This window comes from Apteryx mantelli, chromosome 4 (assembly GCF_036417845.1).
Source record: "Apteryx mantelli isolate bAptMan1 chromosome 4, bAptMan1.hap1, whole genome shotgun sequence".
In the NCBI taxonomy this organism is placed as follows: Eukaryota; Metazoa; Chordata; class Aves; order Apterygiformes; family Apterygidae; genus Apteryx; species Apteryx mantelli.
Window position 1 is genome coordinate 61,014,826 of NC_089981.1, and position 72,089 is coordinate 61,086,914.

A 72,089-nucleotide genomic window follows, 5' to 3' on the forward strand; every position below is an offset into this window, starting at 1 on the left:
AAGTATAGGCCCTAATTTGTACAATTAATTACTGTAGAGAACAAAAACAAAAGTTTTGAGTGACTTTCCTTACTACCTCCTGTCCAGGAATGGTACTAAATGAATTACAAGAGCATGCTGCTTTAGGTCCTGAGATTTTTCTGATAGGAAACTTTCACATGCCACAGAGACATCACTGAACAGTCTTGTACAGCAAGCTCATCTGAAATACTGGCAAAAACCAATTTCTTCTAGTGTGCAACCAGAACCATAAAAGAAACGATTGGCCAGTCACTTGCAGTGCAGCAGCTGCTCTGAAAAGCTGGGGTAAGATGGTGGTGACTGCACAAGGTTCTCCACTGCAAGCGTGTTTTAAGCCTTCAGGTATGAACCTCAATGGCATTCAAGCTGGCAGTCCTGAAAACCAAAATCTTGCATGGTCCCCACGGAACAGACAGTCCATGGCCTTTTCTGGCAGTTTAAGTTTGATCTGCAAGGCTCATTTTTCAAGCAAGGATCATTCAGTGCCCCTGTCTGCTTGTCTCTGGGTCCCTCTGCTAAACCTGACAGGTAACGTAAATAATCGCCATGACTGCAAGGTGCGCAAGAGTAAACTCCAGTTTGCTACGCGAGAAAGAGTCTGCAAAGTCACTGGCTTTGGGCCTCTGCCCTAACCTGCCGTTAGTGGTGGCCAGTCCTGCCCTCTGCTGGGACAGTAATGTGCTGCCCAGGAGCATCAGGGCAGGAGGGCTGAGGGAAAGGCTGCCCGAACAAGCACAGCAGCACAGGGTGATGCCAAGAGCGAGGCTGCTCCCAGCTCGGTGCTCACTGCCACGGGCTGAATTGGGGTAGCCCAGCAGTCCACAGGCACCATAGGTCAGGTTCACATGTTACAATAGCTTGCAAAAGTGCTGTCAAACCCAGACCAGTTTAGCTTCAGGTAAAATAGGGACAATGCAAAAAAACACCTGCATTTACCTATTCCTCACATCTGAGGAGACAGAGCACAAAATTTATAGCCCAGAGTCTTTGAGTTCAGCAGGCAATATGGTGAGCGGCGCCATCGTCCGAGTCTCAGTCAGCACCGTAAGGGAGAAGTCTCTGAGATACTGCTTTGCCTCCAAGTGCTGCTGCGTGGTGCGAGGCTGGGCAGGGTGCTGGCACCAGCACTCCTGAAGAGGGGACGGCAGGGATGTCTGTCCATCCAAAGTGCTGACTCAGCTCAGATGGGACCATGCCATCTGTGGAGGCTGGGGAAGTCCCCACCTGCTCTAAGATGCCCTTGTCTGCATCTCCTAGCCAGGCTCTGCTGGCAAGGGGAATGAAAGGAAGCCGAGACTCCAATAATTTTAATGTGCTCCCTGGGCACATTCACAGAGACCAAGCAAAGGAAATAAATACACTAACAATAAGGGGGAAATCTTTGGCTTATGATATTAACACATTTATAGCAGAAAGAAACGTATAGGTCCCAACCTTACATAAAGATTTGATGGACTGCAGTTTTTAAAAGTGAAAGAAAAGTTTGTAAGTAAGTACTACCCATGGTATTTAACATTAATTATAAACACATCTAGCCACAAGTACTGGTATTCCAACTGCTAGAATCTATGATCATATTAGTTAATTCATGTTTGTTCAGATGTGTTGAAAGAATTAATGACTCAGCCGAGGACATACTTACAATATACTTGGAAATCGACACAGCTTTGCAACAGAGAGAAAAATGTCCAATAGAGATAGCAAATTTTGACTTTCACATGAATGCACATACATAATTTCTTTAATCAGGACATGAACTGGGGAGAGGGAGTGGAGGTTCCTGCCTTTGAAACCCCTTATGGTCACAACGGATAACTTTTGATAACCCACTGTATATTTCTTCTATGAAATATTTTCAAAAAGATCAATCATCACTCCCTTTTTTTTTTCCCCCCAGTATTATTTCCATTTGTGATGAATGATTGAAGATGACCTAAAACTTAACATTTCCTAGAAAACAGAGAGCCCAACCGGCTGTGTGGCTGTTCTAGGTGGGAGTGAGAACAGGATGTGCTCTCTACTCTAAAACTTTTCTCAGCATTGCCTTGAGGATAGATCCAAATGGGGTATCAGGCTCAGAATTTCAATTCCTTAATTTTAGAAAGAAAGAAGAGTAGGAGAACCCGCAGTCTTATGCACAATGTCAAAAGATTTGGGTATCAAAGAATGGAGTAAGTGCAACACACATAAACTAGGAAAGATCACTTCTACCTACTTCATTCCTGATAGAGGTTTATCCAATCTTAAAAGTCTCTGATAATGACATCTCCAAAACCTCTTCAGGCACTCCAATGCTTCAATATCCTGACTATAAGGAAGCTTTTCCTTGTAGATAACCTGCAACTTCCTTGCTGCAATTTTAACACATTATTATTTATGGTATGCATCATAGGCATAGAGAACAAACTATTTTCTTATTTTTTGTAGCAGCCTTTTCTGTATTTCAATACTCTCATCAGGCTTTTGCTTCCTCCTTTGCTTCTTTCCCCAGTCTTCTTATCTCTAGAAACAATCCCATCTCCCCATAGGTCATATTTTCTTTGTCTTTGATCATATTCATTTTTTTTCCAGCGGACTGGCAGGAGTACATTTTCTTCCACATTTTTCTTCAAGAATACTGTCCAAACTCAAGCACAGTATTCCGGCTCAGTTAAATTTGCTCTTGAATCCAGGAATATGTATTTATTCCCTAGGAAGTAGAACAGCTTCAGTGGGTCGACCAGAAAAGCCACACATCCTCCATCACCACAGAAACAAATATTGTGTAGCCTAATACTTAGGATCTTCTCCTGGCATGTGAATGAAGCCAATTCAAATCTCCTTGGGCAAAGAGTGGAGTCAGATCTTTGGCATCCTGCATCAGTGTACTAACAACTGGGGAAAAGGAGGGAAAGGGCAGGCCCAGAAGATTCATATCTGCTCAGTGCTGCCAAGACATGGGCAACTCTTGACTAACTAGAAGAAGAGCTTCTGATGCTCTGGGAGCTTCAGGAACATGAACTTAGATGCCTGTGGTGTTAGGCAGGAGGTTGGGAAGCTCTAAATCTAGGTCTGTGGCATACAGTGTAACTCTTGGACATCCAGGGCCATGTGTGCGCCAGTCAGTAACTGCAGTTTAACAAGTAGGAAGCATTAGCTGAGCCGTGTAACTGATGGTGACACTGAGCCCTCAGCCCTGCTCCGTCGTACGGGGATTCGCACCCCAAGCCCTGGCCAGGGAGAGCTCTCAGTGCTGCCTGTGATCAGTGGATGCCTTGTTCACACAATGGCACTGCAGCTCACAGCACCATCCTGGCTTCAGCCCTATTGTGCCCATGCATTGGGATTACACCTCAGAGTTAAAAATAAAGAAGTAATCAGCTTTTCCTAAATAAAGGGAAGATATTGCAAGTGAGGGCTGAATGAGTGGGTTAAGTAAAAGGGGAAATAAAACATTTAAAGATAGAGAAATCAAAATAACTTTTTGTATTGACACTTGTTTTTTAAACTAAAGACATAATTATCCTGTTGCAAGCTGGGCTATATAGAAAAACATCTTGTTGGGAACTAATTAAAGAATTAGCCAATGTTTAGCTTCTCATAGATAAAGGAGCATAAGCTTTGAAACAGAAGTGTTTGCAGTGAGCTTTTGAAAACTCTCTGAAGACAGCTGAGCTTAAGTCTGTTAAGCCTCTTCCCTCACCTATTAAATGTCTGTTCAGATGTCTTTTTTTCTTTTCTAATTATGAAAGAAGCCTCTGGTACCGCTTAACAATAGACATTTTCTCCCTTGCTCAGAGCACTACTAAACATCACAGTGTTGAACTGGGGGCATCTAGTGAGCCATTATAAAGGGGAGGGACAAGTGTCAAAGCTAGCACAAAGTACACTGCTTAATGAACAAAAAAATAACCCCCATCATCGCATGCCATGATGCCACTCTGTGAGGCTACATTCTGGCTGGATCTTGGGGCCTTTTCCAGACATAGTCATCCCGCCTGGCCCATGTGGGCCATCCCTGTGTCCCTGCCAGATGCAAATACCGCCTGCTGTAGGGGCTGCCCTGTCCCTTTTAAGAAGCTGACCAACTTCTTGGCCTTTGCAATTGTGTTGGATGTTACCTTTCATCCAAGTTTCCCTGCCTATGGCTTCTTTTTCCTTCCTGGAAGATCTTTTATTGATGAAAGTGAAGCCTTTGCTCATGTGGGTGGAAGATCTGAATATTTTTTTTGTTGTGGTGTAACATGATTGTGAGCCAGGAAGCTTTCAGGTCTTATCAGTCTATGACCTTTTACTATCAAGGAAGTGAGTGTGTACATGTGCATAGTGCAGCTGGGGAGGAGGGAGCAAGAGAGCTGACAACTTGTTTTTTAAGGTATTTATGTGTAAATGTGGAGTTTGGCAGAGGATGGCAATACTTAGATATCCGGATCCACAACTGTGATCCCCATATCCCTCAGCCAAGTGCCTCCTCCAACTCTTTGAGAACCCCTTATTTTCTGCTTAGTTCAGACATTTAATCTACACTTCTTCCAGTTCCTCAACTGTCTGTCTCTTGACATGACCAAGCAGCTAACATCTAAGCACCAAAAATCATTTGGACTCCTCTGTCAAGATGGTCCTCCCTTTGAGGGAGGCAGATAACCCACCCACAGCCCATAGACATTGTCAGTACCTGCCCAGCTAAACACTCGAGGGTCCTACAAAACGCAGTGGCAGCCACTGCACCGTTTTTTGAACACACTAAGGGAAACAGTAATGGTGCTTCCACTTTATCCCCTTTGTATACTATACACAATCACTATGTATAATAACTCTCTGCACTGTGTATGGTCTAGCCACCAAGGGAGCTCTAATTCTTTCCTTGCTTTAAGGACCAAGTTTCTTTCCTTGCCAGAAAATTGCTATTAAATCCTCTTTTCTCACTTTTCTGGAAGTGTTTTCAGTTCAGGTTCAAGAAGGAAACCGAAGCTCGATTAGTTTTTCTTTTTCTTCCCATGAATACAACATATATTTAAACTTTAAGATTTTTCCAACATAAAAGACAAATTATTTTCTCTGCTTTCAGCAAAAAAGTAGCATTTTCTTCACTTTATTTTGCAGCACAATCACTGAAAAGGAAGGCATTTCCCACCTGTGACTGATAAGAGAATTTACAGTACCTTTGCAAGGAAGTACCAGGCCCTCTTGGATGCGTTGCATATGGTTAGAAAAAGCATGCTCAGCAGGCTGATCAATGTTGAATTTTTGGTCCAATATGAAGTGCCATCCTCTTTTTTTTGTTGTTTTTGTTTTTGTTTTTGTTTTTGCTTTTCAGATTAAATATGGAAGTATTAATAGCCTTCCTGGATTTCAGAAGTTTTTAAATTTTAAACTTTGTTTTCAGGTTCACACACTGATAGTCCTTTCCTATTGCTGTTATTAGGTCAGGCCAAACAGGTGGTGATAGACTTAAAAGACCCCTCTGGTGCCCCTGAGATTTCCAAGCTGCTTGAGCTGGGCCTCCCAGTAGAGCAGATCCCTGACAGAGGCTGTCAGGCTGCTCCTGCAGCTCATCCCAGGACCATCACCCTTGCCAGGACTGCGCCGTCTGCAAACGGTGGGCACTGAGCAAATGGCTTCCCCAGCCAGCAAACCTTGCCAAGCAGGGTCTGATGGTTACTAAACATGAATGACTATTTCTTTTGCCACCTGTGCTTTAAAAGAAAGTGTGAGCTTACCCATTTTGTTGGAAGAAAGGTTGCTGTCAGGAGAGAGCTTTCAACTGGAGTAGGTAAGTGGGCAAAGGTCCTTGAGTCCCAGGTAAGAACGTTAAATTCCTTGGCAATAGGACTTTGGAGATTTATTTTGCTGAGCTATAGGGTACATCCCTCTCACAGGCAGCAGTCCATAAAACTGCCTGGGGCTGTGCTTTGCACCGCAGAGGCATTTGATGAAAGACGAGCTGCAACTGAGTTAAACAAATGCAGAGCGTAGCACAGATTTTATTTACCACTTTGCATGCTCCTAGCAGATACGCAGTAACGCCGTGTCGCTAAACAGCTGGCAGAGGACTGGGCAGGAGCTCTAGACCCGTGGGGCTGGAGAGCTCCTAGCAGCCTTGAAACACATACGGGTTTTACTGCAATGATGCACATCATTAACCTAAGCCTGACCCCTTGTGAGCATGGCACTAGTAGGCTTTAGTTACAGCATGAACAGACCCTGTACGTCTAGATTTTTCTAATTGCTGCTCCTTCAGTTTAAGGAAAAGGAAAAAAAAAAAAGACTCAAAGACACACCTTTCTGGAACAGTAAATGTTTTTAGCTATAGATCAGTTCCTATGTCAGTCCAGGCAATGGGAATCAGTCACTTCTGTACACTGGAAAACATAATTTCTTTTCTTCAGTTACAGTAGTTTGGGAAAGAACCTATGAGGTTATCTGAGCCGTAATAGAGGCTTGATGGTAAAATTAATGTTGTTTAAACTATTCTGCTTTTAAAAGATATGCCACGTGGCTTTATTTTGTAGGCCTTTTAGGAAAAAGAACTGTTTTATATTATCACATTACTTGCTAGCAGCAGAGTGGCTTTCAGTTTTCTCAAATTAATTCCCCCTGGAAATCACACTTCTCTCTAGCTGCACAGAGAAACACACACTCACAAGCCTTCAGAGACTGACAGAGCCTCGGACGCTTTTATCTTCCCACTTTTCACAAGCGGTGGCTGCTAAGTCGCTATTACAGCACCGCCGAGATGTAGCTGGCTCCTTGTAGCAGTATTAGAGCAAGTGAGAGGGAATGATGACAGTAATGCCATCTTTCATAAACTTTAATAGCTCAACATCCTCTGCCGGTGAAGGACTGACTCAGCTGGAAGCATGCGAGCGGCTCCGCACAGCCTCCTCTTGCCGCATATGCACTCGGTGCTGCAAACTCTCCTCGAGCAGGAAGGCTCAGCCATAACTGGGACTTGACTTCAAAGGCAGCTTTTCTCCACCGAGAAAGCTTAGTTCATCACTGCTGCCATCCCGGCAGGTCACCAGCCATGCTGGCAGCAGGTGAGCTGCGGGGAGCGACAACTTCACAGTGCTTTGCGTTCACAGTGAATGCAGAAAGGACTGGAAAAGAAAATTGAAATAAAACCTGTCATTTTTAATAAAAAAGTGGAATATGAATTACAGAAAGGGACAACCAGTAGGGACTTAAAAAGTCGTGTAGTTCACCTCTTTGCTGTGAGCAGCAGTAAGTCAGTCTACACAGATGGATACCCCGAGTAATGCTTGTCTCACCCAGTTGTCGTTACAGCTCAACAGCAGCAGCAATTCTGTTGCCGTCCAGAGCAGCCAGTCCCAGGATTTGCCTCTGCTCATAGCCGAGAGGGGCGTTTTGGCGCTCTCCTGGCAGGCAGGAGACGTGCAAATGGCTCCCCATGCTCAGGAGGTGCCGTTGCTCCCAGCTCCAAGGCAAGAGATCCCACTGCAAGGGCCATCCATATACATCCCCACTTTTTTTTTTTTTTTTTTTTTTTTTGTTTTTTGCTTCCATGTACTGGAGGGATGTGAACCTTTAAATCCTCACAAGGTGCAGGCATTACAGTGCTCAGTGCTGCAGTGCCCAGCAGCTATGCCTTCAGTTCCCATCGCAGGCTTCATCCCTAAGCACTGACACATAAGAGCTGGACACATCTGACTGCTGTGTCAGCTAGCAGGGTAAGCACGCAGCCACCTAGGCCAGGAAATACCAAAGACGGTGCCCCCTTTCTGCACACCTCCTGTCCAGCTTGCAGCCCTGGGCCGGGCGCTTCTCTGAAACTGCGATTCGTGACCTCCCCGTGCAGGGTGTTTATCGCTGTGCTGCTGGCTTGGCCCTCACAAAGCTTCATGTAGCTGCGTAACGATCTCTTTTGAAAAAGGATGGCTGGAGGATGGCTCCACTTCCTTCTGCCCGGTATCCTGATGGGAACTATGAATTAAACCCTCTCTGCCAGCAGAAAGAGCCAAGCCTGTGAAGGGTGTCCATTGCTCCGCATTGCAGCCCCCTACACTAGTCAACAGCTGGAGCAACCATAGTACCACAAGGACTGTGGTCTGGGGGCAATAACGCCACACAGATGCATCTCAGCGGTTGCAGCAAGCCCTGCTGTCGTCTGTAATGCTGCTGTGGGGGCAACACACCAGACACAGCACACGCTGGGGAGAGTGGCATGAAGATACCGCGAAGAGAGCTCCGTGCAGGCTGCCACAGCAAAGCTGTGCCCCTGGTGCTGCACAAACTTGTACATCCTGCTCTGTACAATATGCTCGCAAATCCATGCATATTTAAGCATAGCAAAAACAGCTTGCCCCAGCACCCCCCATAGCATTATAGAGCAAACAGGGCTTCCGACAGCTTTTCCCTCCTCTCTGAAACAATGTTGTCCCTTCTGCCATTTATTTGCCAACTGAGGTAGTGACTGGATACCTTGGATGGTGATTTCTCAGTTAAGATTTTTCTGTATGGCACACAGCATTACTGTGTTTGAAAGATCATGCAGCAATAATGTTTGATAGATCATGGGGGGAATAAGGGACCAGGAAAATGCTTTAAGTCCACAGTTCTGGAGGTTATTAAACAGTAACAGCTATATTGGAGAATATAAAAGTGGTAAGGCTTGTAAGGGAAGATAGTATTTTTTTATTAATCAAACTGATACAGTTGAGGAAAAGGACATATTCAGGCACAGAAACCTTTCTGTTTAAATGCATTGGCTCTACTGTTTGGAAATCTTATTTCCCTTAAGTGCTCTAGTTTCAAGATCAGTTCTGATTTCACTACTCTGTAGGTGTTTTAGCACAAGCATCTCAATAGTTACGAGCTGAGAACCTTTCAAATTTAAAGAACTTAAGAATATCTGCCTGCAGTCACAAGTGATCTTCAAATGTTCCTTTAGCTTGGACTAATACTCTCAACAAGGTCTTGCTCTCCACGTGTAACCACCCATAGAGCAGACTGCCAAGAGCCAGCCAGCTCAACAGTTTGCCAAGGTCGTGGGACAAGGCAGCCGTGGGACAAGGCAGCCGCGGTCTCATCTGACTTGCCCTCCCGCAAAAACAGGCTGCAGGATGCTGGCTTGAGCAGGGTCCACAAATTGCCTCCACTCTTGCCCATAGCAGGAAGATCTACCACTTGGCTATCCAGCAGAGGAAGAGACCTGTGTGCTGGCATTGACTAGGTTTGACAGCATGTGAGAATTGCTTTGGATACTGCGGTTCCCCTATTGTAGAGTTTATTTAAGGTCTCCAGCATTGTTTAAAGTAAGTACGCATACAGATGAAATTATCCCCTCTTTCCATAAGACAGATAAAAACTTTTTTCTAACTATGTTTTGTGAAAGAGGATGGGAGTTTCTCTAGGTCCCTGATATGGGAATATTCCAGAGAGATGAAATTATGTGGGGAAGGGAACCAATTTTACTAATCTCTCTCCCACTGTCTTGCTGCTTTTTAATTTTCACTTCAACCTCTGATATTAGATGCATTCTCAAGAGTCATGGGAATTCTCAGTGCAAGTATATTTAGCCATACTCCTTTGGGTGGGTGGGGGGAGGGAAGAGACCCCTAAATAGCTGTAAGATAACAATTTACTATAAGCATATTTGCTTGGAGAAAGTTTATTCAGAGTTCAGAGGAAAGACAACCAAGTTTTTGGCAGCTGGATGGCCAATGGCCAGCTTCATTTAGAGCTGTCTCTACAAGCTTTTACTCAATAAGGAGCAAATTCAGAAGAGTGACCCTTTTGCTATCCCTTGGTCTTCTCTCTGTGTGCTGAGGACTCCTCAGTGTAAATTAAATGTTTAAAGAAAGTGTCAAATTATCTAGATTCCCCCCCCCTTTAACTAAATTTTATATATATACATATATGTATGTATAAAAAATCTCAAATCCAAGCCCTACACAATAGAAAGCCTGTTTTAATGAGGGGGTGGGAGGGGGGAGGTGAGGGCATTCCCACCATTCACAGCACTGCAAAAGAATGAAAAGAGTGCACAGTGCTTTAACAGACGAGGGAAAATGTCCTGGCTTTCATTCAACTTCAGTGGTAGTGGAAATGGGGAGAAGCCTTCCCCACTGCTGCGGGAGAAGACTGTGGGACTTGGTGTGGAAAAGTAGCAGGGGAGGATGTGAACTCTGTTAAAAATAAAACTTATCAGATGACAATTGAATCCCGAGAATGTTATCTGGCCCCACAGGAGCATGAAAACAAATAGGCATTTGAAGAAGAGGGTAGCTAGCAAGGTGAATAACTTTAAAATAGCAGGAAGTGACCAAGGAAATGTGCCAAGCTGATGGAAACACACGGAGCTCCCCAGGGATGGCCCAGCACAGCAGCAGCTGCCAATTACAGCATCGCCGCTGCTCCAGGCCACCACATCTCATGCAGCTACATGGCACCGCACGCTCCCTCCACAACCCCAGCCATGGTAAGACACAGGACTGAAAACATTTGCACAGCACAATGTTTAACATGACCCAGTGTTTATTGACTCCTGTGAGAGTTTTTCTTTTTCTTTTTTTTTTTTTTTTAAGTAACAAGAACACAAATGTGATGGTAAAATACTATTACATGTTTCCATAACAATCCAACGCAAAGTGCCAGAATTGTTGACCAGCATACAACCTGACAAGAGAAGATGTAGTCGTAACTCACTCTCAGATATCTGCTGGGAGTACACCACAGTCAAAATAAAACTAGTTATTTGCCTGCAAATAGATACATTTTCCTCTAGATGCAAGTGGTGTTAGAGCCAGCTATTTTGCAACAACAAAAAATGTATAATATATTCCAACATTTTAAAAACTCAACAGGAATGGACTAAAACTGTTTAGAGATATAAGAAAAAGAAACAGATCCGATCTTCTCAGATGCTACTTTGCAGAGGCCATTCTTCACAGAACCAAAAATAAGCTACAGAAAATAAGATTTATTAGAGGCTACTTTGCTCAAAAGGCCAGCAAGTCTGTGGTTACAGGTTTAGGAATACAAATAGTCTCTTGATTTTCAGTACTGCCTCCTGCCTTTTTTCCTCCCCACACAACAAATGCCGCCTATTGGAAATTGTGGCTTGGTGGCTCTGCGTATCTTCCAGTACTCCCTAATTTGACATGCAATTGCATTTGGAAAGGCAACCTTATTTCTTAAAGAGCCATGGAAAAACTTGCATGACATGCACAATTGGCATATAACAGCTTCATAGATATGAATGAAGGCACATATAAGTCTTTCACAACTGAGTGACAAATGCTGTTTAGCCATAGATGTTTCAAACGCTTGCTATGAAGACACAAAACCCAAAGCTGGAAGGAATCTCCTTGAAACGCCCCCTGTACTGAAGCACTTTGCTGCCCACACAGTTCTTAAGATAATTTCAGTCTCTGAGTAGTTTGCAACATTTCAGAGACAGGTAAGCGAAATCTATGTAGAAAACATCAAAATTGTGGAATGTCCAAACATTCCCCCCCCCCAAAAAAAAAAAAAAAAAAAAAAAGCAACCTACAATGTCTCCAAAGAGATCTTCCCATTGATCTGGAAAAGGGGTAAAGGTCTGGAATGGAGGCAGAGGAACTGGTTTCAAAATCCTGTGCCCTCAGCTTCTTGATGTTTAATTATACATGTTAACAAAGACAAAAAAAAAAAATGCTCTCTGCCACAGAGCAATTGCTTTCAGTCCTCTATCTAGATCAGGAAGATATAGGCTAAAAATGAAAATATATACTTTATTTACAATAAATGCATCTATACTGTTCCACTCTCCATACACCAACTGTGTTGCTGACCACTTCTGATGTTAGATGGCAGCAATAGTGGTAACCAAAGTACCTTTCTTTCCCAAACTTTATATAAGTCCTTTCCCCTCCTGCCCTATCATTTGTCCATTGTTCAAGGCTCCAGTGAGTACTAACCTATCTTTCTAGTGCACTGTTAAGTTTACAATTTCCAAAGACAAAGCAAGATTTGGTTTGCTTTGTTTTAACTGTCTTTGCCCCTTTTAAAACCTTGTAGGAGTTTTTAAAATGTACATGTCATTACCAACTTTGCATAGCAATAAAACAGGTTAGGATTCTTTTTTTCCGCCTTTTAAATAACGATGCTGCAGCTGCCCTTCACAGAGAATTCAAAACCTACCACCTTTCCTGGGTTACTGCTTGCTCTTGGGTAAATAATCTAACTTTTTCCTCTTTCTCCTCCCACACAAATATTGGAGAATGAGAATTTCAAGTCATCATTACAATTCCTTCAAGTTTATGTTGTGCTATTTAGCTATATCCATAGTGGAATAATGTTTTTTCTTTCAAACATAAAAGGAGAATTACCAGATTATTGGTCTTCTAGTCTTGAGTCCTAAAACTAAATCTGTCGCACGAGTTCCCTCATTATTCCCCTCTTAAGGGGCACAGTGGTCAAGCTAAAGTCTTATCCAAATGACCATAGCTGTATCTCAGCAAATACTAGTGTATTTACATTCAGAATTCAAGAAGAAACTAAAGGATGCCCCTCTTCTTTTGAGGGACAAAACTGCTTAAGTCCTCCTCCATTTCTTTTACCATATTTTATGTCAGGAAAGTTGTTTCTTTTCTGTCTTATACAGCTGTTACACATCTGTTGCTAATGTTTAACAGTTTGCCATTGCACATTACCTAGTCATCCCCTGGCTCAAATGCAACAGAGGTGGCCCCCAGGCCCATTACTGGCATGACAGCCCCACACAGCGTGATGCACTGATTCAGGGACTAGCGGGGCAGACAGACCATGCAACTTGGCCACTGTGGCACAGAAAAATATAGGACACTGGAGAGGGCATATCTGAAATAGTTGGTAGGGTCTGGCATACACGGGCAACATGGAATAAAAACAAGTGTAAGGGCATGTGTATACAGTGAGAGTATTAGGTTGAGAATAATTAGTGCGAGTGATAAATATGTCCACTGCTAGCTCTCAGCTTCATTAAGAGCTATTCTGAACTGCGTACTAAGTGCTGGCTGTAGAAGCTTAGGCAGATTGGAGATAACTCACAAGTTACTCACAGAGGGTAATAAGTTTAAAAAAAAGGGAGGGAGGAGGGGAAAACGTGCATTTGAATAACTGTCATTTGTGTCACAAAAATGTCATTTGAATAACTCTAATCCTTGGTATATCTCATTGCTCAAACACAACAGAAGTAGTTACCTGGTGTAACAGACCAATTGAAACAGAATCACTGTTTCATTCAAATTACATACACATGCAAATAAAGTTACAGAGTGTGTGAACTTAGGATAAGCAGCACAGAAATCAAGTCCAAGTCGATCATTGTTTATCATACATTTGTCAGGCTGCCAGAGATATCTTTTCCTCTCAGATTCACATTTGTATCATACAAAATAGAGTAGATGGAGAAGCTATTAAAATAACATTTAATTCCACATACTGTCAGCCTTCAGGACCAATGCATTGTGTGCCATCAGCCTTCCAAGTTTACCAGCTGCTTTACCAAACAAACTGAAAATAGAAAACATACAATCAATCCAGCTCAGAACAGAAAGGAAACGTTTTTACAAAATTGTAAAACTACTTCCCCCTCAGTCTTGAGACTGAAAGGGCAGTGCAACTGCACAGCTATGACTTGACTTGAAAAGTGAACAAAATCCAGTAAATGTGATGACTATCTAGACAAAAGTCTATTTGGAAAGTCATGCTATAGGAGAGCTAAGCCAATGTTTTGTGCAGCAAGTGATGAACAGTCCATCACTGGGTCCATGTGGGGCATTACAGAAGAATACGCTCTACAAAAACCCAGTTTATTTTCACATTTCCAATACCTCTCCTTGCCCATCAGCAGTCTGCCACAGATTTTAAACTTGTAAAGCTCCTTCCCACTGAACTAGATTCCACACACCCCATAAAGTGCAAATAAGACTCATGTTTTTCCCACTAGTTCCAACGATTGTTATCTTGGTCACTAGAGTGATCAAAAGCCAGTTGGCTGAGCCACTACCATTAGGCTTAGAGGGTTTTTTTTTTTTTTTTTTTTTAATTAAAACCCTGGTTACTTTTTCCAGCAAAAGCCAAACAGAAAATAAGGGTTCCTTCTGCCAGATGCAGACACGACAGGAGGCTTCCTTAAGTACCATCAAAGTAAGATGCACATGCTAGACAGACACAACCAGTGTATTCTCGTGCTTAACAAGAATGTGCCACGGTTCACTGGAAATGGAAGTCATCTTTGGGATCTTATTTCACATAAAGAGTTCAGAAACAGTTGATTAGTCTTCATTAAGAGCTGCTTCTCTCTTCCTTGCATCTATATTGAAAAGGGGGGGGGGGGGGAAGGGAGAGGAAAAAAAAAAAAAAAGACAGGTAAGCCAGAGAGTTCTGGAAGCCTAATTTGATAGCATTCCCCTGAAAACTCAGAAACAGACTAAAATAAAGTTGTTTTGTTTTCCCATGGATAGCACTTTTTATTTGAGACTTACAATTTGAATTCACTACACGAATTGAAATACTACATGAGTTCACAACTTGTTAACAAGATCGTCATAACTAAGGTTTTGATCTTCAGTTTTTGCAGGGCAAAGATACAGTTCATGCAACATTTAAGTAACCCAATAAGCTCTCACAGACTCCAGGTTTGTGATACTTTCCTCCCCTCCCCCACTTTTGGCCCCTTGCTCATGATCCCCTTTAAGGGTGAAGCTAATATTTTTTTTCTGCCTACCAGCTGTAGAAATGACAACAGTCCTTTCTGAAGGACATTTGACTAATTATGACTTTGCCTGTCTCCAGCTGTGTAACATACCTATTTAAAAAAGAGGAATGTTGTCTACACTGGATTTTAAGGAATTGCCTGAGGCAGTCCTTCCAGAACAGATCTTTAATTTACCAAACAGCAAGTCTGTGAGCATGGCCCCAAGTAGGGCTTTAGAGCACATCTGGACACTCAGCCCATTACTAGTATGTCATTTCTACAGTACCAGGCAGTTTGGCTGCAATCAGGAAAGCTGGGGTCAGCTATTTCTGGACTTCTGCAGAAATGTCTCTGGGCTGACTTCAGGCTGCCTATGAAACCTAGTTGAAAGCAGGTAGCTCTTGAAGGGCACCATAATCACAGCTACTCTAGCAACTGCCTGCCAAAAGATGCATTTATATCTACATTTTTAAACTTTATTTCTTTCTAACTCATGACCTACACATTCCAAAGTCATTATGAATATCTCCACTCAGAAATTACTTGTAAATAAAAGACAAATCCCTTTTGCATTAGTGTGGGCCATGACTGCCTTTAGTTAATGTAAAAGACAGGCCCTATTTGGCCAGAACATTTGAAGAATGTAGTTATGAAATTGTTTATGTAAGCCTCATGACTATGTGCTAAGCAAAGTTTGGAGGAGACGAAATATGCCTCCCAAATAACAAAAGAAGAGCTTAGAGAGGTAGCAGAGTCCTCTGCAGCTACTACTGTAGCACACGAACTGCAGTCAGGGACAGAGATTGCCAGCAACTGGAGCAGCTACCTGACATAATGCGGGGGGCACCCACACTCTCAGCTGCTGATCTGGGTCTGAATCAGAAACCATCTGTCATGTTCCCCATCAGGTTTATCAGAGATTCTGAGGCCAGGACTGAATTTTCTTTTGTCAAAATTTTTCCACTCTGTATAAAATAACTGACAAGCGATTAGAGAAAAAATAAGTTTCTAAAATATGAATGTCTTCACCATCTAACTACAGAGTTATTCCCATTCTATCTCTGGCTTTGGAAATATCAAAATGCATTCACTTCTATTCAGCGAACATTTATACAAGTGTCATACCAGTCAAGTTCCTGAACTTTTTTTTGGCTTCGGCTCTTTCTTCAGCATCAAAATACCACACAGTCATGGCATATCTGTAAAAGACAGAAATCACGTGTTATTTTCAACTTTTGCTATTAAAATAGAGCACTGGAGTTTTATTCTTTTGGAGAAAGCAAATAGAAAACTAATTGGTTTAGCAGACAAAAATAAGGATGCAAATGGCACATCTCTGTAGGCAAATATAGACAGCATTTTAAATGTGTATTTTTATCAAGTATGGTAGAAATATAGGTGAGAATTTCTGCTTGGAGGCACACAAGAGCACACAGCCCCTGGTGACAGAGGGCAAAAGTAGCTTACAGCCATTGGACCTTTCTTCTGTTCAGGGATGCCCTTAGGCAGCCTAGGGGCTGCTGTACGTTACACCAGCTTTCTGTAGGCTGACAGATGGTAGCCCCCAAAACCCCTGTGATGTTACAGGGTAAAGGTGCAATCCAGCATTTTCCAGCTAAATAGGCCTGCCTGGTTTGGGAAGTTTCTCCTGTTGCTGGCAAAGGGGCATTTTTTTCTGTCAAATAAGGAATCTTACTGTTCAAACCTGTTCCTCCTCATTTGATGAGGGAATTCCCAGTGACTCAAAAGGTACCGTATAAAATCCATTCACAATCCAAATACCTATTTTTTTATGCCCATGTACATATAAGCAAATACCTGATAACCACTATATGTGGTTATCAAAATAATGCGATACTGGTAGAACACTCTGCTTTTCCCTGGCTGAGTGTCAATAGCAAATATGCCATTTACCTAGTTGCATAAGAAGGCTGGACTTCATGTGGGTTCCTTCGGTCTGACCAAAAAAAAAGTAATCTGTCAAAAATTGGCTCAACATCTGCTACATAGGACTTTCCTTCCGGGAATATACGAAGAATTCCACCATGCAGCTGAAAGAGAAGGAAAGGTTACTTTTTCTACATATAAACAGCCACAAATTCGTTTGAATAATGACTTGCTTTTCCATCCTCAGTACCCAACAAACACGGAGTAAACATCTAATGATAACCAAGATAGCTACATGACAGTGCCAGAGAACTGTATACTGAATCTCTTGGCCACCTTGATTTTCCCAGTTTGTCATGTGTGAACATGAACATCTGGCTAAAGCAAATGATCTAAGATGAGAAACACTGTCCCTGTCACAAAAACTGGGCAACTTCTGAGCTCCCAGTCACACATCTCTAAAACTAGTCCATACCCACGAGGGAGGTAAGGATGCTCCAGCTGACTGTTTTGAGGTCAGATTCTCTTCCCAGCACATGCAAAAACCTGTATCTGATCTCGCAGAAGTTATCTTTTAAATGTTGGAAAGAAGAGTGAAGTCTGTTCTATTGTTGTATGTTAATAAGTTTGAAAAGTTTAATCTTCCAGTCATTTTTTCCCTTCTTATGACATAGCCTGGTTTCTCCACCACATAATTTCTCTCCCTCTGTTTGCCATCAGTTTTGGGGGTGGGGAGGGGAACTGTAGTGATCCACATGCACTGGAGAAACTTCAAAATATACACGTGAACTTTGCCTCCTCTCCGTTGCTGTTAGTAGACTCTTTGGAGACTTTTGTGCTGCACCACAGAGTGCAACGTAGAGACTGTCAACCCAGTACTGATCTGACTTGGCATCTCTACATGACATGCGAACCTCAGAAAGAAAGTATTAGCTTGGGTTTAAAGCAACACAGTTGCTTTGACATGCTAACATGGTTATATTGTGTCTCCTCTAGCATGTGTTTGCATAGAATTAGCATCATATTTGTGTAATACTCTCCACCAGTGTCCTGGTTTTGAGTTAGCCTTCTCAGAGCCCACTTGGGCAACTCCTCACTCACTATCAGAGTAAAAGTTCAGTGCACAAAATAAATTGTATGTTTTCATTTTCTCTTCTCATTTTTATGTCCCTTCTTTATTTTATTAGAACAAGACATTTCCCCATCATACTTTCAGTAAAGGAATGTGGTTTTCTCCAACACAGCATTTTTCAGTAGCCTCTGAATCTGAACTCGCTTCTTGGGGTTCATAGTACTTCAGTTTGTCTATAGAACATCAACCTAAGATAACCAAGACAGCTTAGAGAGACAGTAACACTGGGCAATTCATGAATGTTTTGGGAAGCATTATGACAACAGAAGCGTAAAGAGACATCCTGCAATTTTACAAACCCTTATTTTGTTTCCAATTTAAAGATATGGTAAATTCAAGGCTGTCTTTATTGCCCAATAGTAATACAGACAAAAATGAGAGCACTGTTCTGCCAGGAGACCCACTGGTGGAGTTAGCAATGGAGAAGCCAAAACAAGCCACCTGCTCATTCCTCTCATGAGGCGCTCAGAGCGCCCTTCCTCTCAGGAAAGGAGGTCAGGGATCTGAGGGGAACATAGGGGAAAGTCTCCAGACCCTGTGGAAGCCCCAGGACGGCTTCAGCAAAACCTCTTCCCAACTCAACCTGTAATCTGTCAGGAAGCAGCTCTGAGAAGGATGTTTTCATGCTATTAGGCTCCTTATGAAGTGTTCTTCAGTACTACCCTACTTCAGTACTTCAGTATTACATGGTCTTGCAAAACCCACATCTTACTAAAAAAAAAAAAAAAAAAAAAAAAAAAAAAAAAAAAAAAAAAAAATTTAAAGCACATTCCCAAGAACCTTCCCCCAAAAGTGAAAGGATCAGCTCCCCAATTCTAATGAATCTCTAATGAAAAATCATCTCTAATGAAAAACGGAGCATGAACAGATCTTTCCTAGCCTCCTCACACATCATAAGGAGGAAGAAAACCACAGATAAAAATGCTTGAAGATCTTCCACCGGTCAGCCTGAAGGACCAGTATCAAGAATGATAAGGTCCCAAATCTGGGCTGCCATATTATTCTGCTCCCAGAATCCACTTACTCCTTATCAGATAATGTTTTCCTTTCCAGTGCTTCATTATTCTTTTCTCTAAAGAAAACATAAGTGCCAGCAGCCCAGTACTTAGAAGCTGTATTCTGTAACAACAAAACCGTATGTGTGTGGGATAGGAGAGAGAAAGATAAAGAAACAGTTCAGATTCTTACTTCCAAAGGGTTGCTATAAAACAGCAAGAAAACAAATATAAGTGATGAAGAATGGACCAGCTGTTCAAAAGTTCAAAGTTCACAGAAGCAACTGACAGCTCCAAAACTCTGCTTCTGAAGTCATTTTTCCTTTATGTTCTGCCTCAGCCCCATGGCTCGCTCACCTTGGAGTCCCAGTTCTTATTCAGGTAATAAATACAGGTGATGCAGCGCCCATCGCCATTCGGATTGTCCACATGACGAACATACCCAGTTCCATTTCCAGGATAGCAAGCGACCATAGCCTGAACAAAAGGTAAAGATAAAGATTCTGTAAAATGAATTCTCCAAGATGCCCACCTTCAGTTTTTCTTTTCTAAGCATTCTCCAATCACCAGTCTGCCTCAACCTCTTTCAGATGATCAATCCAAAAGCTGCAGCAGACACCACCAGAAGGAATTTTCATACAAGCTTCTTTCTCTAAGCGAGTCAGCCAGTGTTAAATTCCAAACAGGAAATAAATACCCTTCATATTTCACAATATGTACACTAGAACAGCAGAAAAAAATTGAATGAAATTAAAATACACGTATGTATGCTGCAAGTGTATTGTTCTCCACAAGCTACGCGACTTTCATCTCATTATTTGAGGCAGTTTCAGCTAAAGTTTGCTTGGGTTTCTAAAGCTGAGCAGTCATTGCAAAACTGATGCGTCAGTCATAATGAAAGCAGGCGGCAATCCCAGTAAGTCATGTTTTACCACCATCATCCTCCATATCTTCTAGTCTCTATCATATATATCCCTGTGGTCCAACAAAAATTGAGGTTCCCGAGGAGGTGTGGGTAAAGTCCATAGAGCAAAGTCTGCAGAAATCTGTAACTCTTTTGTGTTGTGTTTGCACAGGGCAGTGCATGTTTGCCTTCATGGACTGAGCCACAGAACTAACCAAACAGCTTTCAGAAGTGTACTCCTCTCTTTGATCATCTCCAGACATGCTGATACAATCATTCACAGTGTGTTTAAATTTCACCTTGAATGATGAGATAAGCCTAATATGAATTACTCCCAATCACAAGACTGAACTGAACACAACAGGTCTTAGATGGGTTTTTACAGCAAAAACTTGTTAAATTTGCGTTTACACCATCAGAACCCTGAGCAGGATGTGGGGAGGAGCAGATGAGACTGTTGGTGGGGTGCCACATCTTTGTCCCGTGGTCACTCCTTCTCTACTGGTACTGCTTGGTAGCAAGGTCAGTCACTTTCCATAGAATTTAGTCCACCAAAACTGTGGTAATAGAAGCCTTGGCCCATCACTCCAACATTTCCTTTTATTGCTTATCAGGACGACAATCATGGGACAGTTCAGGTTGGAATAGCAAACAGCATACCCAGATGTAGTCTCACCAGGGCTGAGCAGAGGGGGATAAACTCTCCCTTCAACCTACTGCCTGTGCTCCTGTGAACACGGCCCAGGATGCTGTTGTGTAGGGGCACGCTACAGGCTCGTGTTCAGCTCGCTGCCCACTGCAACCCCTAGGGCCTTTTCAGCAGAGCTGCCCCCTGCCTGGCAGTCCCCAGCCTGTACTGTTGCAAGGGGCTCTTCCTTCCCAGGTGCAGAACTTTGCATGTGCCCTTGTTGAATTTCATAAGGTACCTGCTGGCCCATTCCTCCTTCCCATCCAGGTCCTTCTGGATGGCAGCCCTGATCTCAAATATATCAACAGATCACCCCAGTTTGGTGACATGTGCACACTTGATGAGAGTGCACTCTGCAACCTGTTTCAGGTCATTGACAGATATGTTAAGTAAGTCAGGTCCCATGACAGACTCCTGCAGTACCCTATTTGTTACCAGCCTCCTTTCTGGTAGAGCACGACCCATTAATCACTACTGCTTGAGCCCAACCATCCAACCAGTACTTTTACTCATCTAGTTTTTCATCTATCCAGACCATAAACATCCTAACTTGGATACAAGAATACTGTATATGCCTATCCAATAAAATGAGGGTGTGATTGTGTAGCACTTGGATGACCTTCCCCTAATAATCTGTCAAGCACAGTTAATAATAACATTGAAGATGTGACACTATAGGCTTTACCAATGTAGCAATTTTAAATTTATTACTAAGGGACCCTAGAGGTCTTGTTTTCTGCTTCCTAGCACATGCTAAACCCATGCGATTTTATGCTGCTAGACACATGATCAGTTAGAGTATAGCACATGCCACTTTTATCACAACTTCCTTTTGCTGTGTTGACAAACACTGGGGCAAAATTTGTTATCAGTCAGCATAATAGATCCCTTGGACCCTCTGCTAGCAAGGACAAAAGTCTGTATGACAGTTAGGACAGGCATACACATACAGCTGCAAAAATACTGCTCTGTATTTTAAGTCACGTACAAATTGACTTTCGTTGTTGTTTCCAGTCTTCTCCCATAAACCGGCACAAGGATACCTGCAGGCTGCGGTAAGTCACCAGAATCCACTGGATACCTCAGGCCATGGCTGCTTTGGGGTTGATGCCCTGTAGCAGCAGGAGATTATGTTGAACAACAGCAAGTACCTTTAATTCTCAGTAATAAGCCCTCTTTGACCATGCTTGGCACTTGGCTAGATGCCTTGCTTTAGGTCCCATCTGCTCTATTGTCATTCTGCTGTTATAATTGGCTGCGTAGACTCAAATTCAACAATATTTCATTGCCAACCTGAGAACAACAGTAAGATCCAGGCTAAAGCCAGCACTGGAAACAAGTTTGTTAGGGGAACAAGCCTGGCAGAAACCAGGTCCGAGGCAGCCATATCCCAGCAGAACAACTCCCCTTGTGCAACCCCTAGAGCTCACCCCTGTCTTTAAAGGTGTTCCCCCCGCCCCCATCTGCCAGCTCAGCAGCTCCTGCAGCTGCTCCCTTCACCCACCCCAGTCAAAACAGGCTGGGATCAGGCTGAACAATTAACGAACATAGTAACTCTTGGCTAAACCTGGTCCCTTTATGCTGAGGAACGTGACCCAGGCAGCTGAGAGGGGGCAGCGATTTGGGTTTCCGGCTGAGAGGCGGGGAGGAATGGCCGCAGCCCGGTAGCGCTGGAGGAGCAAGGTGCTGATCTCCGCAGCGAGCCCAGCTGCTGCCACGAGAGGATGTGCGCCCACACTGCCGGCACAGCATCTGGCTCAGCAGAGCTCTGCTGATCACAACACGGGGAAGATGCATGGTGGGAGCAGAACTCCATTGTAGGCTGATGCACATTGACTTAAACAAGGTATTAACACAAAATCAGAGGGTAGATACTACTGCAAGAGCACTGAACTGCCCAAATAACAACCCAGTAAGATTGCAGCATTAATAATAATAAAAAAAAAGCTGCCGAAGAATAATAGACTTTAGGCCAGATCCTGAAAGGGATTTAGGTGCTTTACCTCCCACTGAAATCTGGGCATAAGGCCAGAGTTTTCCCCTGGCCTCCCCCACATAATATGTTCTATTAGAAGAACATGTGCTTTGACTCTGAGACATTGATGCATTATTTATTAACGCTGTGCACCTTTTGCAACTGCAACATGCATAGTCTCTGGGGATGAGCAAGTAGAACAATTCCCACAGAATTCCATAAGCACTGGCTGTAAACTAGTTTAAGTTAAAAATAAATAAATAAGAAGTTTTCTAGTAGCAGCAGCAAAGGGAGAAAAGCAGAAGTGAAATATCCTTTTTCCTGGCATGCAGAATATTTGAATGAAACCTTAAACAATGAAGGGAAATCATTCTGGTCCTCCTAGAGCCTGTTGAAATGATATCAAGCTTTATCAGAGCACTGGCTGGAGCAGCTCCAGAGCAGATGAAGCTGGCCTCAGCAGGGATTCCAGCTGTTAGTGCTACTTTCAGATTCATTCAAAGCAAACAAGAAACAGGAGATGAGATGCATGACCCAGACTTAATTTAGGTAATTGGTGAACATAGGTATTTGCCAGTTTAGTGCATGGGGTAGCTACAAAAGCTGGAGGCTGGATCACATTAATCAAACCACTTATCCCTCTGACAGATGAGCAGAGCATCAATAAAAACCATTCCCTCTACATTTTCAGCTGTCATGTCCAGAAAAGCACACTCCATATCAGAGAACATCTCTCCTCACCAACCATCTCCACCAGGCAGTAATGAGCAGGAACGTGCCTAACTCTTGTTTTTCTTTTGTAAGCAATACAGTCCATTGCAGTGGATGCTACTTGGCTTAACTTTCTACTGCAAGGACTCAGAGCAAGTTTCAGCAACAGCCACCACCACCACCACCACCTTATTTTGATTAAAAGAAAAAAAAAAAAAAGATGAGTTTGTCTTTACTAGCTCACTCTTTCTCGATATGGAAAATACAGAATGGCTGAATAGTTAAAACCTGTGATATGCAGACACAAGCATGTGCAATGACAGATGCACACACTATAGTTTGTCAACTAGACGACCAGATAATTGGTCTTCAGGCTTAAAGCCTACAAAACTTTGAAAATAAAAAGTAATCATCAACATCGCAGTTTCTTCACTATCATTATCAGAGATGTTAGGTTTCCCAAGAGGGTGCAAATCAACCACCAGTTAAACAAGCAGTAAATATGAGCATTAGTAAGGAGACAGGGATCATCAGTAAGCTCCATGTTGCATAGAAACTTGCAAAAATAAGTTATTCATCATTCAATTTTAAGTATTACACTCAAGTCAGCAGGAGAAATTTGCAAGTCATAATGCAAGACACCAGCAAAGTTTGAAGAGTGATAAATAAAAATAAAAAATAAAACGGTTCCATGAAGAGTTTTTTTCCCTGCCTTTCAATGTTTCCACTAAGCAGAAAACCAAGTTTCTCTTAGCTGATAGCCAGGACCATGCTGTGAGGCATCATTCTGCTATATTTCATAAAATAAGCAGAGTTAGAGTGAACTGATACTTGGAACAAATGCTGCAGAGAATACCTTAGCTAGTGAAAATGAACACTTATGAACAGGAAGCGGTGATGACAGTGGATCAGAAGGAAATGCTTTCCTTGCCTGCTAGCACTAAGCCAAAGCCTCCAGGTACTGCTAGTTCAGACTGTACAGGTGATATTGTAACCTCACACTGATCCCGTATTTTCCTCTCAGAACTAGTATGCTTTTTGCAGAGGAAATTCTGACCTGCGCAATTCTATCCTGTCAACACAAACCACCCTTGCAGATCAAGCTAAAAAAATCCACAATATGCTTTTTCATTTTCTGTTCCTGTATACCATTGAGCACCTGCTCCTTTTGATCCTTAGAGTGGATGAAATCTTTGCATCAACTTGTACATCAAATAGTTAAGTTCAGAAACCACTTGTAAATTCTGTTAGATGAAAGGTGTTATATAGACACAAAGCAATATAGATCTACAGTATCACTACAGTAGTTGTCTGGAAAGCCAAGATATTAATAAGAATTAATGGTGCTACAGCCACTGCAGCTTTCAGATACATTTTTGTGTGGCTGCACACTTCCAAGCTTCCCAAATTTCTGCCCAATATGTGGTTTTCAATCCTGAACTAACAGTCAAAAAAAAAAAAAACAACACACACCACATAACCAGATTTGGGGAAATGAGGACTACCAGGATTCATTTCATCAGCATAAGTCCAAGTGCATATTGTACTCAACTAGGTTTCAGTTTGTAGACTCACATATTCTGTACAGGCAGAAAGAGAAAACGAAAGGCACACAGCATGTTCCACATTAAAAGAACATGAATAGTCTGACAGTTCGTGATCAAAGACAAGAGATTCTCAGTTCAGACTTGTCTGACACACAGGCACAACAGGGTGTTTCTTAAGTACTTTCTTGTTGCACCCAATTGTGCCCAAGTGTTTTCTACTGTGTAACTTACAATGGTAACTTATAAAATATTCATGACTATTATTAAATATTAGTTTGTTTGAATTTATGAAAGTTAAAACACTCAGCTGCTATACTGAAGCATAAACTAGGAAAATTGGTCTAATTTAATAGTCTGTAGAGATGGGAGGGAACAGAGGGAAGAAAATTATGTTAAAACACTAAAACCAGAGACATTAGCTTTGTGCCTGCTGGAAGAAGAATCACCAATTCCACTTGGGGAAGGATTAACCCTGCTCCCTTCAGTCACTCAGAATATAAAATGGGCTTCAGTGGCAGTGCTGCCTGGAAAGTAGTACCTCATTTTCTTACCCATTATTTTATTTTCAGTCTTTAATCGAATAGCTGCTGGGTCTATAAAGCTAAAGTCAGCACTCTGTTTAAACAGCTTCTTACCTGAGGTGAAGGCAAGAGAGAGGGGAAAGGGTCTGACCAAGGAGCCTATTTTTAGAAGCTAAGAAACACTGGGGAAAAGGCTGGAATTTGGCAGAGCAAGCCACCTGCATCTTTTCCCTTTAACTTCCATCTTCACACCGAGTCCTAAACCCAACCCATATTGAAGAGCTCTAAAGAAAAAAAAGCTAACAGAAACAACAATAACAACCCTAGGGCAGTTACCTTCTTTCATGAAAGAAAGCACAGACTCCTCTAAATTCATCTACAAGCACAATTTGTTGAAGACGTCCTGAGCAAGACAGTAGCTCACGGAAGTAGTCTTACAAGATGAAGGTGCTTTAGTTGCAGGTGACAAGTGTCTACTGAAGGGCTAGATGAGGCCTGGCAAACAAGACCATGAAAGATGGATAGGATGCTGTACTGGTAGGTGGCCCATCTACAGAAATACGGAGTACTGTATCTTGGCCAGACTGACATGATCACAGCTACCTTCGCTCCATGCTCTTGTATATCAGCCTCCCTGAATATTTGAGACAAAATGAGAAGACATTACCATGGCCAGGGACCCAGCGACACAAACAAAAATGCTCCCATTCTCAGAATTTCTCATCTCACCATCACAATGCTGTTTTCTGCTCCCTCCCCTCCCCCCCCCTTTTTTTTTTAATACTATCTTCCTGTTGGGCAAGAAGAACTTATAACTTTACAAGAACCCTGTTTCCAGAGATTGCATTTTAAGCCAGGTGATCTGATACTTACTTCTCCCTTGGATGTATGTGACCTTGATTATCAGATTCAGATCACCAAGAATTGGGAGGAAAAAAACAAAACAAAACAAAAACTCTCCCTTTTTGTTTCATTTTGGTGTTTCATATGCACCACTGCAACTTTACTACTGTTTCCAGGTACACAGAGACATTCCTGAGAATTTTTTGAGGAACAGCCTAATTGCAGAAGGTATTGCTCTCATTTGCAGAGGAAAAAAAAAAAAAAAAAAACCAAACAAACAAAAACCAAAAGAGCAAAGATAGCGAGTTTCTCTGCTTACCAACCAAAATGCTATTGTTATCTGATACTATTATAATTTCCATAAGATGGAAATGCTTCCATAAAATGGAAATGGTTCCTACTTATTAAATATCTTCACTAATCACTAGAACTAAGGGTAGAAACAAAGAATTACCCAGGAGAGCTCTGGCCATAGATTATCATCATGCCACACAGCTGTTGATGACTGGCATGTTATCTAGCAGTAGCTCAAGGAGCCCCTAATAAGCTTTCAAATCTTGTGGAGTCTGTCTAGGAAGCTAGATCATAGATTAATGTTGCCTTAAAAATGAGCTCCCTATTAAATGAATCCGTGATGGGGCTTAGGAAGCTTTTCTAATGATTGACAATAAAATTTAGTTCTTCATGGCCTGAAGAGTCCTATTAATGTGAAGGACAGCTTTGTCTTGTGAAGATTTTTTATTTCTTTTCTTAGCAGATCATCCACTTAGAGATAAATCTGGATGCCCTTCAAGTTCAAGCCGGCTGCCAGGACAATGACTTTGTGAAGTAGGAAGGCGTGGAACAGTCATGCCTTGCGTTAGCAGTGGTTGTCTTTGATTGTCAAGAAAATAGGGAGCATCTGTGAACCAAGATTACTGGATCTTGGAGAGAGTGGAGAGTTTTGTTGAACTGGCCCTGTTGCTGCATACTTCCTAGGATCCTAAAGAGAAGCAGCTATTCGGGAAGCTGCAAAAGGAGCCAAGAGAGGGAGAAGTTCTCCAGGCTTCCGAGGAGAGAAATCTCATTTGTGGTTCCCTGAACGAAAGAGACAGACTATTCATCTTCCTCCGTATATTGTCTAGACTGTATTTTTAAAAGCCAAGTAAAATAACACCTCCTTGCTTTCAGACCATCACTCAAATTCTGTGTTCAGCCTCCAGGCATGGCCAGGAGAAAGCAGAATACTGAAGAAAAAAAACCCCTAAAATTTCCATAGGATTACAACTGTACTTGCAGTGAACACCTTTGTCTCTTCTAATCATTAAAAGCATTGATCTCCTTCCTTGTATATTTAGTTGGTCTACATATTTCTGCCTGTATGTCAATTAACACTTTTCCCCAGTTCTTTACTGCTCCTGTCTCGCATTCTGCAATGGTAAAAATCAGGTAAAATTTTTACTTTACATTATGCTCTGACCTAAAAACTACATATTAGGCTGAAACGTTACTCAGTACTTGTTCTTTGTACGTGCACAGAGACAATACAGTTTTCAGAAGAGATCCACTTGCTTTGACAAGCAGACTTACCATCGCTTTAGGACCTGAAATTTAAAAGGCTATTGCCAGTGAATTAGTTTCAGTCAATTCAGTCATATTCAGATTAAGTCTCCAATTAGCAGCTGTAAACATGCGCAGTGCATCAATGTATCAATAAAAGCTGTTTCAGTTTAGAAAGATCGCCCGCCCCTTCACTGCAGAGCCCTGGCTCCTGGCCAGCTAGATGATGGCTTAATGACAGTGCTACGTGCAGAGCGTGAGGCTATCGACAATCAAACACAAACTTTACTCCAGAGTACACTTTACAGAGAAACTGCGGAGGGAAGAGGGAAAAAACCATGCTTACAGTGCATACAATCAAGGCACTTCTCTTTTCTGGTTCTTACTGGTCTCCGTCTCCCTCCCCCTCCTGCACGCACACACACTTCTTACACACATTGTATCATTAAAAACAAGAAACCCACTTATTTTAAGTTAAATTTTAGAATTATTTTTGCCTGTACTTGAAGCTCTCTTTCATCACCCAAAACTCCTCCCAGGCCCCCACCAAACAAATGTGCGACGAACTGCACTAATGAGAAAACATCATAAACATTCAAAATAGATAGAGAAAGTGTCCCCTGTAATGAGTCCCAAGGGACACAGTGACAAGCTCCACCTCTGTAGAAAAGAAAATTCGTAAGTGCAAGCTCATTAAGGAAATCTGTAAGGACTCTCCCTGTGGGGATAAAGGCATGGTAACCAGAAAATACATCTTCTGTAGACTATTCTTATCTATTAGGTAGAAGGATAATTTCATAGTTCCTTAAATATTCAATCCTTTTATTCCTTGTCAGCACCTAAGACATCTTCAATTCTGCTATTAATCACCCAGAGAAGTATTGACAGGGAGCCTGATACATAATACCTTTTTCCTGCAACATTTAAAGAAATTCTATATATTTTGAGACTCTTGTGGGTGCATTAATATAGGTCAGAAGAGACGGCCAGAACAGAGGCAAGCCTATGTGGGAGTTTTGCTCGTATCAGCGCTGCCTGCGCTGGCCCACATTCCTTTTTCATTATTATTCACTTATTTTTAACCTGTGGACCCACGGAGAGTGAGTAATGCTGCCCACAAGACTTTATCAGTCAACATGTGGTATGGCATATACATAACATTTTTGTGCACATTTCACTTCTGGTGCACTTGGGGGGCAGCTGCAGGGGAGCGGTTACAAAAAGTGGTTACGAGTCACCACCCCGACCCAGGCCCAGGCCAGCCATGGGGACCCAGGACAGGATGGGCTGGTCGCTGCAGGTGCTGTGGGGCATGGTACCTCGCTCCACACTGCACAGCTCTGGACACCTCCCTGCGGCCCCGCACACTCCTGGCCAGACCACCGGAAGGGTTTTCTCCATCCCCCTTGGCGCAACCGAAGTCCCTCTCTGTCACCGGAGCGCAGCCTGGCCAGCACAGGACCAGGGCTCAGACCAGCACTCTCATGCCTGGTGGGTCCCCAAATACCCCTCAGAGCCCTCCCCAAATTCTCAGGGCTGCCTTGGCTGTTGAAGCTATTGAGACATTATTGCACCACATAAACAGAGACAAATGGTGCTCAAGTGCTTGCTATCACAGCAGTAACACCAAATTAAGGCTAGTTGATGAGACCAGTTATCTCCTACATTAACTTTGGAATTAAGCCCTCTCACTCACCCCCTGTCCATCTTTTTCTCCCCCACCATGTTTTTTGAAGACGTTGTCTAGCTAACAGTACATCTATTCCTGCATAGAAGTTTGTGTAAATGAGTATTTATGGGTAAAGCCCAATAAAATTACCAGTGATGAATTACCATCAGAAATAATTTATGCTATGCTCAAATAACATGGGTAGTCTTTAAGGCTTTGCCTGCACATTCAGTTGTACTACTCTGATGATGCTTGTACAATTACAGCAGTAAAATCCATCTAGCGTGGGTGCAATTTAAGGGGATGGATGTGTACATAATGGCACAGCATCTTTCCACACAAGGAGGGGAACAAGCTATTCCAAGTCAAGACAGTTTTGTAATGATATAACTGTACCTGCTCTAAGGTTAGGCAATAAAAGTTTTAGTTTAAAAAAAAAAAAAAAAAGGCTAATAAGCATTGTAGTGCCTCCTCTGCCCCCCATCCACACCACTGGTATTTGCACCAGTAAAACTGTGAGTAGGCAGAAACTTGGCAACTCTGAACAACAACAAAGTATGCATAAATACATATATGCATACAACAAATTCAACTACATCCTTCAGCTCACTTTTGCACAGCTCAAAGCTATTCACAAACACTCTCAACTCATACACAAGCAAACCTGGACTCAGTTACGTGCTTGCCTCAAATCCAGCTGAGAGGCAACGCCAGAATCCAGATTTGAACTCCGGTTGCTGAATCCCCACATCCGTTTTTTCCAGTGATCAGGACTCTCACATGGATTTATGCTGCCACCACCTGACAGAAGAGGCCAGCCCCCGAAGCCCGGCTGCCCAGGCTAACACAGGCATTGGCCAGGTGGCTGGAGGTGCAGACCTCTTGCTGGGACACAGCCATGGGCTGCAGGGTGTCCTGTGCCGTGTCCCCTGCCGCCCCACCACACCTGCCACGTTCGGCTCTGCCGCAGTCCCCTCTGGAGGCTTACCCAGTAACACACGGAAGCAGCCGCCCTTGGGAGGTTTCTCAAGGCCAGATTCGGGGCTGGTGCGTAAAGTAATAATGTTCTTTGGCATATCAGGTGGTATTTGCAGGAAGCGCAGAGGCTGCTGAGCAGGGAGGTGCTCTCGCTGGTGTGGGTTCAGGATGTTTCCTGAGGATGCAGAAAGCCTGGAGAGGTCCGTCTGGCTCCATTCCCTCCTTTTTCCTCTTCCTCTCCAAAAACTCCTTCCTCTCCAGCAGCCAGCGTGCAGAGAGCAACTTGGAGACACCCACAAAGGCGGCAGGGAGTGGACAGCAGCAGCGGCCCCGCTCAGGCTGCTCCCGGCGGGTGCCCGCGGGATGGATGTGGAGACGACAGAGGGTGGCTGTGCGGGCCCGATGGCTTGGGGAGGGGGGAGGCTGGCTCTGCAGGAGGCTGGGGTGCGAGCCCCTCTCCGCAGTGGGAAAGGGGCACTGCGGGGGGCATCCTCAGCGACAGGGAGGGGGAAGGTAGGGTGGATACATGGGGCAAGTCAGAGAAAGGGGGCATATATATGCACATTGGGGTGTGCAGGTGAGGTGGGCACCATGCCTGCCTACAGCTGTGGTCACCTTCAGCACAACTGGTGCCTGTCCTAACTGCAGCCTGGACATCACACTTTATAACTCATAACTAGCAGCAACAGCTTCTATGGACAGTAAGCAGTGAAATGGGCTTTTAACCAAGTGCCAGCAAACAACAAAAGTAAATCAAGAAAGAAAAAAAGAATGTATTTCTCTTTCAGTTGCAGACATCTTAGATGAGTGGAGGAGAGGGGGTGGGGGGAGGCAGATCAATTACATTTTCATCCTCCACAAGCAGGTATCACTGAGTGTTAGAGCGGCTCTGTCCCTTCAAGTCACCAGTGAGAAGTCAAGTTGTGCATTTAGAAATGTAATGGTGAAATGCACGATCTCCACACTTCAGCTTTTGACCACTATCAAATGTTGAATTATAATATATCTAGCAATGAGGACTGGCATTTGGTAACTCATTGCTCCTCCTGGGAAGAGGAAGTCTGCAAAATACTTAACCAAACAGTGACCTCTCCTTTTGGCCTGCTTCACAGACCATACTCAGGCTTTACAAAAGACGACAGTACAAGTTAATGTAAAGAAACAGAAATGTTAGTGAATACTGTAAAGAACAGAGTTATCAAAATATCCTGGGGGACCTTGTTCTGTTTATATGTACATAGTCATACACAATGGTTTATATGCCTTAACAGCAGGACACATTACAGCATTTACAGTGAAGCTTCTCCCTTTCCTGCCTTCAAACCACTTCTCAAACCACTTGTACCAGATTCCCTCTGGGAAATCAGAAGGGAAAGGTGCACTTACACCTCACATAGGATGTTGCGTTTGCTGCTGAAGACTAAGCCCGTTAACAACCTGGGAATACGCAAGCTAAGAGCTAATTGATACATTTTTTGCATCTCCTCTCCCAAATTCCCCTGTGCTTTCTGCAAGTTGTTCTCCCAGCCCCATCCTGCAAGGCACTATGCGTGGGAGACCCCTGCGGTCCACAGGGCCTCAGGGGACTTGGGAGGCTCCAGGCTGGCACCCACCAGCTCCGCTGCCTGCCGGGGCCCCGTGCCACAGGCTGTTCCTATTCAATGTGGCGTTCCCTGCCCGAGCTGACTAGCATCTAATTGCCTGTATTCATTACTGGAGTAACTACTACTGTTAACGGTGTAAGGCAGGTTTGCTGTAAGACGGTCAACTACAAAGGTCAGATAAAAAAAACACATAATCATTATCTATAATGTGAAGAGTGATGATACTTAAAGTCTTTTGTCAAGAAGTAAGGTTCTTTGCTCCCTCCCACGTCAAAATATAAGGATGGTCCATCTTTCAAATCTAAGGCAAAAATGTTGATAAAGCCTTAGGGCAGCACAGGAAATCAATGCAGCTTTTCCTTATGTATTCTAAACATATTCTAAATCAAGCACATAAGGATGTGCTTAAGTCCCATTGATTTCAAAGAGTGTTTAAGAAAGTACTTAAGTGTGTTGCTGAACTGGGGCCAAAACTTTAAAGACATTTGCATTATTGATTTGTATTAAAAAAGACTCAGTGCAAGAAGTAAGATCTAAACAAATATGACAGTTATGATTATGACTTACAGACAATAAAAGAATGCTAGTTTATTTCTTGTTTGGATTTCTGGGTCTAAAAAGAAAACACAGAAAAGAGTCAATTGTGACCAAAGGATTCATATTTTAAATAACAGTAAAAATCTAGTCTATAACAGTAAGAAAAAATGGATATTTTTTTGCTACAAAGTAGGATTCCTTGGTGTTTGCCAAAAGATATAGCTATCCTGTCATTGCCAGCTGACAAAGCTTTGGACAAACAATCTTTCCAGGCTGTGTGGATAGTGTGCCATACCATACTCCTGTAAAGTTTACACTGTTCATTTTAAACTGGATGGCTGGTGGCATGAACATGTAGTAAGCCTTCATCAAACCATTAAGTTCAGCAAAATCTCTTGCATTTTTTATTTGTGGGGAAAAAAAAAAAAGAGAGAAATCAGTAAAATCTCTTATTGCTCTGATTTTTCACAAATAAAAGCATGTAAGTGGCTTGTTTAATCAACTGCTTTCTATCAAGTGTTTTGCATAGTGGCATCAAGTTCCTTTCTCTACTAATTTTATCATAACACAATGACAAGAGGAAAATGACTGTAGAGGAAAGCTCCTTTCTGTCACTGAGAGATAGTAGGTGCATATGTGCGAGGCAAGTAAGCGATGGAGGGGAAATGGGGCTTACAGCTTGCTCCACCTCACTTGCAGGAAGGATCAGGAGTGGTGTGCTGACAGCAATGTGCCTGCAACTAGTTCAGACAGGAGGGGATGAACTACGTGTGCTTCCTTCATCCTTTTCCTTCCTCCATCTCACTGCCTGAACAGCCAGAGAGCTTCCTCCTCTTTTCTGACCAACCCCATCATCCCTTTTTAAAAACCATAAAAGGTCTAAAACAAATTGCCATGTAACAGTATGTGTAAATGCCTTTGCCACGTCAGCACACAAGGGCACATCTGTGACAAAGCACCAGTTATGGACCCACAAGTCTACCAAGGGGACCAATCAGCCACCCTGGGCACAGGTGCCAAGAGCACTTCCCAACACTCCTCTCCCCTCAAGCTCCTCCACTAATTCAGTAAAACCTTGTCACAGAAGCTGAGAGTCTTGCACTGCTAGCAGCCTTCTGACAACATCGTTTGTCTTTAGCTTTGTGGCAGAAGGATTACAGCCATGATAAATCTGATCCAGGGTTTCAAACTCCCTGTAGTTGGTATGCACACATCTTCCTTCCCAGAAGTGTAAAACCAGTAGCACTTCCTTGCAGACTTCCCTGCCCACTCTTCCAATTCTCGCAAGCCACCTACTGCAAGATGAATGAGCACTGTGGCTTCTGGTGCCACAGGACAGCTTGTCACTGGCCCTATCGCACAATGGAAAAAGGCAATCCAACTGAAATAGAAGCAGAGGAGAATTTTTTAAAAAGTGAATACCTCAGAGAAGAAGAAAAAAAAAAAAAAAAGAGTACTTTGACTTTGTAAGAGCCATCTTGAAACATTTGATAAAAGTATTGATCTCTAAGTGTCTAGCCTAGTCAGCAAACATCAAGATTTCATCTGATCACAGGTGCATTCATGTTTGGGCTGGTGTGATTTTATCTTTTCCTTGTATCCCATCCCTGCCACATATGGAAAGGAATTGCTGAGAGTCCAGGCATTGTTGAACTCCACCATGACCACCATCACAACCACCTCGGGGGGGGGGGGGGGGAAGAAATCCATCTTCAAAGACAAAAAGGGGCACTGGAGGAGAAAAAGCAGGGAGAAGAGGATTCCAAGTATTAAATCAAGCAAGTTGCTTAAGAGGCAACATGAAGGATAACTTATTATACCTACTTATTATGTAACATATTACTTCAAGCCACCATCCAGATAAGTTTGGAAGTCAAAGAAAGAAGAGTTCACTGCACAAGCAAATAAAGATACCAGGGTTAACACAGACACCTGCAGCTCTTAATGCCAACAAACAGGTTCACTTTTACTGTGTACACACTCTCCTGCATCAGAGCAATGAGTATCCATGCATCTTCATTTAAACACATATGGTTACTAGCAGTCAGCTGTAACAAACTGAATTATTCATTATTAATCACTTTGGAAAGCAGCTGTGTACAAATATTAACGGTAAGGACCAGCTCCCCTCTGCCCAAAACGCAAGCTCAGGGATACTTTGCCTTGCAACGCTGTCCACACCCCTGCAAGTCCAAAGTGTAAACAGGCCCTGTACCTAGAGGCATTAATGCCACCTGTATTACAGTGCTCCACCCCACATAGCCAGGTAAGGTTTACACTGACATTTAATAAGCGATAAGCTCTTATACAAAACCAAACTCTGAGCAGCACATAGATACTTAGGGCCTGCAATAATAAGGATGTTGGCAGGCACACAAGCATAGCTACCACAGCAAGTCTGCAGCTATAAGAGCTCAAGTAGTGGGGCTGGGAAGGGCTGGTACCTGCACACTTACGGCAAAGACAAAAATGTATTAAGAAAAATGCGCTGTTGATATGTGACAGATTTTTGGAAAAGCTCTCTGCTTTGCCATCATTATATCACTCAAGAGTCTAATAAGGCAATAAATCTGAGCACTGCTTGACTGCAAAGCTACAGACAATATAGTAGGGGAAAAAAAAACTCCCCCCTACACACCAGATAACTTGCCCTGATTCCATAAATACCAATACACATGCACAAACTCAGGATAAACAGACCACTCTGTTCTTTACACTGTCCCAGAGCACACACGTATTTCCCTTTTCTTGCTGGATTAGCCAGTCTTCCTCTGTGAGACTATGACTGTAGAGCACGTGGACAGACTCTTAAAACAACACTGTAAGAAAGGTCGTTGGGTGGTCACAGATTTCCCCTGCACAAGAGGAGGAAAAGAGGACCAACAGCAGCTCTCGGGCTGGCAAGGGGTCCAGTCTAATGCACACTGAAGACAACACAATTTTTCCACTGCCAAGAGCGGAGCAAGTCTTCCAGTGCATTTAGTTCAGGCTCTTGAGAGTGATGATACATAACAGGTTCCAAATTTTTAAGCTTCTTTTAAGCAACTTTAACACCTAAATACCAGCTTAAAGACCATTCAGTAGAGATTATCCATGTTTCTAAACTCACCTGTGGACATATGTATAACTGCCTATAAAATATTGACCCATTTCTCCAATACCATGTCCCTGTTAAGTGGGGAAGTAATCTGAAAGATTCACCAACTGCCTGTTTCAAAAAAACATCTTTTGAAAATTTCAAAAGGTCACTGATCATAATTTGAGGAAGAACAAAAGACAAGACCTAATATTACCAGGTTTATACTCATCTAACACTCTGATTGTCAAGTAAAAATTATACATTCCTGTGTATAATTAACCAGGCTAACTAATCTTGCTTGACAAACACAGATATAAACATCAATTTTGACACAGAGCCAAAGCAACCACTCTAGGATCTCTGCCAATGCTGAATTCCTCAGTCTGATATCATAAAACGACTTGTCTGTTGTATTTACAGTTCCAGTGGCTCTGGACTCTGCCAGCAGCCAGCCAACTGGTTTGAACTTACTCGTTATGCTAGAACATGTGCATTTGATTAGAAGAAAAAAGTTACACATATTTCTTCTGGATGTCAGTATTTATCAGACCTCCCATTGTAAACTAGTTGCAAGGCATGCTGCTATGCAAGTATCATAAAAATCCTTTGTAACATATAATAAACTACTATATTTCTATAGGCAGTATTCCACTTCAGCTCTGTAGCCAGTTTCCTCTTATCCTTTTCCTTACATCCACACCTAAAACTAGAAGATGAAGGATTTCACTTTGCATTTGAATTGCAAAGGACAGAATTGCTGAGTGCTTCTTTTTCTTTTTAAACACAAGTACAAAAATATTTCACCTCCTTAACTGAGCACTTAACTGAGGGACTTGGTAAAAATCACTCAACCTGAGCCTGAGACATTTCACGCATTTGTTAAATTCTCAGGAACAGAAACCTTGGTAACAACCCACTGGAGAGGAGGCTACATTTCAAAAACTACCCAAGAACATCCCATCCTGCAGTAGGTCCATGCACTCGCTCCCTTTTTCAGACAATGCACTTGCTAGCTACAAAGTGCCACTACACAAGTCATGCTTCTCCTGTAGCAGCTAGAGATGGCCTGCAAGTGGAGGATGGAGAAAACATCCCAGAAAGAGCAAAAGGCCCTCATGAAGACTGAGGCACATTTTCAAAAGAGCTCATCTCACATTTTTTATTAACATCAGGCCACTGACCTCATCCCCAATGGCAGCAGTTGAATTCTGAGCTAAACACACTAGGTGTGGGCTTTCTGACACAGTGGTCAGTTCTTCAGACTACAGCTTCTTGCCATGTTTTCTAACCAGCGGGGCTCACCGGCCTCCAGCACTCCCAGGACGAACCTGAGGTCCCCAAAGGCAGCGCCTGCACCCATTTCAAGCCATGACAGCATCCGAGAGGGCACCAGTAGCTTGCAGCAGGCCGCGCGGCTGTCAGCACCGCGGGAGCAAAGTCCGCGCCGCACTAAGCCACACCAGTTCAAAGTACCTTCCACCCCTCCTCAGCGACAGCAGCGCCTCAAACGCTGACTCAGCTGAGGTCACAGCCCCCGGAGGCCCAACACCACGGGCACCGGGCACCACCACGGCTCTGGGACCTGGCCTGACCACAGGGAAAGCTACCCTGCTCCGGCAGGAGCAGAACATGAAAGGGGGAAAACCACATCCTCTCGGCAGCAGCCGAGCTGCCTGTGCATCCCACAGGGAATGCCGCTTTTATGTTTCTGCACACTGGCCGGCCATCCCGGTTCCTGCCGGCCCGCCTGAGCCCTGCCGGCCCACAGGAGGGACTTCCCAGGCCGAGGACCCACGGCAGCCCAGCTCCCCAGCCTCTGCAGCATTTCTGAGGTTGCCAAAGGGACGGATATCCACAGCATTTGGCACATCTGCAGCTTCAAACCTTATTTTTTAAACAGCATTTCTCTTGTCTTGAAACAGAACTTTCTCAAGCTTCTCTTCTGGAATATTTTCCTACCTTTTTTTTTTTAATATTGCCTCTTTGATTTATTTAATACAGGGTTTTTTCTACAGGGCAAACATCTCAGCTCCTACAAAACTTTGTGCAACTTCCCCCTGGGAAGTTTTACAACCTGTGGCAGGCCTCCATGCCATCTCTGCACCTGAGCTATGGTCATTTACAAATGGGCTCATAGCCTTTTACAAACAGAGCCCTCTCCTCCACCACCACCACCCCCAAAAGCTGCCCCAAACCCTAACTAGCTCCAAGAAGGGACTCCGGTACCTGAGAAGGCAGAAGCTGCAGTATATCACCTCCATGCTCGTGGCCCCCGGAGCATCGTCTGACTCGGGGGCGCAGCACGAAGCTGCAGCATCACTTCCCTGCCTCAGCCACCAACCAGCTTGTCTGTACAAAGTGTCAAAGCTGCAGCATAGGGGAGACAAGTCCTTAAAAACCAGAGTGACCTCTGCCTTAGGAACAGAGCATCCTTCTGCACAAGGGTGTGAATCTGCTCACACCAACGAAAAAAAATTGAACCTAGATCAACTATACTCATGGTGAGATCCTTCACCATTAAACTACTATAAAAGGGGAATCAATGTATTTTATTACTAGAAAATGGAAACTCCCATTTAAAAGAAAGCAGAAGCCAACACTGTGTTGGGTCTGTTAGCAGAAGAGTCCTTCAGAAGAGCGTTATCTGGTTACTTTTCTCTCTTAACCATGTCAGCTAATATTTTTAAGTATGACTTACTGCAAAGATAGATTTGGATCACTGGTCTGCAAAGACGAAATGCTATATTTCTTTGTCAGTCCTCAAATACCAACCAACAGCTCTTAAGTATATCCAGTACCCTTATAAAATGCAGCTTCCGTCTATTCTCTTTGATGCAATCTTGACTTTCTTGAAATACTGTTGAAAGTCATTTGGAAACAGTGAAATCCTAACCGACTCAGTTCTCATAATACGTAGCCACAAGGAAAGCTGCCTTTATTTTGCAAAAGTTTTTCATGCCTTCTTATGTTTGTGTAGCTAACATGAAGCACATTACACTAAGCAGTCAGTAAGCTCACAGAAGTTCATTTACTAAGCAGTCCTCCCCCCGTCTTCCAATACTGAAAATTAAAGTCCTACCACTGTTTTAAAAGCATAAACCTCTGAACAATGATAAGACTGATGTTACATAGATTCATTTCCATGACAAGAGGGGTTACCATGTAGCCAAAGGCTTACATTTTAAACAAATGGCTCTGGACTCTCAGCCCCATCTGTCTAATACCTATATCTTCAAACCATAAATCATAATAGTGCATGTCAAGCCACAAAGTTCTGGTCTAGTTGTGTGGAAGCAAAACAAGACACCCAAAACACTGAGCTGTGGAAGTTTTCTAGGCATTCAAGCATTGAAAGTATTTTTAATTTGTGTATAATCTATTTGATAAAATAAATGTATGCTGAATTTAAAGTTAGGATTTTTGTGTATGCATTCACAAGACTCGAAAAAGGTAAGAAAAATGAGCTGGGTTAAGGGTGGACAGAAATGTCCATAGATGACGTGAGAACCTGCATGCACTGTAGGAGTCATTTGATTAGTCAGAAGAATAATCTTCCTGTTAAGAGTGTCCCACATCTCAGCTACAGCTGACAACTGCTACTTCAGAGCCTCACATATCCATGGTACTCATTATAATAAAGGGATTGGTTACTATTAATTTCTGATGAAATTCCTCTGTATTTTACAAACAATATTGTCTGTATTTTACAAACAATATTGAGTCCCTTTCAGTCCTGAACTGATGCGTATTGTTTCCATGTGCTGTTTGGAGTCTAACACCTTCCATGCTAAAGCACAATGGCCAAAAGGCTCTCTCTATAGTGAAGTTAGTTTTGTATCTGTTCATAACATGTGTCCTGTTCTGTTTGTTATTACTATTTGTACAAAACGATTGCAAGAACTTGGTTTTAAAATCATCTCTACAACCCCAGGTCACCCTCCAAAAGACCCTTCTCCCTAGCCAATGCCAACTGCTCTCTAGCATCCAGTTGCCTCTCTTTCTCCAAATACCTTGGTAAAAATGCAGGACAAGCTCCTTTCACACTGGTGTAACTTTAATGGAAGCCCCTATTTCTTCCCCCGAGTGGCCAGTAATGTATTTTGAACATTAACAAGGCAAACAGAAGCCACCCAGAGAAAAAACTAGGCTGCCCTTAAAGATATGCCATACCAGACAGGCTTGTCGTACTTCCTAACAGCAAATACAGTCCCATCAGGAATAAATGAACTCCAGTCTACCCTCATTTAAGCTAAATCTACCCAAGCTTTAATTGGATTGATCAACAGTTAACTGGAGCTAAGCATAAGATCAATGTTTCAACCTTTTATTATTCCCCTTGTTGTGTTTTCTTGTGTGTGAAGTAATATGCAGATTTTAAGGTCTTCCCAAGCACCTGGTAAATGCCATCACATTTATTGTTTTTCTTCATTTTCTATAGAGGAGGAAAAAAAGAAGCCTAAGCACCACTCACATATCCCCTTAGCTCAAGGCAAGTTAAAACCAAAAGAAATACTAAATATTTCATTTTTATCATTCTTACAAGTTTTCATCTTTTCCATTTCTAGCACATCCCAAAGAGACATGGATATGTTTTTAAAAGTGTGCTATATATTATAGAATTCAAGTCACAGATAAAGAAGTATGGACATTTTCAGCATTCAGGACAACTAAAAAAGTTAGTTCCAAGTAGGTCTGCTTTGCCACAGCAAAAGGGACCATGAAAGAAAAGCCAAGTTAGCCCAAACTGAAGTGATGACACTGCAAGTGCAAACAAATTTCATTGGGAAAGGAACCTAAAACAGCAGTATATTATGTGTCTTCTCCATTTCTGAGAAAAGAAAAGCCTAAAAAGCCCTCTCTCCTTCAAAAAAGTTTGCTGCGCTCAAACAGAGCATCCCTTATTTTGTGTCACATACCCAATACAATAACTTCTTTAGCTACTCACTAACTCACTAGCATGAGGCGAAACATCAGAACTAGTGCGGATAACATGCTCACATGGGTGCAAACAGCCAAATAATCGGATCTGAGCCGTGTACGTGCACAAGGAGGGGAAGGCAGCTTTCCTGACTACCTCAAACAATCCTGCAAAGAAAGCCACGGCCAAGGCTAGACACTTTTGGCGGGGACCCTGTGGGATCACAGCGCTGGCGGTCGCGCCCTGCCCGGCCCGCCGCGGCCGGGGCCGAGCGGCAGCAGCCGCAGGCGCAGCCGGGGCTCCCCGCGAGGGGGGCGGCGGGTCCCAGGCAGCGCACGGCTGGGCAGGCGCGGCCCGGCTTCAGGCCGGCTTCGTAAGCCCGCAAAGCTGCCCAGGAGCTCGGCGAAGACCCAGCGTCCGGGCAGCGCAACGACCCAGCCCGCTGCCCTGCTGGGACCGACGGGGCGACGGACCCCGAGCAGCCGCTGACAGCCCCCCCCCGCCGGGGGCTCGGCGGCGTTTTTAAGCAAGCGCCCCCCTCCCTCCCGGCCCCGCCAAGCGCTGAGAGCGGCAGCTCCCGCCCGGGCATCCCCCCGCGGCGCTCCCGCTCCGGCGCTGCTCCGCGGCAGCGTTCGCGCCTCGGGGCCCCCCGCGCGGCCCCGCCGGCAGCCGCGGGAGCCTCCCACGCGCGGCCCCGCCGGCAGGAGCCCGGGAGGGACGCGGCGGCCCCTCACCTTGGAGCGCTCCTTCACGTAGTACTTGCCCAGCCGGCTCCCGCAGCACATCACCAGCCGGTCTATCAGCGTGAGCAGGAAGCTGATGGCCTCGCAGCCCTCCTCCGTGCCCCCGATCCACTTGATCTGGTCGCCGCGGAGGTGCCGCTTGGCGACGCCGCGGCTGGGGCCGGCCAGCTCCCCGTCGGCCAGCTCCCCGTCGCGGTGCATCCGCTTCACCCGCTCCAGCACGCGGTCCCCCACCGCCTCCCCCAGAAAGTTGTCCAGGTAGCAGAAGCCGATGTCGTGCAAGCAGGGCACCACGTACTCCAGCGCTATCCGCTCCAGGTCCAGCTGCATGATGTGTCCCAGAGGCATGGCGCCGCGGCGCCCGGGCTCGCCGCTGCCCCGCCGGCGCCCACGTGGGCGGGCGATGCCCGCCGGGCCACCGCCGGCGCGGGGCCGAGCCGGCGCTGCGGCGGCAGCCGCGGCGCGGGGTCGGGAGAGGCGCGGAAAAACTTTCGCGGCGGCGGGCTGCGCTCCGCTCCGCGGCCGGGCAGCCTGCGGCGCCGGGCCGCGCCGGGCACCGGGGGGCACGACGCCGGGGCTGCCGGAGCCCGCTCCGCCGGCCGCCGTCTGACCAACGTGCGCGACCTACCCTGCGCTGGCGCTCGGGACCGCGCCGGCACCCCCGGACGTACCGGCGGGGCGGCAGATGGCCCCGCGCTGTTTAATACGCCTGCTACGTGCGGGATGTGTTCTCGCTCGCCGCGGCGGCACGTGGGTGGAGCCGCTCGCCCGCCCGTCCGGCACGGCGCAGCACGGCGCCGCACCGCACGGCGCGCCCGGGGCACGCCCCGCCCCGCCTCCTGGCACGGGGAGCCAATCGGCTGCTCGCAGGGCGGGGCCTCCCCACCCCCCCCGGGGCGCTCCGCGGGGAGCAAGCGGCGGGGGTTTCCACACGTGCACCCGAGGAGGCGTGGTCGGCCGGCCGAGAGCCCCGCCCCCCGCCGGAGTGGGCGTGGCCCCCGCCATTGAGGAATTCTCCCCTCGCATGTCGGCGGCCACTGCAGCCTCCGAACGAGTCGTGGGCGGGGCGGGGCGGCGGGGAGGGGGGTACGGCCCCGCCACAGACCCCGCCCCCGGGCGGTGGCTCCGCCCCTCGGGCAGCGGCCCCGGGGTTCCCGTGGCCCCGGGGCGGGCGGCGCGTCCCCAGCCTTCGCCTTTTAAGCTTCACCTCTTCCCTTTGTCTCCTGAAAAAACAGCAATGGCAGTTCCAACACCAGGCGGAAATATTTCATAAGGGAGCAGTACAGTTTTCCTGGGCGAGGAAATGTAGTGTAATTTTTTAAAAGAAAACGGTTTATGTAACAAAATAGTTCTTCCCTTAATTATTTACCCAAAGGGCCTGCCAGGCTATTCGGCTGTGCAGGCAGGGAACGCCTCCTGAGCGGCCAGTTTGTGTGTCGCTGAGGCAACTTCATTCAAACTGTAACAAACTTCATTTTTCACTTTCTAACGAAATCACTCGTTTGACTAGTGTAACTTATCTTTAGATAACGTTGTCACTTCACCATCCAGTGAGGAAATACAATCGCTGTCCGCATGCAGTCCTTGACTCAATAGCATGCACTCAACTAAAAACGCCTTATGAAGAGCGAAGGGTAAATAACTACCAAACTCGCCTCACAACCTGCACCACGGCCAGGATTTGCTAAGCAAACAGAAACTCCACGGAAACCAAAACTGCAACGAGGGAGCGTCACGGAGTGCCGCCGCCGGCAGCTGAAACGGGGCAGAAACGCCGCCCCGCTCCGCTCCGCTCCGCACCGCACCGCCGCCCGCGCAGCGCCGCCGCCGAGCGCGCTCCCGGGGCCCCCCGCCGCGCCGCGGGTGCGCGGCTGCGAGGCGCGGGGCCGCCCCGGGCCGGGCAGCTGCGGCCCGAGCGCGCGTCACACCACAGAAATGGCGTGCATTTCAGCTGCCTTTTAAAAGCTGGGACCCTCACATTTCACCCCCCAAAAATGCACAATCCAGGCAGGCTGTTCTCCCCGCCAGCAAGTCTCGGCGCCTGCCAGGACTGTAAGCGATCTGCACCGCTGGTGCTGCCTGAGCAGAAAACTCCAGGCCCTGCCACCCATCAGAGCGGGACAACAGCGTGTGGCCCATGTTTGGTCTCGTTGCACCCAGCACTATCCACCTTCTACTGCCTACACTAAGCACAGCTCTAGTCCACTATAGTTACTCCTTGACATCTCTCACAAGAGCCAAGTAATATTTTTACATCAGATAAATTCATAAGAAGTGCGCTATAAATTGTCAAAGGGCTTTGTTTGATTGAGATACACACTTTGCATTAAAGTGTGGTTATAATTAATAAGATACAATTCTCAGTCCTTCAATGCTTATCTGAAAAGTCAGTCAGGCATGGTAAGCTAAGAGCAGCTATAACAAGCAGTTTGGGATGCAAGATTAATCTAACTGTGAAATGTCAATGTTAAAAAATTTGGCTATATTAGGAAACATTACTGTGGCATCATTGTATTGTTTAAACATTTTGTCATGTAGAGGCCAAGACATGCCAAAATCCTTATCTTTTTCTTGTTTCCCCCCTGCCTCTTGTTTACATGTACCTGTACGTGCATGCCCGTGTGCCAGGATCAAGTACTTGTAAGGGCTGAACATCTAGCCTTGCTACCAAGTCTACTCGCCTCAAAGTGCTGCCACTTTGGGAAGCTGATGGGTGAGAGAGAGAAATGTCTTCTGGCTCTAGCTGGAGTCAGTCATTACAGCTTTGTTCTTTTCCTTTCAAGAGCATGATGTATTTCCACTTAAGCAGATCCACATCAGAAAAGGCCATCTTAGGAGAGTCAGAGATGTGACCTGAAAGGCTCAGTTCATAGCCCCACTTGCAGAGTGATGTTCACAGAGTTGTAAATATTTTTATTCCACAAGTGTCAAACAGTCATGTCTTCCCTAGGATGGCATCCACTGCCCCTTGCTACCATTTCTTGGTAAGTCAGGTTTTCTGGTGGAAAGTGCTTGTTTTCTTGAAGCATGAGGATGTGTTTTTCATGCCAAGCATTTGCAATAGCACTCAGAATACAATGGTGGCTGAAGCATTCAAAGATAAACTGCCAGGAGAACAAGTCCCAAGAGTGCTAATTTTATTTATTTATTTTTACTGGTGCTATTCGACTTCATCTGTCTGCCCCCTGATTTCTGTGGTAAGGATGAGGATGACAAAAGTGTATGACAGAGATTGCAATTGATTAGGTTGCAAACTCTTTCTGCTATAGCAATAAGGAAGGACCCTTGCTGGGTCCAACCTGTATGCACGGGGAAAGTGCAAATTCATGCCTAGCCCACAGGCACTCTGCAAGAGCAATCTCATTCCCCTTCGGGGTGAAAATTGTGCCCAGGTTGAGTGGAGAGATGACAGGCTGTGATTGCAGTAACTCCCAAGCTAACCCACCGGCTTCATGAGCCCTCTGGCAATGTGGGAGGCCAACTGGTCCTCAGTGTGCACCTGTGCACAGCAGGAACCACCCAAAGGAACAGCAGAGCCACACCAGTACCAAACACTGGACCTTCCTGAGCACTGCTTGGGACCGCTCCCCAATCGTCCAAAGCTACAGCAGCTACCACAGGATGCCCTGTGACGGTGTCACGCAGGTCGTGAATCAAGGCATGGAACAGGTGTGAATAAAGCAATTCACAGTGTCATCTGCACCTTTGGACACCCACAAGGTTTGTTTATAGTGCTGTGTATCACAGACATGAAAGGCATCACCACATTTTAATTAAAAAACTACATCTTTCAATTATATATGAGCTATCACTTTGCCTTGTAAAGTTCTGTGTATTCTTACATTGTAGAAACTTTCCCTTCTAAGAATTGATTTATTATTTTTTTTAATTTCCATTCTAGAAACTCATTTTCAAAACTTTTGGGTACTGTATAGCTGCTGCTTGCTTCTGCCTTTACAGTACATGCTAACAAGTTCAGGAGGCAGACTAAAACATGGCGTTGTAGTGTTGGGAGAACGATCTTAAGATCTTCGCTTTAGAGGACCAGTACAATTGCAAAGTGTCGATAAAGCCTTGACACCTTGTTACACTCTTGTGTATTTTGTTGACAGCAGAGTTTACAGATAAACTTGTTTACATTATTTAGGGCAGAGAGTTTTACACGTTAGGATTCTTTCCCTTGGAAAGCCAGACTACTTTAATGGCAAGATCTGAACTGCAAAGTTCCAGAGACAGAGAGAGAAAGAGAAAGGAAATAAATATTCTTTACATTAATTAGAAACTGAAAAATAGTATTTATTTTTAATACTTCATGATGTAGTTTGATGAACTGATATCTCATGATCTAGTTAAACAATAACTGAAGCCCCATGCACAAAAGGAAGTTTTCTGACCATTTCAACATGGTTATAGCATGCCAGCAAGTCCCCTCGCTGAGAGCCTGGCTTCGTTTGTAGGGGAAGGTCATAGCTGTGCTAATCAGATGCTGCCATGAATGCGTAAGATGTCACTAACCCCATCTGTCCTTCCCACTCCTCTGCTAGAGGTGACCATCCCCTCCTCCACAGGGTTGGCAGAAGGGAATGTGTTTTTGCCTCAACCACTTCAAAAGTGTGAAGTCCAGACCCTTAAAACCACCTTGACCAGCAGCATAACTAAGCCACCAGTTTTATGGGGAAGCAGCTGTGGCATCAGCACCAGGGCTGTCCCCTGCCTGCTGCACAGGCAGCAGCTTCAGGCACGGGGCAAAGCAGCGTGCAGGATCACCTGCAACTGCCACTGCGAGATTTGCCAGAGCTCATTTGTCAGCACCCTTAATATTATATTATCCTGAAAGCAGGTGCAAGGGCAAAGGTACATGTTACAGCTTGAGCTCATCTAGCAACTTGTGCAGCACCTTTTCCCTCTCACCCCCCCCTTTGCACTCGCTTTGGCAGTCTTTGGACTCTTCCAGAGCCAGCCCTGTTTGCTCGGGTGGCACAAAACCAAGAACAAAACGGTGAAAAAGGAGCGCTTTCTGCCAGGGCAGTGAGCAGCACTGGCTCCAGGCAGGCCCAGGAGGACCCAGGCTGCACCAAGGATGGGGCAGAGCGTGCTACCAGGGGGCCGGCAGGGCTGAGCCCCTCGGGCAGGTGCCAAAGGTTTCAGAGTTCGGCCCTAACCGGAGCCTTTTCCTCATTGCCGTGATCTTCTGGCCTGTGCTAGGATGCAGGAGGAGTTCATGAACAGGTGATAAAACGCCAGAGTACGCTTTGACTTGATGAGTTTAACTCCTGCTGAATAGAGGCTGCCTTGTTTGCTAACATGTTAACTGATGCACCAGTGAGTGTCTTCCAAATCCTAGTCTTGGAAAAAACAATGTTAAAAGTACCTTAAACCTCTAATGCTGTCAGCACCAAGGGAGCTCAGCTAGCACCAGCAAAAACTGGGCATTTTCTAGAAGTCTTTTCTTAAGTTTTCTAGTGTAAACATGGCCTTTGGGGAGATTCCTAGCTTCCTGAAGGGATTAAGCACCCCATCTTGTTTCAGCAGTCCCCAGGATGTTGAAGCTTGCTGCTTGTCCAGGCCTGTCATGCATTTCTTTTGGAGGCATGGGTTTTTGTGGCATGCTTTTAGCTGTTTGAAGCTTGGGGTGTTCAAAACTGTCCTGCAGCAAATAGACAAGTGAGCAGAACGTAAGTGAAGCAGTCAAAGGTGCATAGTAGATGCAATTAATGCACGGCCTGACAATATAGCACTTGGCAGTTTATTGCCTGGCTATCACCTATCATAATATCAACAACTTGGAAGTGAATACGGTTATAAGGGAAAAAAAGGGCAGTAAGTAAACAGCACAAAAAAGGGAAATTGTATCTAAGTAGTAAACTCTGCTGATGTAGTATTTCTGTAAAACAAAAACATCAAGTGATTATAATATGTGATTTTTAAATTGATAACATCTTTTTAGGAATCTGACTGTACAGACATCCATATATATATCTCCATGCTTTAGAGAGGTTTGTCTTACCTTTTTGATTTGGAATGATAAGTTAAGAACTGCATCTCGGACAAGTGCTTACATTTGAAAGGAGATAGAAAATTATCATAAATAACTTCTTGACTGCATTAAAACTGTTTTTTTTTTAAATATAGATATTCCTTTCCAGAAACCATATCCTTTGCTATCCTTGATAGCAAAGGATATCTCAGTGTTTCTGGGATTAAACAGTAAATCCTGACGACAGAGAAATAAGTCTGCCCAAAATGGTGCATTGTAATAAAATAGAGAATCTGTCTCAGATAAATAATCCGCCAATCAGAAGACAGAAGCTGTAGATGATTTAGAGGTATTGCTAAGGATTTCAAGTCAGAGAGCCCTCAGAAATGTACAGGCCAAAAAGCAAAGGTCTCAATGTTATTTTAAAGAGATTTCTGCTACAAGAAATCTTTGAAATCCTTGCACTGTCTTTTCTTTCTCAAAGAAATTAACAGGTCTTATAACATCTGCATAGGTGATGATGAACAAAAACAGAAATGAAGTCTTTAAGAAAAAACCTTCACCCTCTCCCTCTTCCCTGCCAGTTTGCAGGTGTTGATATTTCACACTTCCAGTTCTCACACAGCTTCCAAGGAAAATAAGAAATGAATGAATGATATAAAAAGAATCTCCTTTCTCACAAAAAGAGTATCTTTGGGGCTGATGCTAAGGTGAAATAAATGCCTGTGGCAAGGGTACTGAAGGGTACCCTTCAGCAGGGTAGGGACTGGACTTCTACTTCTCCAGCTCTATTAGCTGATGAATGAGAAATACTTTATCATCTGAATTTGGTAATTAAAGCCTCCACTGTGCAATTCTCAATACAGACGAGCTTTGTTTCACTCTGGAAAATCTCTGTCTGGAAATGAAAATTAAGTTGGCTTTCAGCTGTCCCACTGAAATACCAGTAAGATAGTAGGGTTGCTGAGGGGGGTTTAAGCTGCTGAAACAGTGTCCTGCAAAAGGTTTTATGGGGGGGAAAATCACACTTAGGGTCCTTTTTACATACTTCTGATTCATATGGCTACAAAAACACTGTGTTAAATATGAGTGAGGATATTGTTTTATTTCACCTGCTTGCTTTTCTATTTAGAAAGCTCCTCCCTACTACAGGAAAGTTTTGAGGGGCTCAGTGAACATGCATTTTAACTCTCATGCTTTAGCAAAATAATTAGGGTGCTGTGTTTTTAGAATATTTTATCTATGATTCAGTTAAATCAGTGCTAAAAAATGAGCAGAAAAAAAGATTTTTTAAAACTACCTGAATAAAAAGTCTTCCTCTAGATTACTTAAGCTTTGCCTACACACAAAAATTGTACTGCTTTAACTATAATGGTATAATTAAAGCAGTATATTTCTGCCTTTTCTACCCTAAAAGTATTGATGCATTTATACACCTATAAAGTTGCTTTATACTAGTATATAGATAGTTTTGCATAGGAAGGGGAATAAATCATATCGATATAAGGCACATTTGTATTGTTGTAATTACGTCCACACTAGTAGTGATGCCAAAATACCAAAAAATTAATCTAACAAATATTGATTGCAAACATTGTGTATAGCCAGAGCATAAATAATGTGATACTTCCACCTACCAAAATACTTGTCTGTAGCATAAGGATTTTTTCAGTTGTGCTAATGAAAAGATAGCATATACTTTGCTGGGGTTTTTTCAAATTTTATTAAAAAGTAGAGTTGTCATTTGTGCAAAAAGATCAGAATAAAAAAGTCTGGATTTGGGTTTTTGTGATACAAAATGAATACAAATGTAAGCTTTTTCTAAATTCTGAGTTTGCTGATTAGAAGCAGATTTTCATCAACACTGACATCTTATTGTATATGTAATTCCTAGAACTGTCCCCCTAATCACAGCATGCAGAATTGATCATTTAACATATCTAATTAAAGCAATTTCCCTACTTCATGCACAGCTATGAAAATACTGCTCCTTAAATTCTCTTCTGTATATTAAGAATGGCCTGCTAATAAAACTTATATGAAAGATTTGTTTTCCTCTCTTAAATTAATATGTTTTTGATAAAATTATTCAGGCACAAAATTAAAGCAGTATTTGGCATCAGTTTTGTAGAATGTTTGCCAGATGTTGTTCTGAGCAAGTCCTAAGTATTACTTTGGCTACTTTAAATGGAAAATACAATTTTATATCAAGTTATAAGACAAACAATTTACAAATATAAACAGCTGCAATGTCAGCCTTAAGATTAAACTGCAGACAATTTGTCCTGTACAAAGCCCCAAACACCATCATGGCAGGACATACGCCTTGTTAGATTTAAAATCTGAATTCTTTTTCTGTAAATAAAGTTTAATTAAGACCTTGACACTCATGCACTTTTAAGGATCTTGTCGGCACTGCCCTTCTGTTCATACATTTGATCTTCTGATAGGCATTTTTTTTCTTCTTTTAATCTTTTCCTGTCTCAAGAGCTGTTAGCAAGCTATCCAGCCATCTATTAGCAACAAAAATCAATAAGTTAGTAGGTGATTATCATAAGTTAAAAGTTATCGGTCAGAATTCACAGTAGCTATCACACTTGCACAGCTTTCAGCTCACGTTGGGCAAACATCACGCTATTCCTCTTGAATCTCAAAGGCCTTATCCTGGGGTTTAACTAGGCTGGAGACAGCTTTACGATCTACGACACTGGGCTCCCACTCTCTTGGCTTCCCAAATGATGTCACCTTTCAGCAGTGCACAAGCCACATGCAGCCCAGCAAAAAAACACCAGTCGTAGTTTGAATCATAGTGCCTTTTTCAAGCACTTTTCTGTTTCCACCTGGCCAGTAGTATCTTTCCCCAGAGAGCCTTTTAAAAGGCAATGCAGAAAAGAAAATCCAAGACTTCACGTAGTGTACAGGAGGAGCAGAACCTTAAGAGGATTTTAACGTATTGTGCTAAAAAGATACTGTCAATTTCTTTTCTCATAAGTGTTGAAATTATTTTTTATTGTTTACCATGTCCAATGGGAAGACTGAAAGAAGAATCTGGAAAGAGTGAGAAAAGAAAGAAGACTGAAAAGGAATCTATGTGTTGCAGACACAATATGATGACTAAACTGCTAGATAAAGGGCTTTAATGGACAAAGACCTTGTGGAACAACTATCTTGCTTATAAGTTACAGTACCAAAGGGAATGCAAAATATTATAAACAAAGGAAGTCATTGTTTACTTAAAATGCTGCTTTTATTTGTGTTTTCACTCATATTCAAGTCACCTTTAAACACAATGCTCCCACAACTCATCTTGTGGCTAAAGCAGGTCTCCTGTAACTACTAGTTCATTCTCACGATGGATTAACTGGCCTTAATTCATATATCCATCATCTGCCCTTGGAGGTTGATGTTAAATTGTTACACACTCTTTCTTTCACTGGCTTACAATTACCATTTAACTGTGAAATATTAGCAGGTCAGGATGCTGTGGTGTGTCCAAATGAAATCCTTAGACATGGGGACTGTAATCTGCTTTTGAAGAAGGATATTTTTGTCCCACAACATACATTTTTTTCCACATTTTTGGGGGGAGGGGGGTCCTTTCTAGAGGACTTGCAGTAAGTAGGCTCAGTTTAAAATGTCATTGTTGCTTTTTGTCAATAAACAGATCAATCCCTCTTTGCAGTTCCTTCATTGCCTTTCTGGACATTCACATGTCAGAGAGTAAGCAGCTATATATCCACTGCCCAGTGAAAGTGCAAAAGCAACCTCAAGTGAGCTCAAGCCCGGACAGCAACCACCACCACCACTGAAGCTTCTGGGGATGTGGGCGCCCAAACTGAATGGGAGCAGCTTATGTCTTCAGTGAAGACTTACCTTGAATTAAGATGATGTGAGCAGACACCAGGCAATGCCATATCCAGAGGCTGGAGCAGCTGGGTACATGTTCAAGACTTTTAGGGCTATGGTAAGTGAGCCTCCCTGTGATTCATTTTTGCATAATTTTGAGAAAAAATATCTATTTTTCTGTGTATATGGAAGTAACAGGGAAAGAGTGGAAGAACTCTCATGACTAAACTTGTCTCCCCATTGTATGGTGGTGAGTGAAAGCTTCATCTGAGCTTTAATCTGTACTCCTGTGCTCTGAATGGTCTGACATTATGACCTGAATAAGAAAAAAAAACAGTCTTAAAATTGTTCCCTTTCTCTGCTCCCTAAGGAAGAAAAACTTGTTTATGTTTTGCAAACAAAGATTTTAACAAATGACCGCACCCTCAGTTGACTAGGAATTATTACATGCCTTCTGGCTTGGGGGTGAGGAATCACCTGAAGAGATCTGTGCCACATTGTATTGTAATTTGAGAGGTTGATTACATTGATTTTTTTAGGCTTGCTCTGCGCAGGAGTCTATCCTGGGGGCCCAGGAGTCTATCCTTAAGGCCATGATATATTCCAAGGAGCTACTCTGCCTTTTAAACGTAGGAACAAACAGTCTGATGAAAAGCCCATTGAAGTCTTTCATGTGACCTCAGTAAAGTCTGGATAAGGAAAAACATACATATTCTGGTGAAGTTATTGCTTCTCCTAGTGTCCAGGATCTCAGTAGATTATATTATATTGATCACAGAATAGACAAATCCATGTTTATTTTTTTCTCTGCTTTTCTGTTAAGAACTCCTGCACCTTTCCCCATTGAAGACAAAAAAGATTAATTGACATTTTAAAGATCATGTTATAGAATAAGTTGCTATTTCAGCAATAAGCTGTCTGAGTACATGTGTATTAAATATGTGACCAGTAGTAGTTACAGCTTTAATGGTAAGTATAGGTCAATTTTACAGAGAAAAGTGGATCATGCCATGGACCTGTCTCATTTGAACAACACATTTTGGTACAGATAAAAGCAAGCTTATGCATTAAGAAGCAAAGAACCTAGGTAAGATCAGAGGTTTCTGTATTCATGTATATAGAGATGTATAATAGTCAAACTATATATTATTTTGTGCTTTAGGATCTACATACTGCAGTGATTTTGAAAAGGACTTAAAGGTCAGGGAAAATGAGTTTTCTCTGCGGGGTCACAGCTGAGAAAGCTCTACAATCATGACAGGACTCCTGGTCTAAACAGGAGAATTACACTGGGAGAATTTCCTGTGCTCTAGCAGAGAGCAGAGTACACCATGCTCATATCTACCTGACACTGACACATCCTGCTGATAATTTGGCACACTCCTTTCTAGGAGTAGTGCAAATCCTTACCAACGAGGCACATCAGAGCAGTGGAAATAGTGACTCACACTGATACTCATATAGTTTGCTGAATGCAGGTCTTTCTACATTCAACAGTCACTTGTTTGGTAAATTTTTTGAACTCTAGTATCCATAATTCAAAGTGCCTGGAAGTCCAAATAATATTAACAGTTTTTTATATTATGAGCTACTATACCCCCACTTCTATTCCGTGTCACTGAACATGAACTGCATGGTCAGTAAGGTGCACAGAGGAAGCCGTAAATTGTCTTGGACTCAGAGGCAAAGAATGAGTACAATGAATTGTCTGAAAGCCCAGCATTGGTCCAGATCCAATCCTAACATACAGACATAGTCCAAAATCCTGCTCAGATGCCTGAACTTTTATTACTCCACAAGAAAGGAAATTCAGCAAAGTATTTGAATACACACAGTAATTTTTTGTCACATTTCTGAATATAAACCTTGAACTCAAATTAATGTTTACTTAAATTGTGACTAAGCATCTCTCATCACTGCCTCCCTAGTCAGTGTGTTACCAAAAGGCGGTGACAAGTGCACGTAGGCATGAGTAAAAGTGCAGGGATCCTTCTTTTCTCCAGCTCATTAGGATGCTTCCAATTCATCTTCCATTTCCTATTTCCTCTCAGGCAAGATTTTTTCTGATTCTCCACTACCTGAAAAAAAATACAGTTTCCTCAAACTGGCCATAAAGTGCTTCAAACCTACTAAATTCCTCTTTTAAACAGTTCAGTAATTTCTAGACAGTTGCCTCCTTCATCCTCAGATTATCCAAAAAAGGCATCTTTATTATTGCCAAAGGCACAGGCTGAATCAAGAGCAAAAGTCAGTACTAGAGAATGGCAGCATTTTCACTTCAGTGATATAGTATACGGTAGTTTGTTGTTTTTTTTAAAGAATGCAATCCAATCCATTAATGAAACATATTAAACCCATATGAAGTATATTATGTAGTATTTATAGTGCAGTGGATATGACAAAACTAATTTACTGTAAATGCCATCATATAGAAAAGTAGAGAAGTAAATTATATGATAGATGCACATGAAACACTGGTTGGCTTTATTACAGATGTGTGTTGTGAATGAACGTGCGATACGGAACGTGATACACACAAACAGTAGCAAAGGGGAAAGGCATCTAAGATAGCTTACAGAAGTTAAATTACATTATCTTCCAGCTATTATATGTGGGTTTGCACATGAGCAGGATTTTTTTGCTGCCTCAAACTCAGTCAAAAATAAGTAAACTTGCACTGTGCATGTATCAGAAACCCACCTTTTTGCTCAGACGCAAACAGACTTGCATATTGGATTGGGCCGTGTAGCTTTCAGGCTATTGCACCAGCTGTCTTGCCATGTGGCAGAACACCACAAACATGTAATGATAGTATTTATTTAAGGGATAAGAAACAATGGCAACATCTACACCACAATTTTACAGTGCTCTAGGGAGCTTGCCACAGCCACCAAGGATCTGTTCTGATTTCCCTGCACATCTGTGCTGTTGATGAGCCACTACTAGAGAGGTAGGGCATGGGAGGGAACAAGAGAGGTAGCTTGGCTGAGACTTATAAAAACTCACTGGAAGTAGCTGCACTCAGTCCCATGTCTTACAGCCATAGTAACCTGTTAGTGTTCACATGTTTTTTAAGGCAATATTTCACAGAAGACTTAACACTTTGCTCATATAGAATAGAGGAAAAAACTGAATGCACCCAGAAAAGAACACACTGTTACTCCACCAGCGCTTCTCAGAAGGCTGTAAAAGATATTGGCTGCATATTTTCCCGGCTTGTCTCCTACCACTTCGGGATTCTTCTTGAAATATATTCCCTCAAGTATTCTGACTGTCTGGAGTAGCTTAACTTCCTTCATTACATACACCCTCTGCTTACCCATCCCTATCCCTTCACTCCAGTATTCCCAGCAGCAGCTTTACAACATGCTGATCTTGCACAGTAAGGACAAAAAATACTCAGCACCCAAGGCCTCGAGTGGAGTGTTTGCTTCAAGACTTTAATTGTAGTTTAAACATATGTTTTAAGGGGGGGAAATGAAAGGACTAGGAACAATTATCTGGTCTTTGTTTTTTCAGTTCATCTGTGACCTCAAGGAGCAAACTTCTGCAATATCTTTCTAGGCCCCTGCAGAATTTCTGGTGAATGTTTGAACCATGGGGACAAAAAGACTGGTGAGTGTGTATTTTGTGAGTGTATGTCCAAAGGCCAACAAAACACCGATAGAATGAGAAATCCCAAATTTCTGATTGCAGCAAGGCAGGATGGTATACTTGGGAAAGGATCCCTCCAGACATGTCTTACTATTATGCACTTCCCTTAAGCATCTACTGTTGCCACAAGTAGGATGCTGAGCAACTGAACTTTTGCTCTGATCTAGTGTGGCCATCCTTATGGGAATTGGAAAGGAGTGTTGAAAGAGAAGAGGAAGGGCAGAGACCTGCAACTGGATATAATCCAGGTAATCAAACACAAGACAGAACTACTGGAGACAATAGTAGGGAATACACTGGCAACCACAGGAAATATGGACTCTGAGCTACACAGCAGAAGGAGTGCAAGCCACCACCACTGGCTGTATACACACATCTCACTCCATCAAGTCGCCTCTTCCTCCTATGAAACTCTCAGTTGAATTCATCATCCCACAATGATATGTTGTTAATAAAGTTCAAGTGTTTTGTAAATAAATGCCCTTTCTTTGTAAGTGATAACCATAACAATAGACAGGAGGTGAACAATAGACACAGTAGAGATAAGCACCAGGGTGCTGTCTTGCAATCACTTTGACAAGGAAATATTATGTCGCTATCACGTACTGTCAAAATAAATTCATATTGCATTCCCTAACCCCATCTGAACTGGCAGAGTACCCACATGATAAAAATTAACAGTCTCTTCACAACACTTCCCCAGGTTGGTGACAGCACTTCTCTTGATTTCACAAATGTTATGTTAAAAAAATAAAAAAAAACAGGCAGAAGAGATAGTCTAGTATAGTTTTCTTACTGAGCTTAAACCGTATTATGAGACTCTTCCATTTGCCCGTCAGCCTTCCACAGACTTGCTCCACACCCTCTGTGACTACCTGTCACTCCCTGCCTCTCCTAGCAGGAACAGAGCACTATATTTCACCAGCCTGGAAAAGAAAAAACATGCATGGACAGCTACTATCTTGATTAGCATCAACTAAGTAACTCGGGAAGGGAGGAGTCCTTACTTGCTAAATGTTCCCTGAACATCTGAGTGCTCTGCCACCACGGACTTCTCCAACCACGGCTAATGGCACAAAGGCTTTCCCAGTGATCTGCTGCAACATGCGAATTATCAGCTCTCACTTATCTACCTCACACAAAAATGGCACTCATGAGCAATTCGGGAATTGGAATGACTCCAGATGAGGACTGTAGTCCCCGTGTTTGTTTTCTCGCTGAAGATCCACACTCCAAGGATGTGACCTTCTGCACCCCGAGGTTTTAGTTTCATTGCTGACCAATACAACAACCATATTCACCAAATCATCCGTCTGTCCTGCAAATACAGCAGTTACAAGCAGTTAAACTAACTTCCTGTAACACGTGTTCTCCTCCCTTGCGCATATGCACTTCCAGCATCCTTCCCACTGCTGCATATCCTCACCTAACTATGAGAAAGGACTACATTACTGTCCTCGTCCACACAGGTGATGGTGCCCAGACATACACCACAGTTACCCTGCAGACATTTCTTACAAGGCACAGCTGCAGCAAGTAAGATCAAGGACACTGGTTAGCTACCCACTTTCAGGCACAACATACTGCCATGTGGACAGAAGAGTCGGCACACAACAAGAGATGAGGGCTCCGAGTCAGCCACTCCATCAGCACTGGTTTTCAGATTGAGCAAAATCAATCATCCTCTGTCACAGCAGTTTCCATGTTTAGCTGATTTCTGGGTGAATTCAGAACGATAGAGGCATGAGTACCTGGTACGTGCTAATGTAGGTATTTTTGATGCCACCATACACAACAGTATTCCAGACCATGACTGGAATAGTACAGCCTGGTGTCCATAGGTTCAAAACAAAATGTAGAAAAATGGAAAAGGTTCTAAAGAGAGCTATAGGCATGGCAGAAAACCGGCTTTACAGAGAATCTGAGAAGACCATATTACTTCATAGTGAGAAAAGTCTTTAATTTGGTACATGAACACATAAAACAATCCAATAGGTAAAACTCAGAGCTTCAATTTCAGACCAACAATGAGGGTCGCAACAAGGGGAACAACTTGCCAAACGCAGAAGCAAGTTTTCCACCATTTGAAGTATGTAAATAAGAGTTAGAAACTTTCCAGATGATGTCTTATGTCTTGACGCAAGCTAGGGACTAGAGAAACAAACACCACTGAGACGGTTCAATGGCTTCTGCTACACTCATGGGCAGTCAAAATACTCGTAATTGGCAGGCCCAGCTGTCAATTTACAGCTATTAAATCATTTTTTCCAAAAGTTTGACAAGAAAGGGGTTATTTTATTTTATTTTATTTTACAAGAGTAAATAGCTTTAACCAAATTGAGGTAAATATGTTGGCCCTTGATCCTGCCATCTTCTTAATACAGTTTTGATTCAGTTTGGAGAAAAAAAATGAAGAGAATGGACAAGACCAAGTGGATCATGAAGCAGTGAAACAAAACTTGTGGTAGCCACAGGCATTGCTTGCATATATTTTTGAAAATAACATCACATGACTATTTTTTACTTGTACTGCAGATGATTTTTTTCCTCTGGTCTGTGGAGCTAGACCTTATTCTGAGCTCTACCAGCAGAGTCTTAAGCCAGATCACTCAAAATAATCTGTGACCTTCAGTAAGTCAAAGATTCACCTTCTGGTACAGTGGCATTTGGGCATGGGGAAAGAATGAAATGGAGCCTACGTGGAATATCCAGCTGGTCTCTGCAAAGTCTCTTTTAGGAGGAAAAGTACAAACACCTTGAAGTGGGTGAAAACGTTTAAAGGGAAACGTCAGACACAGTTCTTACATTAAAAGGGTTAAGCATTCTAATCTGTTAAATTCAAAAAAGTGCTGTTACTATTTCCTCCTTGCTTGCCAGAGTGGTTTCCCCTGCAGTAACATCTGTGATACCACAGAATTTTTCAAAACCTAATTAGCAATGTTAGAAGAGAATGTTAATTCACCAGGCAGTTTGGGAAAAAAAAGTAATTTTTTTATACACCCCCCCCCAAGTATATACATATGTACATGTACATATATATACACACACACCCATGTATATGTACATATATATATATATACATATATGTGTGTGTATGTATATTTGTTAAGAATCTTGAATCTTCTTCATGTCTCCAAGAATCATGTGTGGTAGCAGCCCTGGAATGCTAAAATCATCTAGGGAATTCCTCATTGCTAAGTTTAGCACTAAAGAGCTAATGACTTTAGTATGCTGTATTGTTTAGATGTGAGATTAAATTTACAGATCAGATGTAGTTTCTTTTCTGGAAAACCAGCCTAAGTACAGTTAGGGTGTGCAAATTCCATTTTTGACCCTACATTGGACCCTGAAGGCAGGACCCTGGAAACTGCAAAGCAATCTGTTTAGCGGAGGAGTAGCTTGAGTAAGGAAGAAAAAGGTATTAACACAGTTTTTCAGTTCTAATTTTCCAATCATTACAATGTTATCTGTCACCAGAAGAAGAAGCAGTGTTAAAAAAGACCATTGGCTTTAAAGAAAGTACATTCATTGAATTCTTCAGAAAATCAGATCCTATGTGTAAATTCAATTCCCACATTTCAAAGGAGCCAGCATAAAATCAAATGTAAATCAAAAGGTGCAGAGGATCGAGATCGCTGTCATTCCCTAAAATCAAATATGGCCCAGTTTAATTTAATTTGCTAAATTACTATCTCTAGAATTTATTTTACAACCCATTATAATGTCTTTTTGCCTTTGTTCAACCCTTTTTAATCTCCTGACTTATTTTCAATGAATAAGAAATTGTCTTTTGGTCATATTCCGACATCACTGAGGTGACTGATGAGTTTGGCCAGAATTCTGTGCCTTTAGAATACAACAGCTGTAAATCTGCTGTTAATGGCTGCAGCTGTGCCTAGAAAGAGTGTGAAATAAAAGCAGGGCTGTGCAGTCCACTCAAAAAAAAAAAAAAGTGTTACTGTCACTGGAAACAGCTGTCCATCACTGGGAATGAGAATATAAAAATAATTATTTTGGGCTGCATTTGTGCAACAAGGGCAAAAGAGAGTTAAATCAATAATAAGAAAAGGATTACTCAAATACAGTCTTTTATTACTTGTGCCGGATACCAATACTGAAAATGCCTGCATTTCAGAATCATTGTTTATCAACAAATATCGTAAAATCAGCAAAAGATCTGCTTTCTTTGACCCAACCTTGGTAAACTCAGCAGAAGTGCCAAACATCATGATGTGAAGAAAATCTGAGACTCAGAGCCTAAATTGTCTGATTTTAGAAATGGTTCCCATAATACAGCAGCACCTCACATCCAGTTACCACATCTCTGCTATGTAGGCTGCTACTTTAGATGTTTTCTTCTCCTCGTGGGCAATCTGAGGAGATTCATAAATCTACAATTACAGAATATTGTTTTCTGATCTCTCTTGCAAGACTGACATTATTAGATGCACTCAGCATTCGCTTGACTATGCTAATGACCACTGGGGCAAGGGGGTAGCATTTACAAAAATAGCATTGTGCCCTCTGAATTCCAGACAAATTCCTATCCATAACATCCCCCTCCTCTCTCCTCCAGGTTGCTATGTGGCAATGTCTCCTTCACACAAAAACCTGTTAATAAAACAGTCAGTAATGTCAGCCAAACCACTTGAATATTGAAGTCACTGAGGCTGGTGCAAACCTCTCCTTTAACGTACCAACTGCAGACCCCTGCTCCACACAGGAGGCAGGGGAAAGGCTGCATCTTCCGTTTGGAGAGCTGCAGCACGGTGCTCCGGCACACGCAGGACTGGCCTCCTGCCACTGCTCACAGCTGGCTGCCATCTCCTCAGCAATCTGTTCACAGGCTTTTCCAAGGTGCACAATCTAAATATGTTGTAATAGGAAAATTTAGGTAGGCTTTGTGATTCCCACAGGTTATTTGTGATTTTGCTTTTGTGAGTTGCTCTTATATCCCAAGTCCTCCACTGAGCAGAGTTCAGCCAGGGCTAAGAACTGGGCTAAGAGATACCATTAAGAACTCAGTGCAGATTTCAAAACGTTTGAAGCCATACATCAATTGGTAAAAAATCTTACATAACATTTCTCCATGCTAAACGCTGCTTGGTAGAGAGAATTTTCATGATGCTTTGATAATATATCATAAGCTTTCCATAAGCTATTTTTAAAGCATTATGTTATTTAAAGCTGGTGGTATGTTTGTAAAAGTTGAATAGCATGGATTTAATATCAGTATCATACATAGAAATGAAAAATAAGCATATATAGGAAAGACAAGTCTTCCTACCTGTACTGTTTAATTTAGGCTGAGAATGGCTACAAATAAGTAAGGAAGACAAGAAGAAAATAATGCAGGCTTTCCAGTGTAAATACAGCTGCCTTATAGTTTCTTTCTAAGTAGATTTAGACAGACATGGTGCAATATGTGGATTTCTATTGATAGATTAGCAGAAGTATCATATGACAGTGTAACTGGTAATTTAAGCATTTCTAAAGAGATTACCTCCTATTTGATCCAGAATACTGTAAACAATAGAAGAAAAATCTATGCAAAAATCTATTTTGCTAAAGATACTGTCATTTTCTACTAGAAAGATATACTGCGTTTTGCTGTTATAGGGCCACTGGTGCTATTCTATCATTTTGTGGAAGAAAATCATCAGTTGGCCTTTCTCTCTGTGGTAAGGACAAAATATGCTTTCCACACTAAATTAAGATATATTAAGATTATACATTTAAAAGAAAAATGCCTTCTGATGCCATTTGAAAACAACAGCAGGCTGCACCAACCATTACCATCTTTTACATTTAAAATACCATATGTATAGCAAAGGTAGCTGACATAGTCATTTAAATCAGTTATGCTATATACTGAAATGGGAAGTTAGAATTACCTAAGGGAACAGAAAACCAGGCAAGAAGAATATGAATACTAGAAACATGGTTAGTAAATTTTCAGTTTGAATGCTGAGATATGGGCAAAACACAAAAGCTGCTATGTTACGACTTAAAATTTCTTTCATCCCAAGGTGAATTTGATGCTGAAATACATTTCTATGAAGAATACTGTGGTTTTTGTAAAAACAGAGAAAACTGTAATGATTTTAATTATTAGCAGAGACTTATGATAGAATATGTCTGCACCCACTGTTGCTAATGGCACCAGGTTGATGTAGGTCTTTGTTCCTTCCACACAGCTCAAGTCACTTGAGGATAACTTTGACCTTACTTCAAGGCAGAATTATTCATGTCACTTCTTTTACTTATAGAGGTTGTTCACCCAGTCATGCCTGACTGAAATAGAAAAGATGGATTTACAAATTCAGTGCTAGATACACTGAGTCGACAAAGTACTTTATTTAATCTGTAAATTAGTTCCAGAGCTACCAAAGGCATAGGGAGAGACAGATCCAGCACACCGGCTGGAGGAACTCTAATATCATTTAGGACCTCAAGCAGCCACCTGTCAACTTCTATAATCTTTTCTCCTCTGCAGACATTTTCTCTCCCTCCCTGATGTAGTTCATATACTTGTCCAGCCACACTACTCTATTAGTCTTTTTTTTTGTTTTCGCTTCCACTGTCATCCCTGCACCACCTCTCACACAGCCCAGCCTCTCAGCTCTCTTGGGTCCTTATTTTTCTCCAACAACAGGAATTCTGAACATCTGACAATCCTGAAGATGTCTGTCTTCACAAAACTACTCTCAGAAAAATACTATTATTCCCCCACCTCTGCCCATCACCAGTCCTCCTCTTTTCTTTAAAGTACTGGAGGGGACCGAAGGAAGGGAAGCAGAAACATTTACTTGCCAAAGTGATGAAGGAAAACTATGTTTAAGCAGAGAATTAAATTCAAGTTATTCAGAGTCTTCACAAGAGGACACCTTCATGTCTTCCAAGACTCCTTCCCCCAATCCTTAAATCCATTCTTACTGTTACTGGGAATGTAGCCAGGGCAAGTGCTAACATTTCTAAAACAAATGGCCCAAATTTTAAGGAATTCAAATCTTTTCAGTCCTAAACATCAAGTGAAAGATATCGTTGTCTAGCAGGTAATGCTCCTTATACTTGGGACACGGGTCTGTAAATAACTCAGGCTACGCTCCTGAATCCCTGTTTGAATGTAGCCTTAAGGGAACAAATGATATTAGTCACTTTCATTCTGAATAAGAGTATCCATACAGGAGGATAAACACTGTTCAGCCACTGCACTTTCATTCAGATTAGTCAAAAATTCTTATATACACAAACTTTTATGGATTTTCCATGAAGGTACTAGTCCAGTCAAACCCTCTTCAGCATTAGAGGGGAACCTCACCCCATATGACACCCTATTTTGCAGATAAACTTTCTGTGTTGTCCACTTTCTGTAAGATATGGTACACTGAATCAAGAGAGAGATGGGGCATATTCCTGGGTGCAAGTCATCTTAGTGTTTATGAAGTGACTCATAAAGGTTAGCAAATGACTAGAATTACTTGTTATGTCATACAACATTACTTTGTATAGACATTAAAATAGCCAGTGCTTATTGTCACATTTTACTGCAACGTGACTGCTGTTTTCCACAACAAGACATAAGCAGTAATAGGTAATAACTAAGCTGTGGTATGCTTATTTTGTAGAGCTTGAGTACTTGAGCACTGAAGGAATTAGCAATGCTGCTTTTATAGTTCCATGTTCATGTTGGTATGGTAAGTAACTGAACTGACAGAATGGCAGTATTTCACTTCAGTACCTTTTTATTTTCTCTCTTTATGTAAGTGCATCCATTTCCACGTTTATTCCATTATCACTCACTAATACAGGAAAAAATTGTGAGACTGAGATTTTCTTTCAAATATAGCTCTGCACCATTGACTTTATTTTAGCTTTGTTGTAGTTATGCTAACAAAAAAACAAGTATTTGAGCTACAAATGGTTTTGTCACAGACATTATCTTTCACCTAATGGTTTATGCCTTGTGCTATTTACATGTAGCTTTTGGAAGTACAGAAATAAAGGCAGAAAAGGACCTGAAGAGGTCACCCATTGACTCTCCCTGCTGCAAGGCAGAATCAGACATCTAAACCACAGCCAACAGATCTGAGTTCTCCTCAGCCACTAACACCTGACTCATGTCCACATGATAGTTACTGGTGGCTGTTTACCTCAACTTCAAGATCTGATCTAATATAGGTGCTATGACTTTCAATAGGAGATGTGATCCATAACATGCATTGCGTATATAGCTCTTTGTTCCATGCTTTTACCATCTACTTTCGCAATGCCCTCTGTAGGTTTGAAAATCTACACATTGGAATAGGAAGAAGGGCAGATCCACCATCCCTCTACCCAACACCATGATCTACAAATAGTTTTACATCAACCTCTGTGCTCCTTGATAAATCCTCTGCTTTCACAACCCCTACTAGTTATAAATAGCAACACATGATACTGCATTTTGAAAAACCCATAAAACTTCCCAAGAAACTGATTGCTCAGCTGAATATGCAGGATAGAGGGCAAAACTAACCACATTGTACCAGGTAAGCAGAATGTCTCAGACTGTCTCCTGCTTTCTTTCATTTGTGAAGTGTTCAGATACAAGTATCATTTCTAAAATGATGAAGTTTGCTGAGGCAGCATAGAGTTTTCCTGGAAAATCCTTTTGCACAATGGGAACTCCACTGGGAGAATGTGGCTGAGATAATGAAATGGTCTCAAAGCTGGTAGTCTGTGTTCTAGCAATAGATTACTTACTTTTTTTTTTTTTCCTGTGGCATTCATCATCTCCATACTGCCATGTATCTTTAAAACTGCTAAGGAAAGGCATACATATTTTGCAGGAACTTATGTGTAACTATATAGAATTTATCTACAGCAAAACATGCAGCACTGAGTAGCCAAGGAACAAAACCCTATTCACTGAGCAGGAATTTTGTCAGTGAGTCTGGGATCTCATCCTCAAAACTGCCATTCCCTTCAGAATTATGAATGAATTAGAGACATATTATTAGCCTCTTTTCAGAAGGGGAACATCAATGAGCAAATCACTCTATCACTGTTGCAACGAGTGTCAATAATAACTCCAACTCATTGCGCCAGAAACCTTGCCTTTGTGCCTTTTCTGGTAGAACAGTATTAGCAAAACTCTAAATTTTAAAACTTTGTTGTTGTTGGGTTATTTTTTTCTTCTTCAGGGGAGTTATCTGGTGCCACTTGCTTATACCTTACAGTCAGCAGTAAAGCCCAGCTAGGATAATCCCAGGAAGAGGAACCTGATGGTGTGGAATAGATTTAGAATGGCCAGAACAAGCACAGATCTAAAATATAATGACATACTTCAAATGACATACTTCAAATGCTCCCAATACACAGGGTCTTTTCACCCATTAGAAGTGATGAGCTTCAATTTACTGTGTAATAAGACGAAAACAAACCATGCTAAGACTAATGCCTGCTTATAAAGAATAGCCTTATAGCTACCTTGCCTTCATGTGCCTTCAAACTTGTACAAACTTCCTCTGTATGGAATATGCCCCATAACAAATGTCAGAGGTTAAGAATGAGAAGCAGTATTTGATTTAAGTTATACAAATAGAAACATTGCCAGCTGTAAGTTCCAGGCAAGAATTCCAGGACTGTATTCCATCCTCCCTCAGGATGGTGCGCTATGATATGCTGTATAATATGTCCTAGGATAGGGTATCCATGCTGGGTTCAGTGAAGAAAAAGTTTCATTCCTTTCTGGGCCTGAAAAATCTAGGGTCTGATCTTGGGAACAGTCACTCAAATAACTGAAATATGCATCTATGAACAAAGCTACTCCTGTATGTGTCTATAGCATGAAGTCTAAAACTTGACATGGCAAAGAAGAAAATGCATTGGATGATGTACTTGAAACAGTTGATTCTCAGCATCTTAACTCTAAGTGGTTCAGTCATGCTAAAAATATTTCCAGAGATACTCACAGATGGCAGGCATATATCTAACTGCCTGTTAGTATAAAGGCATGTAGATGAGCATGCTTCAAGTTCTTCATCATCAGAAGGTGATTAGGTGACACCCTAAATTCACTGGAATGGATGTAAATTTAGAACCCAACTGATATGAGTCATTCCACTGGCCAAATCCTGACTCTTTGCTCAGTTTGTTCAGTTCCTCTTCAGGCAAAGTTCCCATTTACATCAATGTGACTACTTTCACAATGGAAGGTCATAAGTGTAAGAGTCATTGCACTGGTCCTAAAGATAGATCATGACCCTTAAGTACACATTTATCAGTGAGCTGATAGGTAATAGATGACGTAACACAGATGATTGAGGAAAACATTTTGGCAAAAGAAATTAAATGGAGTAAATTAATTTTATGTATTGAAACTCAGTAAAACTCAGGGAGCCTACTGAAGAATGGATATTTCCATTATTGAATGCTTCTGCTAACAAGAACCTAACATACAGCTTGGACAAGAACAGGCTAAATCCTTCGTCACTCACAGAATATCAATTATCTTCAATGGAATTGCTTCTGAAAATGGTAGCTTTAGACAATTTAGAAAAATTTATCTGAAACAAAAACTTTCCTTAGATTTTAAGGAGCCAGGGGAGTTATGTATAATAATTCTAGAAGAAGTACCTAAAACCTCTAGAAAAACCATCTATAATGAACATGTACTATCAAAGTAAAAGCAACTAGGAAATCTGGCCACATCGTGAATTTCCAAGTCTCAGCATGAGAAGATAGAGACATCAAGGAACCATTTCCCTAGAGACAGTTGAACTTTTTAACAGGTAGGTTGGGAACAGACTACTGCCAGTGGAAGTCCTAATCAATGCCATCCCTTCTTAGTCTGCAGTTATTTACCTGTGTACAGATACATATCTATCTGTCACAGCAGTCCTGCTCTTAAGAAAGGAACCTAAAGCAGTGACTCCAGCATGTTATAAAGTCTGGTAAAAAGTGAGATTTGTGCAGAGAGGGATTTGTGATTTTCAGCAAGAAAGGAGATGACAAGACCATACATTTCCAGAGACTGCTCAGCCTTGAAATGATATAGGGGGAAGGGACTGTGGGTATGCAATTTGGCTGAAGGTATACAGCATTTGTTTTAAAGCACTTTCTGATACATACCTGCCTTTATACTAAGCACTTAAATATCTTTAGTTGTTTTTGCTGATCCACAGTTTAGTTTTTGAATGGCCCAAGATTACTCCCCTTCCCTTGGCTGCACCTGTCTCCCAGGTTGCAGACATCTCCAGCACCAGGGCTTCTAGCCTTGCTCAGAGCAGGTCTCATCAATAAGGATTTGAAACTGCCTGTGGCATCCAGTGACTCAGCTTATACAATGACTCTCAGTGTTGCAAACAGATGGAGCTCAGCCAGCCTTAGCAACAGTGCAAAGCTTTCAATTTTCTTTTTAAAGTATCAACAAGATTTTTGAGGCTATCATCTACACTGCCACTTACAAATCCCTGTTCAGACCCCACTGACCATTTCACAGATTTCACCACAGGGTGCTTGAGTTTTGAAAACTGTTTGGTTTCTGCAGCAATTCTATTCCTAGCATGTGAATAACATACCCAAAGCACTGTTTCTGGGGGACAGCCTTCAGAGCATGTGATGTTTATTAAGCAAAGATGGGGATCAGAGAACCACAATCAAATCATCAGAGGTGAACTTACAGGGTTGTCATTAAGAGGAAGTATAATGCAGGAAAGTAATTTGCTGACTTTAGAACCATAATGTTTATGATATTTGTGTTGCAAGGCAAAATTCTACATAATCAGACATTGGGTAATGTAGGTTCAGTGGAAGCTGTTACCCATGTCTAACCATTTACCACCCTATTACGCTGCAGTAGTCATGTTTCCCAGGGACAGGCCTCCTGGAAATACAGGCAAGCTTTGTGTGGTAAATTGCTGATATTCATGCAGAAAAGCTAGACCACCAAACCTTTGCACTTGTCAATATTTGTACTCCAGCAGTTGGTGACTAATGGCCTAACACAGTGATTCTTGTTGCCACCCTCCCCCTGTCTTCCAGGAAAAGTAAGATTTTGTTTCCCGACTGAGTGGATTAGGAAAAAACAAAAACAAAAACAAAAAATGCAGCCTAACCCCAGCCTCCAAACTAAGTATTCTTCATTCTCAGAAAGTCCTTTACATCCAAAGTCTCCAAGCCTTTTGCAACCCCTCCCCCATCAAATAAAAAACAGCAAGGGTAGTGATGTCACTCGAAGCACAGATTTAGTGCTTTGCCTGTGTTGTCACAGCAGATCTCCATGTGAGCTGGAACCAGAACCCCAGACTACCAGACTGACACCTCCATACCCTGTCAGCGAGGTCAGTACAACCTGTCTGGCGTCTCCTCACCCAGCTCCTGCCTGCAGGTGCTTGCATCCAATTTGCAGCTGTTCCTTGGCAGCTGTGGGCAGCACACTTCCACCTCCTGTATCTCATCTCTGAATAGCTTTGCACCAGCTTAGCAGCCACTCACCACTTCCACTTAAGTAAAGGCTGAAGGAAATACAAACCAAATCCATCTTGCCTATAAGCATGGTCAGCACAGGCTTACTTCTGCAATATAGAGCCTGCCAGGGGTCACAGACCTGGAGTTCAACCCTTTTGGCTGCCAAGGTCAGGCCAGTTGGCTTTCTCACCAATTTAGCTTGGCATATATCATTATAGATCATTTCACTCTTGGTTATAATGAAGGTTTCCTTCTCTTTATGAAGATGCCTGTTTTTATTACGCAGGAACTCTTTTCCTGGCAAAACCAAACAGACCTTTAACACATTGAGGAGACAAAGTCACATTTCATGCTATGACAAGGTGGAACTCAACAGTAGTTAAACTTTGATTTCTCTTATGAACTTCTGAAAGCATATAGTTTCAGTTTCACACTTTATAGCTCTCTGTTTAAAAAGAGAGAGAAAAAATAGATGTGGGAAGGGGAAAAAATGGCTCAAGGAATCATTAAACCTTACGGCATGAGTTTTCCACCAAGGCCATCTGTAGAAATAGAAGCAAAGGAAGGACATTTATGATCAAGTAGTTCCTCTGCAGACTCTTCCATTAAAAAAATTGGCTCTGCCAAGAAGTTAGCACACTTCTTGGTTATGGCAAGATGATGGCAAGAATACTGCATGTCCCTTCAGCTGCAGTGTGCCAGGTCTCCAGCTTGGTACTGCTGAGAGGTCCTGTGTGAAACCTCTCCCTCAGGCTGCTGCACTGTCCCAGGGACGGCTGATGCATTTCACATAACAAGCGTTCAGGTAGAAAACACAAAATGTGTTAGAAGGCAGAACTGGAACTCAGAACAACCCTCTTCTTTAAGAATATCTTTAGCACTGGGCTACAGCAGGACATCAGGCTACAGCCTACATCTATTCGTTAATACGTAATCACTTGCTTAGTTACCTGTCTATTATGATTACCCATACAAATGAACTTACACAAATAGTCTTTTAGTCCAGCATAAACCAAGAAGGCTGGTCAATTTTTTTTATAAAAACTTTCCTTTTTTTTTTTTGCTTTCTCGGTGAAAAATGTCTGCTTCTTTTGAATTAAATGATTTGCCAGTTTTTGCTGACAATAATTTTTCCAAGAGTAGGTAAAATAAATTTAAAAATTGGTGGTTTGGGCTCAAAACTTACCCAAATCTGAGTTTTGGTGGGGGGGGGGGGATTTTTTTACACAAGACTACCAGAAAAATTTCCAGAATATATAGGCTTGTGGATCCCTTCCTTATTATTTTTAAGGAGTTTCCCATAGAAATTACTTACAGATTTGCCACAAAGACAACACTGGTGAGTACATCAGCCACATCCCTCTGTGGACTACAAAGTCATTACTCTTTCTAGAGCTAGGCTTATGTCTTTTAAAACAGACATCTTAAAGTAGAACCAGCAACATTTAGCTAAAAGTCTTGTGCATGAACTGCAAAAGTCTGGTCAGGTTGCTGAGTGAAACAAATAAGTTATCTGAAGTGGCAGAAATTGTTTGGTAGGGATCCAAGATGACAGGGTGTTTCAGCTAAAAAACAAAATACCTGACTACTTGAGCTGTTATAAGATATTGCCAAAATAAACCACAATTATTTATTCAGATGATGTTCCTTGGCTTTCCTTTTAGAGATAACTGCCAGAAAATAAATGAAGTATTCACTGAATCAACAATCCAGAACAGACACTTAAAGAAAGGTCTGAAGTAGGAATATGCAACACACTTCATTTAACTAACTAATAGTCAGAGAAAGATTTATTTTTCTTTATCTTGCTAAGATTGTTTTTTAACAATTGAAATTTAACACGTTTGTTTAAAATGAAAACAATTAAATTGTTTTGAATTATGCCACTAACAAGCAAAGGCACCCAAAAATAATTTTTGTTATTTCCATTTATGAGAAATATTTCCCTCTCCTGTCAGTGCTCCTTGGCCATTTCAGTCTTTAATGCTTTTGCCACATGATTTATTATACGCAGGGGACAATGAAGTTAGTCACTACCTTTTAACATTTTTTTTTCTTGTGAAATACATGCCTATGCGTCTGGGTTCTGGTTGTGATGAATATGAATATGGGGCACTAGCTTGGGGTTTATCAGCTATCACCAGTGTGGAACCAGGCAACGTCAGAACCTGGGCTGCTTAAGTACAAACAGGGGTTGCTAACAGCGCTGCCTTGCACGGGACACGGAGCGGAATGCCCTGTGGCTGACTTGCCTTGTGCCACTCCAACGGGAACAAGGTCCCTTGCCCTTTGCTGTCACATCCATGGCCTGTGTCCGAATCCAGGCAAGAAGGGCAAGGTGGGATGGGAAGGGTGGACGGTGGCAGTGACAGTGCCAACCACTAGCGAGCATGAGCTAAAGAAATACACACAATACCTTGCACCAAAGGGCGAGAGTCTAGATTTGGTACTGAAAGGTCCTGCAGCTTCCAGCAACACAAGTACGATGGAGTGGCGGAAAGCAGTGGATCAGTATGGGGAGAGAGAGAGAGTGAAGAACGAATGTGAAAGAGCTCCAGAACTTTGCTTCATGCTGCATACAGAAATAGCAGTTTTACTGGAGTTCAAGTATTTTCCCTTGAAAAGCATTATCAGTATGGCCCAGTCAATTACATGCAGGAAAATATTCATGAGGTTTCACAACTAATTAAGTTCAACCAGGGTCATATACTACCCTCTGGTACCAGGCACAGCTTTCCCTGAGGCTGAGGGGAACTGCACAGAGTAGCCTATAAAACCTGAGAGCTGACACTCCTGGTTTTAACTGTTGTCTTGTGTATGTTGCCTTCTGCTTGAAGTAAAACAGTCACTGAGACAGAAAGGTAATATGCCCAGTTACAGTGTATTAAATATGTTTTTGAGAGACATAGGAGCCCACTTTCACTTCTCAGGTACATCTGTGCGCCTCTTCTGGAGCAGAGCCAGGGGCAGAATTTAGCTCCATAGGACTATCTTAGCTTGGTAGGATTTTAAAAGTACCTAATATGACTGTGTATGCGGAAGGACATGTCCAAGTTGACTGTCTTACTTCACTGATAATTAACTGCAACTAAAGAGTTTGCCCATAAGATAACTACTGTATTTTTAAAATACTTTTTAGCTAAAATCATTTAACTGATACATCTGACAGGACCACCTGTTTCTTAATGCCTAAAGCCTGACTGATGCAAACCACAGGAAGATGTGTTAAATTACAATCACCTACTCTGCATACAGTTTATGTATTAGTGGAAGTAGATTAGCTCATACCTGCAAAAATAATGACATAACTCTTTCTCTCCTCCTGCCTTTTTCCTGAAGAGATATATACCTTTGGCACAATTGATATAACCCAGTACACGATTTTCAATAACTGTTCCGTGTCAAATTAAACTCACAAAATTGTCTCATTAAACCTGACTAAAATCTGGGTTTAAAGCACTCCAAATGAAGTGTGACCCAATTCCTCTGTAAAAGAGCTTTTAACAATGAGAGAAAACATGAATAGAGAAGTTTTGAAGAACCCTAACGTGCCTTCTGTTGCTATGGGATACGCTTCCTTGGTCTACCCCATGTTCTCAGTACATCTGACTCACAACAACTCTAGCTTTCAATAAATAATGAAAGCCCTATAGTGCTGAAAACAAAGTAAGAAGGACTAAAAATCAAATCAAATAACATGCAATGAAATATTATTTTATATAGGTTCTAGGCACTAGATACAGTGCCTTAATACTGAAGTTCTCTCTGTGGGCTGTATAATGTGCCTGGAAAATGGGTGTTAAGACAGATTGGATGTTGTTGCTGTTGTTCCATTTGAAAACTGGTGTTTACACCATTAAACTCCCCCTTCTTATTGAGCCCAAACAGCCCCTCGGTACTTTGAGTCTCTTTTATTTTCTTTCTCTCTGCAGGAAATGCCACTGCCAAATAGCTTTCTCCCACGATATCTCCTTGTCCTTCTCACTTTTCATAACCTCTACACATTATATGGGATGGCTACAGAGACACAGAGAGGTTAAGGCCAGAACTTTCCTAAGCGACTTCCACTTTTGGATGTCTCCATACTGGCTGCCTGAAAACAGTGACATCTTAGGGATGGGATTTTTAGTTCCCAAGAATTTTACAGAAAGCTGCTGTTGTTCGGGACTTCTAAAATTAGGGAATGCTTCTGAAAATTTTCACTAATCTGCTTTACCCTAAAGGTCACTGTGGGAGGTGAATCCAAAGTCCTAATGCTAGTTTTCACAATTGTTGGATAGATCATATATAAAAGCCATGGCCTCCTTGCTCCTTCATTGCCTGTGTATATACTTACCTATTTTTTGAACCTATTGGAGGATCCTCTCCCTCACTGTGTTACCCTCCCACCAGTATGATCAGTGAAATGAACTGGCTCTGTATTTCCTAATATATTTTACCGAAACTACTCATATGAGTAAAGATATTCATGAGTTCAGAGACTGGAGGGATCAGGACCTTAACCAACAATGATTCAAAATAACTTAAATTCTAGAGTCTATGTCTTCCAAAATGCACAAAATCTCTTCATTTGGAAAACCTACATAGAACATACAACTATATAAAACCTGTTAGATTACCTATATCACTGAGATATCTCTGTAGACTCTATAGACTAGTAAGCAAAAAAATACAAGTTTAAAAATTGAGTCAGTTACACAAGAGAAGCAATCCATTGCTGTAAATGAGGAAAAAATACTGAGTAGGTTTTCAACATTTGTTCACCTGAAAAGCAGGTTAAGGGAAAATTTTCCACTATTTTCAGAAGGCCATATGCAGAGCTATTAATCCTCTGACTCACAAGTCAGTAAAGGTCAATGGTCTTTTCATATACACACACTAACAATTATATTATAACAAAGTTAAAAGAAAATCCCCATTGGGGCAGGATAATAAAAATGTGAGTAACAGGGGAAGAGAAAAATATATTTTTAATGAGCCAACTTTAAAATGCAGCATTGTTTTTTATTATTACAACACAGGTGTTACAAGAGGAAAAAGAGTTAAAAAATAACTAGGATAATTTTTTATGCAAACACAGGAACTTTCTTATAAATCCCCTATTGCAACTTATTTCCTCTTTGTTTGTCATTACACTGACTATTAAACTTCCCACTAAAATAAATAATCACTATGAATTCCTGTGTGCTAAATTCTGTACTTCTTG

The 72,089-nt window shown here is 42.5% G+C and overlaps 1 protein-coding gene across 1 annotated transcript; it reads right to left on the bottom strand.

The window, feature by feature from the left end:
• Window positions 1-8,662: 8,662 nt before the first annotated feature.
• On the bottom strand, window positions 8,663-41,301 carry EGLN3 (egl-9 family hypoxia inducible factor 3). Its single transcript, XM_013940965.2, has 5 exons — window positions 40,945-41,301; window positions 19,055-19,174; window positions 16,598-16,734; window positions 15,809-15,882; window positions 8,663-14,299 (listed from the first exon to the last, which is right to left on the bottom strand). Exons 1-5 carry the CDS (start codon window positions 41,299-41,301, stop codon window positions 14,262-14,264), a joined length of 726 nt encoding a protein of 241 aa, XP_013796419.1. The 3' UTR covers window positions 8,663-14,261.
• Between the last annotated feature and the right edge of the window lie 30,788 nt (window positions 41,302-72,089).

Excerpts from the sequence above, each read along its gene's own strand:
- EGLN3 (XM_013940965.2), bottom strand. The coding sequence starts at position 41,301 with ATGCCTCTGGGACACATCATGCAGCTGGACCTGGAGCGGATAGCGCTG. Across the intron at positions 16,735-19,054 it reads ATAAGAACTGGGACTCCAAG|CTGCATGGTGGAATTCTTCG; the intron begins GTGAGCGAGCCA and ends CTTCTCTTTCAG. Across the intron at positions 15,883-16,597 it reads CAGCCTTCTTATGCAACTAG|ATATGCCATGACTGTGTGGT; the intron begins GTAAATGGCATA and ends TGTCTTTTACAG.